Source organism: Molossus molossus, unplaced genomic scaffold, assembly GCF_014108415.1.
Source record: "Molossus molossus isolate mMolMol1 unplaced genomic scaffold, mMolMol1.p scaffold_m16_p_13, whole genome shotgun sequence".
Lineage (NCBI taxonomy): Eukaryota > Metazoa > Chordata > Mammalia > Chiroptera > Molossidae > Molossus > Molossus molossus.
Genome location: NW_023425348.1, coordinates 74742040 through 74813499, shown reverse-complemented (window position 1 = coordinate 74813499; position 71460 = coordinate 74742040). Strand labels below are relative to the sequence as shown.

General features: G+C 45.4%; 2 protein-coding genes across 8 annotated transcripts in view; one reads left to right on the top strand and one right to left on the bottom strand.

Annotated features, from left to right (window-relative positions):
* Positions 1-23893: 23893 nt before the first annotated feature.
* Positions 23894-43469, top strand: TRAF6 (TNF receptor associated factor 6). Of its 4 annotated transcripts, XR_004959259.1 has the most exons (8): positions 23894-24001; positions 30173-30490; positions 33187-33337; positions 34255-34413; positions 35795-35866; positions 38312-38389; positions 41054-42045; positions 42131-43431. XR_004959259.1 is itself a non-coding variant. In XM_036258921.1 (7 exons), the coding sequence occupies exons 2-7, from the start codon at positions 30195-30197 to the stop codon at positions 41921-41923; spliced, it is 1626 nt and encodes a 541-aa protein (XP_036114814.1). In that variant the 5' UTR covers positions 23894-24001; positions 30173-30194; the 3' UTR covers positions 41924-43431. The 4 variants fall into 4 exon arrangements, 3 of the variants coding, with proteins under 3 accessions (XP_036114814.1, XP_036114815.1, XP_036114816.1); XM_036258921.1 differs by having other exon boundaries at positions 41054-43431; XM_036258922.1 differs by lacking the exon at positions 23894-24001 and adding an exon at positions 28927-29080 and having other exon boundaries at positions 41054-43431.
* A 14446-nt stretch (positions 43470-57915) lies between these two features.
* The window catches only part of PRR5L (proline rich 5 like), a 116335-nt gene continuing 102790 nt past the window's right edge, over positions 57916-71460 (bottom strand). For 3 of the 4 annotated variants that reach the window (XM_036258762.1, XM_036258760.1, XM_036258763.1), the window contains 3 exons: positions 70080-70220; positions 66323-66449; positions 57916-60725 (listed from right to left, as the gene is read on the bottom strand). In XM_036258762.1, coding sequence (XP_036114655.1) covers positions 60331-60725; positions 66323-66449; positions 70080-70220 — 663 coding nt within the window. In that variant the 3' untranslated portion in view covers positions 57916-60330. The remainder of the gene's footprint in view (positions 60726-66322; positions 66450-70079; positions 70221-71460) is intronic. The other variant, XM_036258764.1, reaches the window with a different exon arrangement.

Sequence of the window (71460 nt, the reverse complement as noted above, 5' to 3'; positions counted from 1 at the left end):
CCGTCTCCCCAAAGGGCAGAGTGCCCTGCTCGACACAGGAGGGAGTTAGTTGCAGACCTAGCATTAGCCACCCGGCCTCCCCGGCCCCAGGACAAGACCCTTTCCGCCGCACCGGCCCCTCAGCCTGGGAAGAGCTCGAGCTGGCAGCGCGGCAGGACAGGACAGGTCAGGACGTGCAAACTTGCCGCCGCGTTGGTGGTGGAGAGCCAGCATCCCCACACGCTCGTCTCTCCCCCACTTCCCCAGGCTTGAAATTGCTTTCTAATTAACTCAATGTTGATGATCCCTGTTAGTAAATGTTCTAATGCGCTATTAATCGCCCTCCACGTCAGCTGCAGCTCGTTCCCCGCGCGTTCGCGATGCCGCAGCGGGCTTGCGGCGCCAGCGAGGCTGTTTTCCAGACAGCTAGTGCCCTCGTGTGGGCAAAGGCGTCTATCGCATCGAGCTATCAGAAAAAGTCTCCAAAATGGACTGAATCCGTGAACGGGTTTGGAAGGAATCGTAAGTTCGGTTCTCATCTCCCCTTTTTATCCCAACTTCTGTCTTTCCTGCCAACCTCCCCCCACACACACACACACACACCATTTCCTACCTCTTAGGAACCCCCTGATTCCCACAGACAGAAAACAGCAGGGAAGGCCCCACACCTAACTACCCCCAGTCTTCCACGCCAGTGGGGTCCAGCCTGGAAGTCCAGTGTCACCAGTTCCTTGCTGCAACTGGCCCCAGGAAATACGAAATAAATGTCTTTTCCCCATTCCTCCAACAAGTGAAGGCTGAGGACCATGTCTTCGCGAGGGAGCTGGGGGAACCGCAAAGTGCTGTCCCGTGGTCAGGACTCCACTAGCATCCGTTCACGTGTCGGGACATCTGTTCCCTTGTCCAACCCCGAAGAGGGACAGCAGTGCTGTCCTCCATGCTGTTCACCTGCGCCCATCCGAGGCTGAGCTCAGACCCACGGCGGATGAAAGTGATGGAGATTTCCCAGAGCTAGCATTCAAGTGTGAGGACTGGGCCTTCTCAAGCCAAGAGTAGAAGAAGGTGGCCTGAAACAGCTCATGGCAGGGCAGCGATGATACCTTTACAAAAAGCCAACGTGTACCCAAAATTCGGGGGCTCCCAAAATGTCACCATACTTTTTGGAGGATTGAGACAGGGGTACTTTCAAACAAAGGGCTTTAACTCTGTTTCTGTCTACAGTTACTGCGTGGTTTAATTTTCTATACAATGAGAACAATGGCTAAGTTTTCAATAAATTTTAATTCAAAAGTATATTCCTGCCCTGGCCAGTTTGGCTCAGCGGTTGAGCATCAGCCTGCGGGCCAGAGAGACCCGGGTTCAGTTCCTGCTAGGGGCACGTACCACAAAAATAAAAAAATAAAAAAAACTATATTCCTTTTCAACGTATGAATAGTGGTTCTGGAGAGAGATGAAGAGGTAGAATCAACTTCTAATTATTTTTGTGCAAAACCCTGCCGATGAGCTGTCTGTAACATGTTTCCTCCAGAAGAGTTTCTAATTTACTATGTTATTTAAATGTCTTATCTTGTTATAATTTTTCCCTGGGATTTCCCTCCATTCAACCAGGGTAGAATTTCCAAATGCAGATAAAATTTCACTTTACCATGAACATCATAGACAAGAGAAAAGTCTGTAGTTTTTTTTTATTATTTATTTATTTATTTATAGAGAGAGAGACAGGGAGACAGAGAAACAGAGAGAGAGAAACACTGATTTGTTGTTCCACTTATTTATGCATTTATTCCTTGCTTCTTCTATGTGCCCTGACTGGGGATCAAACCCACAACCTGGGTATATCAGGACGATGCTCTAACAAGCTGAGCCACCTGGCCAGGGCAAGTCTGTCTCTATTTCCACATCTGGAGATGGCCACTAGTAGTAATAATTGTATTTATTTCATTATATAAGTTTCTACAAAGACCAATCTGGACTTTGCTTTTTCTGCCTGCATGTCAGTTTTTAGAAGTAACTTTGTGACAAGTAGGGGAGACCAGCTGCTTCGAGCTTTGGCTGAGATTTGCCTTTGTTTGTGCTTCCATCATTGAAGAATTTACCTTCTTTCCCCTTAGGTTTCCCTCAACACTTCTGGTCTCTGTAATGCCCCCTGCGTTCCCCATCCCTCCTCAAGAAAAAAGTCACCACCCATAACAAAAAGCCATGTTAATCTTTTATTAGCATGTATTGCATATGTTACACCAGAAAAAAAACATGACAAGACATCATGACTAGTACTGAGACCTCCGAAGTCTCTGTGGCTCTCTGTTTCTTATTGCCCACAGACCATCACGTAGAGACTGTGTGAGACACCAGGAATCAGTTTGGGGTTCAGTGGCCTTTTGGCCACCTGGACTCATAACTCCCTTTCTCCAACAAAGCCATTTCTCTTGGGTAGTACTGTAATCAATAACAAGATAGTATAATGTCAAAGTAATTTATGGTTTATGCCAATTAGTGTGAAGGTGGCTGTTATGGACTGAATTGTGTCCCCCAAAATTCTACTGGAGTTGCTACAGTCTCTGCCTCAGTGGTCACGTTCATTCTCTGCTCACGGTGTCAAACATCCCTCCGCCTCTCTCTTAAAAGGACACTTGTGATCTCATTGAGGGCCCATCTGGATAATTCAGGATAATCAACCCATCTCAAAATCCTTAATTTAATCACATCTGCAAAATCTTTGCCATGAAGCTAGCACTTATAGGTTGCAGGGATTAGAACCGGATGCTTCTGGGGGCCATTAATTATTTAGCCTATTTTATCTACCTTAAGAAAAGTTGCTAAAGGAAGTTTGCTGGCTCACTAAGTGTGGCAAATGAGTCACAGTGATGTAATAAAGGGAACTAGGTGAGAGATGCATGAGGATTCTCTGTGTTATCTTCTCAATCGTCCCCGTGTCTTTCAATGCCTCAGAGACCACACTCCTGTACACGTAATGTTCTTTCTCCTCGCCTTCTGTGAGCAATGGAAGGGTGGCTGGTCAGACCTCTCTGTGTGGCAGGCACTGACATTGTAAAGGTCCACACAGATGCCAAGCTCTGATTACTTCTGGGGCGGCGTCTCCTTCCCCTTGGACATCCTGGTCATAACAGATGCCACTAGTCAACTATCCCAACTATCCCAACTCAGGCTCTCAGTGAAACAGGACAAAAGGGGCTTCGGTTTCTTTATTTGTAGAAGCAAAGGGGGAGGGGAAGGACATGCCAGTATCTCCATAATTTCACTCTGTATCACCTTCACCATTTGTGCTTTATCCAAATCTCACCTGTACTATTACTGTTTAATATTTGTCTTTAAAGAAAATCAGCTCGTTTACTTAACTTTATTTGCTTAAAAAATGATTTTTGTGTTATCGAATGATAGTAGCAGAGATACAACGCAAGAGGAAAAATGCTCGCTCTGTTAGGAAGAAAGGTTCGTGAGCATGAAAGTCTACCAGCACCAAACAGATACTTTCTCCTTCCTGAGAGAAAAGGGATCGAAAGACAATTGGGAAAGAAATTCCGTGTTAATGTGCACCTAATGTTACTATGTCTCCACCTAAAATCCTCTTGTGTACCACCTAAAATATTTCGTGTACCGCCTAAAATATTTCGTGTGCCACAATGAGACTCTGTAAAACATCAAAGAATGTGGTGTCTAAGAAACTTTCCAACTCTGAAAGGCTGCCACCTGTGTGTGGTGCAAATCACTCCACACCTGCCACTGATTAGCTGACTGCGGAAAGTTAGTTCAGGAACATGCCCAGCGGGTGGTGGGACTGAGACAAGCCAGCCAGCCTGCAGATGCACTTTCTTAATATAGCTCCCTTTGTTTACAGCTCTTCCTCCACCTGCTGTGTGTCTACATCTTCCTCTGGTCCCAGAGGAAAACAACAGAGCAGCTTATCACTTCATGCAGAAACCAGACTGGGGCTCCAAAATACTCCCATTTGGTGAAAGACGGCCCAGTCCCCCTGCCCTCACTCCTCAGGAAGCTGAATTCACCACCTGAGGCTAGGAAACAGAAAAGATCCAGAGGATCCTTGTACCCTGGATCCAATTTGAGGTTTTAAATCAATCAACTAACCCCCCACCCCTTGTTTTTAAGCATGTGCATGGTGTTAGACAGGGATTGCATAACATAGCCTGCTGCTTGCAAGCTTCAGGTTAATTGGACAGATGATATTAAAGCTGTTGCTATTAATGAATGGGACACCATAGGACATAACTGCTAACTTGCATGCTAAAAGCCATAAGAAATGTAAAGTTTCAGAGGAGATTAAGGGAAAGCCAGTGTGTAATGGGGAATTAATATGCTATACTTATATAAAGCTACCCATATTAATCTTAGTAAATGTTAAACCCAGTTTGTTACTCTAATCTGATTTTTTTTTCTCTCAAAACTAGAACTTACATGTTAACGGTTATTTTGGTATACTTCACAATCCAACAGTTTCAGTTTCCTGTGTGAACCTAAGGAGCAGCTTGATCCTCGAGGCCCTGGCTAACACTGACCACCCAGACACAAGAATTCAACCAGATGACCAACTTAAGGATGTTGACCATGAGATTCCATGTCAGGACCAGCAAGGACACTGCCTGCATGTCCACAGCCCCTCACCCTGATCCCGTTGTTCTTTCCCTCTCCATCCTTATAGAAATCTCTACCTGCACTGAAATCTTAAGATGGGCTTTTGAGGACTGGGAAACATCCCTCATCTTTTTGAGATGCCAGCGCTCAAATAAACCTCTTTCCTTTTCATCAGCACCTGCCTCATGAGTTCAGCTTTCATTGCGACAGACAACCGAATCCAGGTTACAAGTGGACTCTTTATTTCAATGACCCATTAAAAATGCCTATAAAACCTCCAAAAATGAGAGGAAATTTCAGCAGTGTAAGACATTAGTAATAAAAATTAGACATATGCCAAGATCCCTGGAAGGAGTCTCTATAGATTAGCAGAATGATATGTAGACAGGGTCTATATTAGTCTGCTAGAGCTGTCACAACAAAATACAATAGCTGGGAATATAAATAAATAGACGTTTCTTTTTAACAGTTCCGGAGGCTGAAAATCCAAGATCAAGGTGTCCGCAGGTTTGATTTCTCCTGGAGCTTCTCTCCTTGGTTTGCAATAACCACTTTCTTGCTGGGTCCTCACATGGTTTTTTTCTCTGTGCTTATACATCCCTGCTGTCTCTTCCTCTTCTTACAAGGACAACTAGTCCTATGGGATTTGGGACCATTGATATGACCCTATTTAACTTAATTACTTCTTTAAAGGTTATTAAGTACAGTCACATTGGAGGTTAGGGCTTCAGCATGTGAATTTGGGGAAACAATTCAGATCATAACAGGGTCCCAATCTACTCTACAATTTTAGCAAGAAAATAACCTGAAGGCAAAAAAGTGGGGGGAGGGAGAGAAGGGAAGAAGAGAGAGAAAAAAAGGACTGAATTGAGACCTCCTTCCTGGCCCACAGGATAGCCCCCAAGATGCTCTTCAACTGGGAGATGGGCAGGGAGGCTGCCATACTGAGCAGGGTCACCTGGAGTAGAAAGGCTTTGGAGCACAGAGCAGAAAGGAGACTCTGCCTCAGATAAGCAGCTGTTAAAGTATCTGGGAAGCCAACAAAGACAAGAATAAAAATTTATTTCAGGCAAGTAGCACTGCACTAACCAAGAAATCAGACAGAGGAGAAAGATTAAAGAGCCCCTCAAGAAACCTCTCCCTCAAACTCCTTTTGCCTCTTTGCAGCTGCAGCTTTAGCTACATGTAAGATTGAGCACCCGGTCAAGGACCATGTATTTGTTTTACCATGTGAAAAAACAATGTCACAAAACTGAAAGGAGCCCGCAAAGTATACAATCAGCCAGGAGCTTATCCCTGTCTGCCTTCTTGTTCTGTCAAATAAGAACCCACTGAAGGCCCTGGCTGGGTAGCTCAGTTGGTTAAAGTGTTGCCTCAATACAACAAGGTTGCAAGTTCAATCTCCAGTTAAGGCCCATATAAGAAGCAACCAATGAATGAATAAATAAGTGGAACAACAAATGGGTGTTACTCTCTCTCTCAAATCAATAATTTTTTTTTAAATGTTAAGAAGTACCCATTGAATAGAGAAAGAATAATTTCAATGTGAGTTTCTGTGCTTTTGCATTGAAGTTTTTACAATTGGAAAAAGGATAACATCGTATTTTCTACATGTGGTAGGTCTAGTTTTAAACTCAAGCAAAAACTGCAGGTAGCCCCTGGGAGGAAAGGTGTAAAGATTCTGACTGAAATAGACATAATTATTCCTTAATACCAACTCTCCATTTCTAGGATGAGTAACAGAACAAAATCAGTCTGAGGCCTATGAAGAAATTCTACAGCACCAAGAAAAACCTGTTTTAATGACTAAGTAGTTCCGTGGGAAAAGCTTTTTCTGAAACAACAGGAAAATATAAGATATTCACTTATTTTCGGCCCTAAAAAGAACTGCATCTATTGAACAAGAAGAGGCCTTGATAAGAAGATAAGCCAAGAAAAGAAGGGAGTGTGATGAAACTAACACTCAGGGAGAAGACATAAAATAAATACATTGGATGCTATTCAGAGACAAATTTGCAACTTGGTGAAACAGAAGACAGACTGGAGAAACAACTCTGCAATCACACAGGCAATGCACGCAGCGATCAAAATAACATGAGAGAGGAAATAGGGAGAGATACTATAGGATAAATGAGGTGGTAAAATGAAACCCAAAGAATGGTGGTGTCCCCCCAAACATCACTGAATCCAGTCGCATCAAATGGAATAAAAGCATTATTTAACATATAAGTGAAGTCAACTTTCCAATACTAAACAAAGCTTTAGCTTTAGGAGGGCTCACCCTGCATTTGGATAAAGATACTGAACAGAGATCTCTTCCAAGGCATAGGCTATTAATGTTAAAGTTTAAAGAATAATAAAGAGTTCAGCTGGTGTGGCTCAGTGGTTGAGCATCATCCCGGCATCAAGAGGTTGCCGGTTCAATTCCCAGGCAGGGCACATGCCCAGGTTGTAGGCCCAGTCCCCAGCTGGGGGCATGCAGGAGGCAGCCAATCGATGCTCTCTTGCATCGATGTTTCTATCTCTCTCTCTCCTTTCTCTTCTCTCTAAAACTAATAAAGAACAAATATTTTTTTAAAAAAAAGAATAATAAAGAATCTTGAAATTATTCATTCGTAACAAAAATGTCCTTTGAAAACAAAATTTAAGACTATAATCAATGTAAAATAATCTTAATTATGCTCCTTGATGCTTTTTCTTTGATTTCCACTATCATTAGGATAACTATTGCTACCCTGCATTAGTTTGTTTTTGTTTTTTAATTTTTAATAGATAGATAGATAGATGATAGATAGATGATAGATAGATAGGTCATCTCCATCTTTTCACCTACTATGCTATTTTTTCTTTTTAGTTTATTTTTTTTAATGTACTATGAAAGATATTACACATACAAGGGAACGCATAAAAACATTTATGTACAAATCTTCTCTTGAATTCATAAAATTGAATAAAACCTATGACTTAGTCTAAGCAAGGGTATATGGCAAAGGTAATAATCATGCCTTTGACTGTTCTATGTCCTGGAAGACCCTGTCTTAGTAGGCAGAAGAGAGACTTTCCTCCGTGCTTGTTGGAGAAGTAAGTTTCCACATTGTGTGCGGGCCTACGGGGAGCACACCTGACACAGAAAGTCTGGCAGCCTCTCTTAATAACTGAGAGTGGTCTCCCAGCCAACAGCCAGCATGAAAACAAAGAGCTCGGTCATACTACCACAAGGACATGAATTCTGCCAACAACCTAGAGGAGCTTGAAACAGGTTTTCTCCCAGTCAAGCCTCTGATGAAATTGCAGCCCAGTGAAACTCTGCACAGAGAACCAGCTAAGCTGCGCCTGGATTCCTGACCCATAGAAATACAATGTGAGATAATACAATGGTCAAATAGTAGAAGCAACCCAAGTGTCCATCGACGAATGAATAGATCAATAAAATATGAGACAATCATCCCTCCATACCCACGGGTTTTTATTCAATTGAAAATTGCTTTTTTTTATGCACAGGTGCAAAAACAATTCAGTGAGGGAAAGATGACCTTTTAAACAAGTAGTGCTAGAGTAATTAGGCATTGAAAGGCAAGAGAGAGAGAGAGAGAGAGAGAGAGAGAAAGGAAGCTGATATAGTCTCACACCTTAAACAAAAACTAACCCAAAACAGATCACAGTAAAAAGACTAACAATCCAATCAGAAAATAAGCAAAAGGCATAAAGAGACATTTTGCCGAAGAGAATATCCAGATGGCAAATAAGCACATGAAAAGACGTTGCCCATCACTAGTCATTAGGGAAACACAAATTAGAACCACAGCGAGATGTCACTACTCAGCCATAGAATGGCTAACAGAAACCTGAACCACACATACATTCCTGGTGAGAATGTGACGGTACAACCATTCTGGAAAACTATTTGCCAGTTTCCTAGAAAGCTAAACTGCAAACACCACAGGACTCAGTGACAACACAGGTGGACACGTGACCCAGAGAAATGAAAATTTATGCTTACACAAAAACCTGTACAGGAATATTTGTAGCCAATTCCAATCCCAAAGTGAACATGCTATATGAGTGCATTCATGTAATATTCTTGAAAGGATAAAAGTGTAGAGATGGAGAACAGGTTAGTGGTTTACAGGGCTTAAGGAGGGTAGAGGTAAGAGGGACCTGGGCATGGCTATACAGGGTAATGTGAGGGAACCTTGGGGTAATGGAACTATTCAGTATCTTTACTGAATCAATATCAAGATATTGTGCTACAGTTTTGCAAGATGTTACCGCTGGTGGAAATTGGATAAAGAATAAATGGGTTTCTCTGTATTAATACCTTATAACTGCATGTGAATCTACAATTATCTCAAAATTAAAGTTTACTTTTAAAAAAGATTAATGACAAGAAATGCAATTGCAAATTTGAACTGAATCCTGGATGAAAAACCAAACCAAATTAACAGCTCTAAAGGATTATTTGGGGTACGAGTAGAGGAATCTAAATATGGATGTATATTAGATAATATTTACTATATAACCCCTACGTTCACTGCAGCATTATTCGCGGTGGCCAAGACATGGAAACAACCCAAGTGTCCTCTAATAAATGACTGGATAAAGAAGATGTGGTACATATATACAATGAAAAACTACTCAGCCATAAGAAAAGATGAAATACTGCCTTTTGCGACAGCATGGATGGATCTTGAGAGTATCATGCTGAGCAAAATAAGTCATGGAAAAGGACAAGAGTCACATTATTTCTGTTTTATAAGAGAAAGCAACAAATGAGTGAACAAAACAAACAAAATCATTGACACAGACAACAGTATGGTGGTTCCCAGAGAATGGAGTGGGGGTAGTAAAAGGTCAAAGGGGTCAAATACATGTGACAGAAGGAGACTTGACTTTGAGCGATGTGCACACAAGGCAATATACAGACGATGTATTATAATATTGTGCACTTGAAATTTATATACTCTTATAAACCAATGTCACCCCCATAGATTTAATAAAAAAATTTATTATATAAGTTAAATTTTTTAGTGTTGTAACTACTTCAGATACCATATAACTGCACTTATTCTTAGTATACTGAATTTAGGGAAAACATAACAACATCCACACCTAACGCTCGAATAATTCAGAAATTAAAAAAAAACAACAACACTCAAATAATTGAGAGAGAGAGGACATGGAAATTTTCTGAAAGGTAAGCAAATAGGCAAGACACCTGAGCAGTGAGAAGGCCAACAGTCTCCATGACCAATAGTTAGGACCTTTGTCCTGTCATTGGAATGGTTAATGTCTTCCTTGTCTGGACAGCAGCTGGGCGCCTTTTCCACTCTCTTAGATAAATGCTGTCGGCTTCTTATAAATTGTAAATGTTCCACTGACTAGATACTGTCACCTTTTCCAATGCATGTTATCAGTACCCTTCACACAACCTTTTCAAGTTGGCCAGCCTATGGCTCCACAGTCCATCTTCCCCTCCCGACTGAATGTCCTGGGGTCTGTCTTTACTACTGAAATGTTAGCAAAAGGCAAGGCAGTTCTGAGCTGTGGTTTCGGACTGCACTCCTATGGTTGTTTTGTGACACTGATGACTGCATAGATTGTGCTAGAGCGGTCCCCAGGCCTAGCAGGGAAGTACGTCCTCCCTGCTCAAATGTAGTTGTATAAATAGCAAGGCCTTGGTTTGAATTTTAAGTTGCTCTTTTTTTTTTCCTTCACAGTAGTTGCTTCAGGAAAGTAGCACTGAGTTTCAAAAATATAAGGGGAGAACTTTTACCTTTATTTTTCACCCTTCTGTAATGTGACTATTTATTGTGTGTGGATTTTAACTTCTTTTTAAATTACTGGTGTGTGTGTGTTTATTATTATTTTTAAATCATACTCAATCCTAGTAGGGAGAATGAGCAAGAGACATAGCAAGAACCAGAAGGAACACAACATGACAGTTTTTCTGGGAAGTCACTTGGAACACAAGTCATAAATATCTTTAGCCTTTGACCTACCAATTTCCATTGAAGGAATCCATTTTAAAGTACTCATTTAAAGTGGAGGAAAAGACTCATGCACAAAAATTCATTGACACATCATAAAAGCAAAAATAGTAAAAATAACCTTAGAGGAATAGTTAACGTATCATAGACATAGCCATATAAATAGGAAACTATTTATTTTGAGGGATTTCAATTATGTAGGAAATGCTTAATATAAGAACTGAAATATAAACTATTTTAAGAGCAATGGAACTAGCGTTGATGAATCATTCCAGTTTCCAGTTGTGTTCCAATTTCTAATACTTTATTTCCTCTCTGGAAGATGACGTTGGTTCTTCCCAGTTTAGTTTGGAGGGATTTTCTATCAGAAGCATGCCCATCTGGTCACAGCTAAAATTACCTCTTATTCATAGATTTCTGGCATTGACCCTTTGTATCCCCGGTTCACCGGTACAGAAACCAAAAATTGCAAATGACCTTTAATAAATTCCTGAGGAAGAAAATACCACCACCACCATCCTCAGAAAACCATTTTGAAAATCTTCCATGCATGTGTCTAATGTTCAAAGATCATTATTAATTTAACATTGCTCTCCGCTGTATCCCCAACAGAATCTCCCTCAGGAAAGCGGTAGGATACAAGCGATCATTCAGAATGTGAAAATTACTTTGTTGTACGGAAGTGTCTCATGTTATTCATCAGCAATGTCCGCCTTAGAAAATCCAGGAAGAGACTCCAACACGGCGGCGAGTGAACGGAGCTGCACAGGCCGTCTCCCAGGACCACACGGGAATTACACTGAAATAAAGACAAATCGAAGGGAAAAGCAACAGGAAAGCAGCTTGGAGGCCACATAACTGTGGACACGGACTCGATCCGGCAGGACTGCGGAGACGCAGAGGGGCTGGGAGCCCACGGACGGCAGCGGCCTGAGCTGGAGCAGCCCCTCGGGTCACACTCCCAGGCGGCCCCCAGCGCAGCCGGGACAGAGGCTGAAACAGCCGCAGCCACGCCCCTGGGCTCCGGCAGAGGGAGGGCGGACTGCACTGGGACTGTGTGGGGACACTCGGGATCTGGGGGTGCTCAGAGCTTTTGCTTAGTTGCAGCCACGCAGGACTGTGGCCATATTGCTCCTTCCCAGGGCCCTGGGGAGAGGCGGCGGCCCCGCCCTCGGAGATCCAACCCCACCTGGCAGCCATTGAAATGCAAATAGAGGCCCATTAACAACCAGCATCAGCCCCACCTGCAGAAAATCCCCTTAAGCTGAGTACCTGAGGGAATTTTTCAATCAACTGAAAACCCAAAACTCTTCAAGTAACCAGGATTGCTAGCCTCCAGGCAAAAAGCTAGAGGATAACAGTACCTTTCCTGGGCTAGCAACTCTAACCAGGAAAGTAAGACTTGACAGTGGTGTTTAACATGGGTCCTCCCTCGCTCATCTAAACCCAGGAGAGGGAGCCACAAACAGCAGAACACCAACACCCACAGGGAAAACTTGGCAGGCTCCAAATCCCACTGTGTGATAGCCAAAATGGTGAAACACAGAAACAAAAGCCAAATGAAAGAACAAGAGACCTCCACTGAAGATGAGATCAATGTGGAGCATTAGGCAAGTTAACAGAGCTAGAATTCAGAGCCATGATTTTGAGGAAGCTCAACAGCATGAGTAAGGACATAGCGATGCTGAAAATCAACCACCTGGAAATTAAAAACCACCAAGAAGAGATCAAGAATGACATATCAGAAATGAAGAACACACTGGAAAATCTAAAAAGCAGAGTAGAGGAAGCTGAGGACCGGATCAGTGAATTAGAAGAGAGGGTAGGAAAAAACAACCAATCAGAAAACCAAAAGGAAAAAACGATTAAAATATAGGAAGACAGCTTAAGAAATCTGTGGGAGAACTGGAAACATAATAACATTTGCATCATAGGAGTCCCCGAAGAAGAAAAGGAGCAATGGTTAGAGAATATATTCAAAGAAATAGTGACAGAAGACTTCCCTAATTTGGTGAAGGAAGAAGGCATTCAAGTTCAAGAAGGACAGAGAGCCCCAAGTAGGAAGAACCCAGATAGGCCCAGACCAAGGCACATAGTAATTAAAATGCCAAAAATTAAAGACAAAGAGAGAGTCCTAAAAGCATCAAGAGATAAGCAACAGATTACCTACAAAGGAAACCCCATTAGGCTATCAGCTGACTTCTCACAAGAAACACTACAGGCCACAAGGGAATGGCATGAAGTAATCAAGGTCATGAAAAACGAGGATCTGAATCCAAGACTACTCTACCCAGCAAGGCTATCATTCAAAATAGAAGGTCAAATAAAGAGCTTCCCAGACAAAAAAGGGCTAAGGGAATACATAAGCACCAAACCAGCACTGCAAGAAATGTTAAAAGGACTGCTGTAATTAGTAGAGGAAATAGGAAGAAAAATATAACCAAACTAAACAAAAATGGCAATAAATAAGTACATATCAATAATCACCTAAAATGTAAATGGATTGAATGCTCTGATAAAAAGACAAGAGTAGCTGATTGGATAAGAAAGCATGATTCATCTATATGTTGTTTGCAAGAGACCCACCTCACAACAATAGACTCACATAGGTTGAAAGTGAAGGGATGGAAAAAAATTTTCCAAGCAAATGGAAAGGGAAAAAAAAGCTGGGATAGTAATACTCATATTTGATAAAATAGATTTCAAAATGAAGACCATAACTAGAGACAAAGAAGGCCACTACATAATATAGAAAGAATCTATCCAGCAGGAAAATATAACCTTGATAAACATATATGCACCCAATATAGGAGCATTAAAATATATTAAAAATCTTCTGGAGGACTTCAAAGGAGAAATCTACAGCAATGCAATCATAGCAGGGGACTTCAACACTCCGTTGACACCACTAGATAGATCCTCTAGGCAAAAAATTAGCAAGGAAACAGAGACTCTAAATGAAGCACTAGACCAAATGGATTTAATAGATATCTACAGAGAATTACACCCCAAAACTACAGAATTCACATTCTTCTCAAGTGCACATGGGACATTCTCAAAGATAGACCACGTGATAGGACACAAACTAAATCTCTACAAGTTCAAGAAGATTGAAATCATATCAAGCATCTTCTCAGATCACAATGGCATGAAACTAGAAATCAATTGCAACAAAGACATTTGAACACATGGAGGCTAAATAGCATGTTATTAAACAATGAATTGGTTACCCAGGAGATCAAGGAAGAAATTAAAAACTTCCTGGAAACCAATGAAAATGAACACACAACAACACAAAATCTATGGGATGCAGCAAAAGCAATTCTGAGAGGGAAGTTCATAGCACTACAGGCCTACCTCAACAAACAAGAAAAATTTCTAATTGACTATCTAACCTCACAACTTAAAGAACTAGAGAGCAAGCAAAAAGAAAACCCCAGAGCAAGTAGAAGGAAGAAAATAGTAAAGATCAGAGCAGAAATAAATGACATAGAGACCAAAAAAAAAAAAAAAAAAAAAACAATTCAAAGGATCAATGAAACAAAGACCTGGTACATTGAAAATATAAACAAGGTACATTGATGGACCCTTAGCTAGACTCACCAAGAAACAAGGAGAGAGAACCCAAATACACAAAATCAGAAATGAAAGAGGAGAAGTAACAACTGACACCACAGAAATACAAAAGATCGTTAACAGCTACTATGAACAATTATATGGCAACAAATTCAACAATCTAAGTGAAATGGACAAATTTCTTGAAACACACAGTCTCCCAAAACTGGACCCGGAAGAGATAGAAAACTTAAACAGACAAATAACAACTACGGAAATTGAAGAGGTAATCAAGACTCTCCCAGCAAACAAAAGCCCAGGCCCAGATGGTTTCACGGGGGAGTTTTGCTGAACGTTCAAAAAAGAACTAACACCCATTCTCCTCAAACTATTTCAAAAAATTCAAGAAGAAGGAAGACATCCAAATTTGTTTTATGAGTCCAGCATAATTCTAATTCCAAAACCAGAAAAAGACACTACAAAGAAAGAAAACTATAGGCCAATATCCCTGATGAACATAGATGCCAAAATCCTGAACAAAATACTAGCAAATAGAATCCAGCAATACATCAAAATAATTATTCACCATGACCAAGTGGGATTCATCCCAGGGATACAAGGCTGGTACAATATTCGTAAATCAATAAATGTGATACACCACATAAACAAAATGAAGAATAAAAACCACATGATCGTATCAATAGATGCTGAAAAAGCATTCAACAAAATCCAGTATCTATTTCTGATAAAAATGCTCAGCAATGTGGGAATAGAGGGGTCATATCTCAACATAATAAAGGCCATATATGAAAGACCTACAGCCAACATCATACTCAATGGGCAGAAACTAAAAACATTTCCCTTAAGAATAGGAACAAGACAAGGATGTCCACTTTCGCCACTCTTATTTAACATAGTACTGGAAGTCTTAATCACAGCAATCAGACAGGAAGAAAAAATAAAAGGAATCCAAATTGGAAAGGAGAAAGTGAAACTGTCATTATTTGCAGATGACATGATATTATACATAGAAAAACCTAAAGACTCCATCAAAAATCTACTAGACTTAATAAATGAATTTGGCAAAGTAGCAGGATACAAAATTAACGTCAAGAAATCAATGGCATTCTTATACACCAATGATGAACTCACAGGAAGAGAATCTGAAAAACAATCCCATTTACCATCGTGGCAAAAAAATTAAGATACCTAGGAATAAGCTTAACCAAAGAAGTAAAGGACCTATTTGCAGAAAACTACAGGACATTGAAAAAAAAATAGAGGAAGATATAAAAAAGTGGAAGCACATACCCTGTTCATGAATTGGAAGAATTAATATCATTGAAATGTCCATATTACCCAAAGCAATCTATAGATTCAATGCAATCCCCATAAAAATACCAACGAAATATTTCACAGAACTCGAACAAATACTTCAAAAGTTCATATGGAACCAAAAAAGATCCCGAATAGCCACAGCAATTTTGAAAAAGAAGAACAAAGTAGGTGGGATCACAATACCAGATATCAGGTTATACTACAAAGCCACTGTAATCAAAACAGCCTGGTACTGGCACAAGAACAGGCATATAGACAGTGGAACAGAATAGAGAACCCAGAAATGGACCCAAGGCAATATGCTCAATTAATATTTGATGAAGATGGCAAGAGCATACAATAGAGTAAAGACAGTTTCTTTAATAAATGGTGTTGGGAAAATTGGACAGCTACATGCAGAAAAATGAAACTAGACCATCAACTTATACCATACACAAAAATAAACTCAAAATGGATAAAAGACTTAAATGTGACCCGTGAATCCATAAAAATTCTAGAAGAAAATGTAGGCCACAAAATTTCGGACATCATACGCAGCAGAATTTTCACTGATACATCACCTAAGGCCACAGAATCAAAGGGAAAAATGAATACATGGGACTATATCAAACTAAAAAGCTTCTTCACAGCAAAAGAAACAGCCATCAAAATGGAAAGGCAACCCACTGTATGGGAGAACATCATTGCCAATCAGATAAAGGGTTAATTTCCAAAATATATAGAATACTCATACAACTCAAGAAAAGGAAGACAAAGAATCCAATTAAAAAATTGGCAGAGGAGCTGAACAGACACCTCTCCAAACAGGACATACAAATGGCCAAGAGACATATGAAGAAATGCTCAACATCACTAATCATCAGAGACATGCAAATTAAAACAACAATGAGGTATCACCTCACACCTGTCAGAATGGCCTCCATCAACAAATCATCAAACAACAAGTATTGGCAAGGGTGTGGAGAAAAGGGGACTCTAGTACACTACTGGTGGGAATGCAGACTGGTGCAGCCACTATGGAAAATAATATGGTAGTACCTCAAAAAATTAAAAATTGAACTTCCATTTGACCCAGTGATCCCGCTTCTAGTAATATACCCTAAGAAGCCTGAAACACCAATCAGAAAGCATATATGTACCCCCATGTTCATAGCAGCACTATTTACAATAGCTAAGATCTGGAAACAGCCTAAGTGTCCATCAGTAGACTAATGGATAAAAAAGCAGTGGTACATATACACAATGGAGTACTATGCAGCTGTAAGAAAGATCTCTTATCCTTTGAGACAACATGGAGGGACCTGGAAAGTATTATCCTAAGTGAAACAAGCCAAGCAGAAAAAGACAAATACCACATGATCTCACTTATTTGTGGAATATAATGAACATAACAGTCTGAGGAATAGGATAGACCCAGAAACATGGAAGTAGGGTACAGACTGACAACCCTCAGAAGAGGGGTGGGGGGGTGGGAAGAGATAAACCACAGAACTTATATGCATAACCAATGGACATGGACAACAAAGCTGGGGACGGGGTGGGGGGGGGATGGAGATGTGGGTGCCAATGGGGTAAAAAAGGAGAAACATCTGTAACAAAAATAAAATTAAAAAATAAAAATAAAAAAGGCAAAAAACATTAATGGTTTCAAACAAGAATAACACTCATATCCTTGTCCCACAAGAGACCCCAACTTACCTCATCTCCCTTCAAAACTTCAGTGCCATCAAGGTCACGGGTCTGCTTTGTCTTCACTGACGCCTCTCTCTAGGCTGGCTAACTTCTCCTTTGTCTCCTAGAGTTCCTCAGCTTTTGCTTCTTTTTTACGAGAAATGATGGATGCCTAATGTAGTATTAAATATGAATGTAAAATGAAACATACACAATGTTCTATTAAATTGTGAAAAAAAAAAAAGAAAATCCAGAAAGAAATATGTTCTATCCAAGCAGAAATTGGGATGAAAGTAGGATATTTTTTGTGTATGAAATGCTGAAATTGAAAAGTGTATTGTTCTTAACAGTCGCAAGGTATTAACAACAGCACTGTACAAAAAATGCTTAAGTGGGCAAAGGCTTTAGAGGAACCTGGAATGTGATCTACTTTATGTAACAAAAAAACATCCTAAAAGGATGAACACACAGACACACACACCCTTACCATTCCCTTTTATAGTAGAGTAGCTATTAATTTACTTAATTTGTCATTGTAATAAACCTCATTGTGTCATTGTTGGCTATTCCCAACTTAGTAAAAAATTGTATATTCTCCTCTAAGCATTTTTATTTAGTTGTTGCAAACAAAATATTTATTTCTATTAAAAATAATGTTATAAATTGGGACTAGTTTTCCACTCTCCCCCTCCCCACAAAAGACTATTTGACTCATATTGCAATGAAAAGATACAGTTACTGAAAATACTGTTGCATCAAAGACACATTATTACAACTACATTGTGAGCAATTCAAGGAAACTAATATTATTTATTTAACTGCCTTTTGGGGAAATCACATTGTAAATTCTCATCAGGAGCTCTGGAAATATTCTCCTGCTCTTCCCACCAAGCATGCTGAAGCCACAGTGCAGGGCACCTTCCTCTCGTCCTGCCCCAGATACTCGGCTTTCTGCTGCCGGGAGAGTCTCCACACCCGGCAACCAGCACAAACACACACAAACGGAGCTTTTGAATTCAGAACCTTCTTAAACCATTAGCCTCTAATTGTTCCAGAATATGGATAAGCCAGAAGTTTATGTGTGCATTTTTTGGTTTTGTGCTACAGTGTCACGATTAACATTGTTTGTTTGTTTGTTGTTTGTTTTAAGAAGAATCCCAATGTCTGGAAAGATTCAACATTTCCCATTCAAGAGGACAACATCAGACACGCAACCATCTGACTGAGCGATTTATTTGATATGCAAACATTGGAACGAAGCTGTCAAGCAGGAATGTTGTAATGTCAAAATAATGTTCAAAAAAATTAAGCACAAGACTGCTATACAAATATAGAATGAACACATGTCTGAGATTTTATCCAACCTATTAATTAATGAATCGGCAAGATAATAAAGCTGGTTCAAAGGAGACTTGGAAAAACAGATTTTATATAGTCAAAGGAATGCTGAAATTAATTTCCCTGCTTCATAGATACGAAACCGGTTAATATCTTTTAGTGCATTAACCTCTGGGGTTTGTTTTTTGGCTGGATAGAAATCTCTAAGTTAATATGTAAATTCAGAGGCTGGTTTCTAATCAAATAGTAAGCGAATTCTCAGACATGGACAATTAAATAATTACTAGGTTAACATGTTAAACAATGACAGTAAAAGATATGTGGCCTTCTTCCTGCTATATTTCAAGTTTTGGATTATTTTTCTTAATGGTAATTGTTTTTAAAGTGTCCAGATGAGAATATACCAAGAGACGTCATAAGGTATTGTTTACCTTGGTGAATTAATCTGACCCTTAACTGTGTCCGTTGAAAACTGATTTTATCCACTCAGTGTGCCTGTACACTAACTGCCTTTGAAAATGGACAGGAATAAGTACACGAATCAGACAAAAGCAGTTGATTTACATTAAAAATATAACTCACACCCTGGCAGGTTTGACTCAGTGGTAAGAGTGTGTCGGCCCACGGACTGAAGGGTCGTAGGTTCAATTCCTGGTCAAGGGTATTCCTGGGTTGCAGGTTTGATCCCCGGCCATGGGTGGGGTTGTGCAGGAGGCAACCAATCGATGTGTCTCTCTCACATCAATGTTTCTCTCTCTCTCTCCCCCTCCCTCCCTTCCACTCTACTTTAAAAAAAAATCAAGGGGAAAATATCCTCAGGTGAGGATTAATATTGCTTGATGAGCAGTGGTGACACTACGAAAAAACTGGTCCCAATGCAGTGGAAACATGTCCACCCTTCCCATTTTTCCAAATGAAGAAGAAGAAGAAGAGAAAAAAAAAAAAAAAAACCACTCCTTTTTCCCAGAACAGGAACAACGAGTGTGCCACAGAAAGTTTGGGTTCTGGCTCGCGATTTGGGAAGAAGGTGAAGAGGGAAGGGCAAGTGTTGTGACTCCTCGCGGGTAGACAGACTTTACCAAAGAAAACTTACTCCACGGACCACACTGGGGACTTCCTGCATTCCAGGCAGATCCCCAAACTAAGCTTCTGCCTCCCAGGGGCTCAGTCCGCTCTCGGCCTGCACAGTGGACTGAGCCAAGGGCACATCGTCAGAGCCTGTGACTACTACGTGAAACCTCCCCAGGAACCTTACCCGACACACCCGCAGGTGCATCTAGACACTTCCCTCGCCTCCCCTCTTTGCCACGCTTCTCATCACCTCTTCGCCGGCCGTCCCTACTCCCTCCTCTGCTCTCTGAGATCTTTCCCTTATTTTGGTAGAGTGGGGTGGAAAGAGAGAGGGAGAAATAATGGAGGCTACCCTGAAACTTATTGTACTTGAAACCTATTCCAAGGCCAGAACCCTCTATTTGGTAACATCCCATCATGTGCCCCTTTGGCTTCATTTAGCCACTGTTAGTGAGCATAAACTCATTCAAAGGGTAATTGCTTTTACAACTCAAAGACCAATGACAGCAGGCCATCCCCGAAACGCCTGCCTTTGGAAATGAACAGCTGAGGGGAGATGATGATGCAGGGCATGTCCTCCCCCAAACGGAATGCAGGTGGGAAATGCCACCCTGGACCTCTGACCTTTCTCTAGGCTCCCTCTCTCTAATTCCTCTCCTGACTAACTGAGTCTTCCTTGGTCTGTAATGTTATCAAAGGTTATTATATTTACTTTCTTGTTCTTCCTGTTTCTGGTGTGAGAAAGATTCTGACTTGAAGGTGCTCTTGTAAGATGACATGTTCCGGTGCATCCTTTAAGGTTGGCATCTAAAAAAATGTTATATGTTCAAATAATTGCAAAGGATGTAGTTCTACTACACTGTATATTTTGCACATGCTTTATATCTTTTTTGGCAAAACTCTAGAGCTGCACATATAGATTATTTAATTCTCGTTCAATTTATGTGGTAAATCTATGTAATCTAATGAGCAAAGGTAGGTTCTCACTGACAAACCAATTCAACCAATCAAATTCACTTTCCATCTGTTTTCAATCAAAATCAATCTAATGTGCATCATAAAACCCATCTTATTTGTGAATTTTAACTCTAAAATAAACAAAGATTATAAGTGAGTGGATAGACCAATGGATGGATGTTTAAATGAGAGAGAGAGAGAGAGAGAGAGAGAGAGAGAGAGAGAGAGAGGAAGGAAGGAAGGAAGGAAGGAAGGAAGGAAGGAAGGAAGGAAGGAAGGAAGGAAGGAAGGAAGGAAGGAAAAAAGCTAGGTGGATGGAAGGAAGGAAGAAAAAAAGTTAGGTGGATGGAAGGAATGATAAAAAACTGGTCTGTCTTGAGTTTGTTTTCTGAATGAAGCAAGATGCAGTCACTTAGAATATTTCTTGCACAATCTCTCCTTGTCATCCAAGAAATTCTGCCTTAGCAGCTGTGAATTCTAGACTTGGTTCTTTGGAACCCTGGAGTCAACCTAGCCTAGGAGGTCACATCCTGTCATTTTCACATCTTATTGGTTACACCCTATCCATTGTAGAAGGGGACCACACGGGGCCTAAATACCTCTTCAAGGCTGACTGCCACACACATAATGGTTAATAAATGTTTTGAACTAATGAATTGTGTTTTAATTTTATAATTGAACTCTTATTTATAATTTAGCTATCTTATTGCTATTTGTGAATTTTAACTCTAAAACATAAAGATTATAGATGAGTGGAAAGAAATACTTGCCTTCCCACCCTCACCTGCAACACTCTACAAGGTGTATCTTATTTCATTTGTCAAGTAGAATGTAAAAAAAAAAAAAAGCAACCTGAGAATGATGTAGTGATCTTTTTGTACACTTTGATGTACTTAAATAAGGACAGCTGAACAAAATAATTTAAATTAGCAGCATTTCAGAAAACCTGGGCACTGTGGTTGCTGTACACATCTGGTAACTCCACTCCTCAGGATATTCAGTTCCCTCCATCCCTAGAGCACTTCCTAGTTCAAAAAGCTTTTTCACACATACGATCTCATTTGAACTTATCACAGCTCTGAAAAGAAGACAGGGTAGATTTTATTCCAACTTTATAGATGAAGACACCTGACAGAGCTGGTGGTAAAATTTTGGTTTTCTGATTCCTAGTCCAATAGGGGTACAAACTGTTAGAAAAGACTTCAAGGAGGAACTGTGCATAGGCTGGGATAGGTCACACTGCAGAAAAGACAGCCCCAACATGTCAATGGCTTAATACAACAGGCATTTGTTTCCTGCTCATGTAAGTCCAATGCAAGTGGGTTGACTGTCCAAGGCAACTGCCCTCCACCCAACAACTTAGTGATCCACTCTCTTAGAGCTGCCCCGTGGTCTCCTTGGATGCCACACGGGGAAGAAGGTCTTGCAATGAAAATCAAGTGCTTTGGCCTTGAAATAACTTGCATCCCTTCCCCTCACAGCCTGTGGGTCAGAACTAGTCATGTGATACTGCCCGACTGCAAGGAGACAGGGAAGTGGAAGTTTCCTATGTGCCTAAGGGCATGGGTGATCACTAAAACTCTCCACCATGTGTAAAATAGTGAAGAATAAATGGAAGAATAGTGAAGGATTTATGGAAGTACAAGGAGGCTCCGTGAGGACATTTGTGAAAATGCTGAAATAAATACAGAACACCTAATGTTTTTGAACTCCCCATGCCCGGTTCTCTCACATACGTTGTTATGAGTTGATCCTAACAGCCTGGAAGGTAACTATTATCCCCGTGTTTATGGTTTAGGAAGCTCAAGGTCATGAGGGTTACATCACTTGCTCCAGAGTTCATACTAATTTAAAAAAAGGGAAGTCTAACTCCATTGCTCTTCCTGTTCTCCATCTCTCAATTTCATCCCATAAGTGCTGCATTTTTATAATGTGGTGAGGGGCCCAGGGAGACATACACAAGGGCTGGCAATTCTATTGCGATGTTTCGTTTTTTGAATGAAATGAGTGTGTGTAATTCTTTTTGTCTTAAATATCTCAAAATACGTTTTTTAGAAGGGGGGGCAGATGGAGTCTGAGAACTAGTGACAGGTTCTTATCTTAAAAACATAAACATTTTCTAAGAATACTGGCAGCCAGAAATCAGAAAATACAGTATTGTTATCACATACTATATCCTAGACCAGCAATTTTCAACCTTTTTCATCTCATGGCACCCATAAACTAATTACTAACACTCTGCGGCACACCAAAAAATAGATTATATTTTCTGCTGATCTGACAAAAAATAGATGTAATTTTGACTCACTCACACCTGATGGCTATTGTTGTGTTGGCTGTTGTTATTTTTTCATTTGACACCCTAAGGGAAAAGAGGCCAATGTCCCTGACTAAATAGTCAGTTACTGCATGTTTTAACATTTTTTTGCGGCACGTCGATGGAAAATACCTGTCCTAGATTGTTTTAAATAATGTATTTACTTTACAGTTATTCTCACCTTTCCAACTATTGTTATCCCCATTTTAATAGGAGATTTAATTTAATGGAAGAAAGTCAGTTTAAGGAAATGATCTTAAGTCATAATTTATAAAGGGGAAAAACTATATTTAAATGAAGCACTCTGGTGTCAGGGTATGAATCCATAAAAAGCACCACCCTATAATACCTCCTCCAAGAGGAGTAAGATGAGTCAGATTTGCAGAGGTGGGTGAGAATCTTACGCGCATCTCCTGCGAAGTGCCTGTTACAGTCCTTGGAGATCTGCATCCAGTTAAACAGGGACTTCAAAATAGCTTTCTCGTGACATTGACAGAAAAGGGGCTGGTATGGTTGGCAGCAGTTTCGCGTGGTGGTGGGGGGGAGTGTTTATTACATGGACTTGACTCGCTCGGACTGGTTGAAGGGGAAGGACCAGGTGATAATAGAGGGTTCTACCTATCGTGAAAACTTGCGTGACAAGGAAGGTGGAGTCGGGAGGGATTTAAGAATTCCCCAAGGTCAAGTGACCGAGCCAGTTGGGGGTTTTTCCTAACTGGATAAGGGAAGCTATAAAAACATAGTTTTGATTACTACTGTTGCGGCTGCTCACCAGATCGCTCTCACTTACTCCCGGACAGATCTCTCGCCTGAGTTCTCCTTCGGGAGAGAAGCCGGGCCGGCGTGCTCTGGGCGACCGGGGCCTTGCCCGCGCCTGCACCGCAGCCCGCGCTCCTGGAGGACCGCCGCCAGGGGGCGCCGAGGCCCAGCTCGGCCGCTCTGTCTCCTCCCCCCTCTCCCCGCCCCTGGCTCCCAGGGCAGCCGAGAAGGCGGAAGTAGGGGCATCCGCGGCTCCGGTTCGGGCTCCGGGCGGCCCGGGGACGCGGGAGCGGCGGCCTTCGGGCCGGGAGATTGGCGTCCGGGCTGCCTCGGCTCGGAGCGCGGTGCCCGTCCTCTGCCCGGGCGTTGGCGCATTCGGAGTCGTGCGGTCGGCGGAGTCGGAGCCCAGCGGACGAGAGCGGTGAGTGTCCTGCCGCCTCCTCCGGCGGCCGCGGCCTCCCTCCGCGCGGGCTCCGGCCGCCGCCCCCTCGCCTCCCGCTTCCAGGGGTGGGGGGCGCCCCCCTTTCCCTGCGCTCCCCGGAGGTTGGGGACTCCGCCCCCTGTCCCTCCGCTCCCCGGAGGTTGGGGACGTCGCCCCTGTCCCTCCGCTCCCCGGAGGTTGGGGACGCCGCCCCTGTCCCTCCGCTCCCCGGAGGTTGGGGACGTCGCCCCCTGTCCCTCCGCTCCCCGGAGGTTGGGGAAGCCGCCCCTCTCTCCTGCCTGCTCCCCAAGCCTTTGGGGACCGCCTGCCCCGCTCGCTTCGTCCCCCGGCGGGAATCCCGCGCCCACTTCGTCAGCCCGCGTATTCCCCTTCCCTGCAAAGGAAATTGCCTCCTGGGTTTTCCCTTCTCTCGGGGCTGACACCTGCTTTAAAAAAAAAAAAAATCCCTTTAAGTTCCTACCGACTCCCGCTGTCACTGTCATGGGAAAGCTATTTGGGGGTTCCTTGTTGACGCGTTAGAGGACCCAGGCAGCAAATTAAAAAAAACGAGGGTTCAGTTGACACGACTCCTCCCTCCCCCGCCCGCGGTTGTCCCAGAGGCCGGTTGATAAAGCTGTTCCTAGTATTGGGCTTTAGCGGAACTGGAGCTGAGAGGTGGGACTGTCATGAATGTGAACAGAAAGCACCTAAAGTATCAGCAGCTTGAATATAAAGTATTTGCGTGTTTCTTTTGTTTCTCGGGACGGCAGATTGCTAAATGACTTGCTACTCAGGCACAGAAACGTGTTAAGAGATTCTAAGCGTGAAACTGGCCACTGGCGTCTGTCCCCGGTGACTGTTGGGGAAGGTGCGAGGGGCTTTTCCCGCGGTGGGGGTGGGGGTGGGGTGGGGGTGGGGCAAGGACCACGCGGCCTCTCTGTAACTCAGGGCAGGAACGCCTTTCGGGCTCTTGTTGCTCAGGTGATGATGAGTTTCGACCTGCACACACCGTATGCTTTCACAGTGTTTCAGGATTGTAACTTGAGGTCTTCTTGTCTTTGATAAATTTGGACCTGTGATGCTGATACATTTTTTACCCCTTGGATTTTGAAAGAAGTTGTTCAAAAATGTGCCTCCTGAGGAGAACAAATAGTGGCTAGGAAGGGAACTCACCCTTGACTCTATATTCAAAATTAAGACCTAACAGTGGGACCATTTTGCAGCATTTGCATCCTGCGGGTCTTTGCATTTTAAGAATAGATTTTTAAGAAGTTAGTAAATAGTTCCTATTCCTAAAGCTAGCAGCAAGTTAAAGGTAATTTATTTTCCTTTTAAAAAAGTTATTTATTTATTGGGATGACATTGGTTAGTGAGATTATATAGGTTTCAAGTGTACATTTCTATGATACATGAGCTGTTTATTTTACACAGTTTTATGAGTTATATGTTTAGTCATGGATGAATTCATGATATAACTTACTGATTTCTTTAGTCTAGACATATCTCTCATCAAACATATCTGTTGATCTTAGGGAAACAATTTGGTGCATAACCCTATTCCCCCTCCCTCAAGGCATTTAACAGTATACTCTTGGGATTATAATATATTTCTAAATACAAATAGGTGGATTTAAGCCTTGATTTATGACAAGGGTATTTTCAACATTTATTCCTTTTGCAGTCAAATTAAGTTGGCGGTAGTTACATCCCATAATATTTCTCTAAGGCAGTGCTTACTATACTAGATTCACAATTGAAAAAAGGGAATTGCAGTCATGAAGCTCTTAAACTACAAGATAAGGAATGACTTAAACCTTGTTCCATCCCTTCTATTTACTCCTGTAGAAAGCCACATACATTCTGAGTGTCAGAGTGGAAAAGAGACTATAAGAAGTCTTTATTTTATAGGTAATAATATATGTTCACTCTTAATTATTTCAGTTTTGTTAACCTAAAAAACAAAAAGCCAAAATGAGAGGCAATAAGCATTTATTTGGGATTCAATAGAATTGCAATTTGGGAAGCAGAAGCCCCAAAGTGACACCCCCCCCCCCCAACACACACACTCATACACACTACAGGAGAGAAGCTCAGGGATTTGAGGGGGCAGGGAGGAAGATGAGGCAAGTTGTATTAAAGAAGAGTTCATTGGTGCTGGATGAGATAAGGTTAGATTTGTACTTCATCGATTGGTTAGCAATTCAGTCATGGGCAAAGTCCATTTCCATCAGTCCTTACAGACAGGAGATGCCTTTTCCCACTGACTTCTTGTAATGCTGGAATGTAAAGTTTGGAAAATAAAGTAACACAGGACAGCAGGACAGTTCCTCTGAAGTGATTACTCTGACTCTACTCTAACATGTCCATTTGTGTCATCTTTCACAGCTTATTTGTAAAGGCAGAGCCTGTGTTGTAGCATCTCATGAAGTGGATACCTGTGGCACCATATGAAGTAAAAAGAATTGTAATAGAGCAAAATATTTTCTGCATGGGTGTCAGATCATCTTCCATTCACTTCTATAGTGGGCTCAAAGCACTTTTTATTCTTCTCTTAGTGCTAATTAAAATAGTTATTTATTATAGTTAGGAAAGTGATTTTCACTTAAGGCATTATGTTACCACATCTCTAAAGCTAAAGGGGAAAAATGTATTAACTTGCCAGAAAGAAAGAGTAAATATAAAAATACTGAATGACACTCAAAATACTACTTTAGCATAATTTTTTCTTTGCAGTGTAGTTACATGAGCGTACATACTGTAGGCAGTCACATATTAAAAGGTCTCTTTAGACCTGGCCAGTTTGGCTCAGTGGTTAGAGTGTCGGCCTGCAGACCAAAAGTTCTCGGGTTTGATTCCTGGTCAAGGGATATTACCTGTGTTGCAGATTTAATCCCCGGCCCTGGTCGATGGATGTGTCTCTATCACATCAATATTTCTGTCTTTCTCTCTCCTTCTTTCCCTCTCTCCCTTTCACTCTATCTAAAAAGCAATGGAAAAATATCTTTGGGTGAGAATTTTTTAAAAAGTCTCTTTAAATGTAAAGACCTTCAACTCTTTCTAATTGGACTGCAAGAGGGCAGTATACAGACTACCTAGAAAACTGAATTGTAACTAGACAGTTGGGCAGAAAGTGTAGACTTAGCTCAGTAACTTGCTTTTGTCTTATGACTAGCACTTTGATGCATTCTGTACAACTAAATAACAAATACTAATTTCTCGAAGTGATTTTACTTTAAAAAAAAAAAAAAGTGGTTAAAGATCCAAAAGATAAATATACCTAGAATTGTCAAAGGTATATAAAATGGTCTCTCAAACTTACTCTGCTTTTGGGAGTGGGGATTAAAAAGTCTTTGATACGTATTAGATAGCTAGAATTATCTATCATAAACCTTAGAAAGTTACATGCCCTTTCACCTAATAATTCTACTTCTAGGAGATTTACCTAAGGAAGTAATTGGGCACAAAAAATGTGTATGGGAAGAAAAATAGCAAAGGATATAGACCCTAAATGTAGCATAACAGTGTCATATGTCCTCAGGTTTGGATGGTATAATGGGGGTCTTCTACCCCATCCTGGAGCACCGGTTTAGTGACTAGTTTTGTGTTGGCTCCTGTCTTGCCATCCCTTCCTGCCTCTCAGCCTGTACTGAGTCTTCCCTAGGAATCCTCATTAGCTATAACAAGGCTTTGGGAGTTAGTTTGTTTCTTTATCCTCATGCAAGGATATGTTTATTGATTTTAGAGAGCAGAAGGGGGAGAGAAAGAGACAGAAACATCAGTTGGTTGCCTCCCGTGTGCACCCCAACCAGGGACCAGGACGAACCTGCAACCTAGGTCTTCCCAACTGGGAATCGAAGCCAAGACCATTGGGTGTACAGGATGACATTGCAACCAACAGCCACACTGGCCAAGGCATGGGAGCCATTTTTAACTTTTCGAAAATAGTATGTCAGAAGTAAAACAAAATGTCAAGTTTTCTCCAGCATAATAACGCTGGACAGGTCATGTTTTGTAGATGCTGTGGTAAGCACTTTAGTGTAATAAATATAAAGGGAAAGAAATTTTAAATGCAGCTTTATAGACAAATTTGTCATAACAGAAAGAGCCAAACATGGTATAGTACAAAGTGCACAGGCCTTGGGGCCAGGTAGGCTTGGGTTCTGATCCCAGTTCTGTTACTTATTAACTGAGTAGTCCTCTGCAAGTTACTTCACCTTTTTCAGTTCTATAGTTTCCACTTTGCTAAAGGGGAGGTGGCAATAAAATTGTTACATAAAATTACTATATAGAGCTGCGCAAAACAGTAACTCCTTCCTTCCAGGCACAGTTCTAAGTGCTTCACATATTAGCACATTTAATCCTCACTAATTCACCTTTGGCTGTGCTGCCTCTCCAGCTAGAACATCCTTTGCAGATGCTCATCAGGTGGTACACAAAATCTTTCTGAGAAGAAAGAAAAGATATCCGTAGTGATTAAAAAAAAAAAGAGTATTACTCTCTTAACCTACTAGGACAGTGGTTCTCAACCTTCCTAATGCCACAACCCTTGAATACAGTTCCTCATGTTGTATGTGGGCGGACCCGCCTGGAGACAGAGGAGCAGTGTCCCGCTTCCTAAGACCATTGGAAATAGGCAACCCCGGTGAAAGGATCCTTTGACCCCCCCAGGTTGAGAACCGCTGTACTAGGGGGATGAGTGTTCATATTGACTCAAAGCTTACATTCTGTTTCTAGAACTGTATCTGGCACATACTAGGTCTACTTATCTGCTGCAAAGACATAGTTACATAGGCCACGAATTGCTTTTAGACATTTGTTTCTCACTCAATAATGTCATATGATTTAGAATTTGAGGGCTTCCCACCTACTCATGAGAGCAGTAGTTTTCCATAGGCAAATGAAACCTCACTTTTTTTTCCTGTCAGATAAAGAAACATAGTCACTTGACATGACTGAAGGCAGAAGGACATACAGATACACTTTTTCAATCCTATTTCTACATAATACAAGTCTCCACACTGAACATTTGGAAATACTCATGGAATTTGAGATCTAGGAGAAGAAACCAAGATCCTCATGGTTAAGTTGCACCAAGTCGCATGTAATAGCTGCACGTCATCTAATCCCTTGGGTATTGTTCTTCCTTGCACTGCCTGCTGGTCCTACTGTTCTCTTATGCTCCAGATACTTGAGGGAACCTCAGCAGCATAATTAAGTTCTTATGCTGAGTACTAAGGATGTGAAAATTTAAACTTTTTAAAAATTAATTAATTAATTAATTTTTGTTACAGATGTTTCTTCTTTTTCCCCCCCAGACACCCTCCTCCCGATCCCGCCCCTCCCCCCTCCCCAGCATTGTTGTCTATGTCCTTTGTTTATACATCCATGCATATAAGTTCTTTGGTTTATCCCATCCCTCCCCTCCGCCCCCCTCCTTTGAGGTTTGTCAGTCTGAATCATACTCTTTTCTATGTCTCTGGGTCTGTTTTGTTCATCAGCTTATTTTATTCATTATATTCCACAAATAAGTGAGATCATGTGGTATTTGTCTTTCTCTGATTGGCTTATTTCACCTAGCATGACACTCTCCAGGTTCCTCCATGCTGTCTCAATGGATACGAGATCTTCTTTTATTATTATTATTATTATTAATTTATTTTTTGGTACATGCTCCTAGTGGGAACCGAACCCGGGACTCTCTGGGGTCCACAGGCCGAGGCTCCAACCGCTGAGCCAAACCAGCCAGGGCAGATCTTTCTTTCTTGCAGCTGCATAGTATTCCATTGTGTGTACGTACCACAGCTTTTTTATCCAATCATCTACTGACAGGCACTTGGGCTGTTTCCAGATCTTAGCTATTGTAAATAGTGCTGCTATGAACGAGAATTAAACTCTTGACTTAAGTCACAGGAAACAGATATTTAAACAGATAATTATGCTATAGCTAAGTATTTTAATTGAGGTAATTTCTTTTAATTTTACATTCTCTCTACCTACTAGATCATGAACTCCTTAACTTATAAAATAGTATGAAATAAAGCTCAATAAACATTGAAAGTTTTCCATAAATAATATTGATGCAGCTTATCTATATCAACTAAGAGGTGACCTGCATAGATAAGTTATGATGTATATGTATATAAAGGCATTTTTTCCTTGCTGTTTCTGCAGAGCAGTTGATAATCTCGTGACTATGAGTCTGCTAAACTGTGAAAACAGCTGTGCCTCCAGCCAGTCCGAAAGTGACTGCTGCGCTGCCATGGCCAGCTCCTGTGGTGCTGCCGCAAAAGATGACAGCGTGAGCGCCACTGCCGGCACAGGGAACCTCTCCAGCTCTTTTCTGGAAGACGTCCAGGGGTACGACGTGGAGTTCGACCCCCCCCTGGAAAGCAAGTATGAATGCCCCATCTGCTTGATGGCATTACGGGAGGCAGTGCAGACACCCTGCGGCCATAGGTTCTGCAAGGCCTGCATCATCAAATCAATAAGGTACGTGAGCATAAGGAAAACTGCCATAGCACAGAACCAGACAGAGCCATATTACAGAGCACAGGACATCCCCAGAGTAGTCTCACATGTAAACCTACTCAAGGAAAAAGAACGCTGGACAGAAACTTTTGAGATACCTGCATTCTTATCCTAGTTCCTACTGTGGTATGAAAGGTAGTTTCTATCTCCTACCTTCCTCTGACCCTCAGATAAATCATAAGTAAGTTCTCTCTATATGCTTTAAGAAAATAATATAAAATAAATATACCTTAGCCTTGGTCGGTGTGGCTTAGTTGGTTGAATGTCGTCCCATGCACCAAAAGGTCGCCGGTTCAGTTCTGGGTCAGGGCACATGCCCAAGTTGCAGGTTCGATGCCCAGGTTGCAGGTTTGATGCCCAGGTTGGGGTGCATACAGGTGACATCTGATCCATGTTTCTCCTGGCTGGTGTTGCTCATGGTTAGAGCATCAGCCCACACACTGAAGGGTCACGGGTTTGATTTCCAATCAAAGGCACATGCCTGGGTTGCAGGTTTGATCTCTCGCCCCAGTTAGGGGGCGTGTGTGGGAGGAAACCAGTCTCTCATATTGATGTCTCTCTCCCTTCCCACCCCCCCAACTCCCCCGGGATTGGGCCACACCCGGGCATGTGCCCTGACCAGGAATCAAACCAGCAAACCAGCGACCTCTTGGTACATGGGTCAATGCTCAATCACTGGGCCACACTAGCCAGGCTGTTGCGAGAGTTTTATTTATTTTTCTTAATTTATCTGGGTTGATAACTGATCAACTCTTTACTAGTAATCTGTCCAGATTTTCTGTTTTTCATAGTTCATATGTACCATATTATGGATTGTTGAATTTTTTGTTGATAGAGAGATGTACAGTATTTTACCAAGTGTCATCATGCCCAGGAAGGTAGCTAATCTTTAGCAGTTTTTTAACAGCAAGATATTCATGAATATAATTGACAGTGGTTTGAAAAGGAAGTAAAACCCACAAAAGGAAGTCTGAGGCCTTTTTTTTCCCCTATTTCCCTCTCAGCTAGAAATTACCAGTTACTTTGAGTCTAATGCTCTTAAAAGAATGTCTGAAATTTCTCAGCCATTAATTATCATTCAGGAAATCAAAATACATGTTAATCCACTTCTATTTGCTGTGGATAATGGTTTCCAGTTTACGTGTAAGTTTCTTTTTATTTTCTTAGACATCCATCACTTAGGTTTTGTGTATCTATTTTAGTAAAATTGTTTATAGTTTTCTAGGCTTCTCATAAAATGCTTGACAGTGTGCTAATACCATTAGTCTGAGAGAAACCCCATTAAAGATCGGCTATGTTATTAGTCCTGGAAGCACTTGACAGCAGACCCCATTCTCAGCCCCTTTTTACCTCCCACAGCAGCTGCCACTGTTGGCTTGCACACAGGAGGTGACCTGAGTGAGTGATGAATGCTTCTGTAGCCTACCTGACCAGCCACATTTTGTGAGTGAAGATTGAGACATCCCAAAAAGTTAAAGGGAAGTGACAGACAACCAGACTTCCAGGGGATGATTTTTCCCATCATAAGATGAAATAACCACTGGGAAACCACTGGGCAGCAGGAAATAGAGGTCCTTTAACTCCCTACTAAATTGTACCCTAGATATAAAAGTAAAGGAACACTTTTGTTGCTCATGAGCCAGAGTGTTATAATGACTGTTCAGAGTAAACCTTAAATCGTGGAGTCCTTGTGGGAGTATTGCTAATTGGTTTAATTTTTACTTATGGCTGAGGATACACTAGAATGTTACTGGTACTGCGAGCAACGTATTTGGTTTATCTCACGAGCGTGTTGTATAGCTGCGGGCAGAACAGAAGCCTGCCAGACTGCAAAATCCATGTCCTCAGCTTTCACTTCATTTAGTGACAATCAAAATATGACTTTACTTAATTTTTCTTATTTTTTTAGTTGAAATCTATCCCACAATCTAAAATCTCATTTTTTTATAAGTAACCGGTATGTTGCTAATTGTATTCATGGCCGGCTGGTGTGGCGCTGTGGATTGAGTGTCGTCCCCTGGACTGAGAAGTCCCAGTTCAATTTCCTGTCAGGGCACATGCCCGGGTTTCAGGCTCGATCCCCAGTAGGGGGCATGCAGGAGGCAGCCAATCAACATTTCTCACATCAATGTTTCTGTATCTCTCCCTTCCTCTCTCTCTAAAAAAATCATTAAAAACATTTTTTTAAAAAAGAACAGTTCATGCCCTGGCCAGTTTGGCTCAGTGGTTAGAGCGTCGGCCTGCGGTCCAGAGAGACCTGGGTTCGGTTCCCACTAAGGGCGAGTGCCTCGTTTGCAGTTTGTCCCCGGTCCTGGTTGGGTCGTGTGGGTGGCATGTGTCACTCCATGTGTCCCTTTCACGTCGTCACATCGATGTCTCTCTCTCTCTCTCTCTCTCTTCCACTCTATCTGAACAAATTATTGAAAAATGTCCTCGGGTGAGGATAAAAAAAAAAACAGTTCATGAAATTTCCATGAAAGGACAGGTTTTGGTTTTTTAAGTTTTGGGGGGATTTTGCAGTATAATGTGTTAAATTACTTTCCATAGGAAATAATGAATGGGGTATTTATATATGGTGAATCGAAGTTGTTTGTATTTTTTTGTGTTAATGCTTGTTTAAATCTACTAAATGTATGTATCTTATTTGTTTATTTTAGGGATGCAGGTCACAAATGTCCAGTTGATAATGAAATACTGCTGGAAACTCAACTGTTTCCTGACAATTTTGCAAAACGAGAGATTCTTTCTCTGACGGTGAAGTGTCCTAATGAAGGTTGTTTGCACAAGATGGAACTGAGGCATCTTGAGGTATTAAAGCTATTTTCTAGCCATTCGCATATATACAAGGCAGTTTCTATAGAATAGAGACTTTGTTGTGTATTGCCAGTGCCTAGCAGAAAATAAGTGCTTAGTAAGATATCAACCCTTTCATGATTGGATATAAATATAAGTAGAAAACAGAAATTTCTTATTCCATCTACTCTGGCTTTGCCAAATGATAATAAAGAAATCAGTATTCTTTAAGTTTTGGGGGTGAACATTATTTTCTATAAAACTGAAGAGCATTTTAAATACAAATGTCACATGTTAATTCCATAACTTCACTTCTCTCAATTTTTTTTTTTAATCTTCACCCTAGGATATTAGGGAGGGAGAGGGAGAGAAAGAGAGAGCGACACATTCACGTGAGAGGGAAACAGCGATTGGTGGCCTCCTATATGTGCCCTGACAGGGGATCGAACCCACAACCTAGGTATGTGCCCTGACCGGGAAATCAAACTTGAAGTCTTTTGATGTATGGAATGATGCTCCAACCAACTGAGCCACCTGGCCAGGGCTATTTCTCTCATTTTGAAATAAGCAACAAGTCTCATGTAGCCATCATCTTAGTACCCTCATACTTTTTTCTTTTTTTCTAAATTGTGCATTTTATTATGAACTAAATTGTGTCTTTCTATAACTTGAGATGAACTGAAGCAATTGGGAAAGAATTCGTTTTTAAATTAAATTCATTTTTAACTTGGTTTTATGAGATATTAAATATTGTTTATAATCTATTCAAAATTAAGTGTTTAAAACATATTTGCAACTTGCCCCTTTTACTTAGCTCCCTGTGAAGGAGTAGCTGCTTTGAGAGAGAACATTATATTCTCAGAAGAGATTATATTTAGGAGATTTCTTAAGGATGGTCAGAGACTAATCGATTATTTTTTTCCTTATTATAGGATCATCAAGCACATTGTGAATTTGCTCTTGTGAATTGTCCCCAGTGCCAACGTCCATTCCAAAAGTGCCAACTTAATATTCACATTCTCAAGGAGTGTCCAAGGAGACAGGTTTCCTGTTTAAACTGTGCTATGTCAATGGCGTTTGAAGATAAAGAGGCATGTACTACTTGGATTTTTTAATTCCACTATTTCATTACCTTTTTTTAATGTGCTTTTGAGGGGCTTTGCAGTAGATGGGATGTTATTTCTATTCTGAGTCTATGTTCTCAGTTGTAGGAAGATTGCTTTTTAAGAAGGTAAGTTCAGAACCCATTTTAGTAAATAAGTGTAGGATTTATATATCTATGTCTTTCTTAGAAAACATTGTTTATACTATTTCCCACCATAGTAGATTTGCAGGTAACAAAACCCTCCAGGAAAGACATGATGATCTGTGACATTTTGATGACCAGTCTTGGATTAGAGACAAGTAGAATGATTACTGTATAAGACTTTTGCTTTACTCTTTGAAAAAGAGAATGGGTTGTTAAAACTTTTATGGAGAATAAATAAAATCCCACAACGTGTGTTTTTCTGGTGATAAATCACTGATCTATACATATAATGAATTCACTTTTCTAGAAATATATTGCACTTCAATTAAAATGTTTATCTTTCAAAAGAAACTTCATGGCCCATGACAACATCATGATGATAGAGCAGTTTTTTCATTCAGAAACTGAGATGTAAAGAAGTTAAGTAATTATATATTAATATTGCAGTGGCAAAGCTAGCACCGAGATCCTAGTCCTGGGTCCCCATCCTGTGTCCTCTCCACTAAAATAACCTACATATAACTTATACTCTTCTATAACTATGAACACACTTCCTTAAACTTTACTTCTTATAAGTTTATCTTGGTAATTTTCCCTACTTTTCTTGTGACATCAAGCATATTATACTCATTAAGTTGATGAAATATTTTAAAAAATTCAGCTGACTTGCTAAAAATTAGGAGAAGGCTAAGGCATAATTAGAACAAATTGATATTTTCCTAAACTTAAATAGACGTAACCTGAAGGGTTAGTTATTTCTTAAATTCATTGTATTTTAGAAAACAAGGCTTACCCTTCCAGGGCCCATGAGAACCTAGGCACCAAAGCCTCTGCTCTAATAATGCTTCTGTTCTTTAACCCTCCTGACACGAGTTTTAATTAAATCATCATACTGCTGCTGGAAATTTTTGGAAGAATGCCTTTGGAGAATTACAGTATTGGTAAATGATGTCCAAGCTAGTCACAGATGCTCTGCCTCAGGTTAAAAGGAGTAATTTAAAAGATTCACTACTCTGTTCTTTTAAAGACATGAAATGCAAGATGTATCTCATTACTATACAGGCAGAGAGAGAAAATAATCTTTCTATATATTCCTCATTTTTTTAACACACATCAATATCCTTAATTTGCTTATAGTGAAAAAATTACTTTTATAAAAATAGGTTGTTTTTCCTTTTTCAAGTTTTTTCATGCTTTTCTTATATTTCTCTAACAAAATTTAGATCCATGACCAGAACTGTCCTTTGGCAAATGTCATCTGTGAATACTGCAATACCATGCTCATCAGAGAACAGGTACAGTGATTCTCTTTCATCAATTAATATTTCCATAAACAGACTAACGGCGTGAGTTAGGTTTTTAATTACATCAATAAGGCAGAATGAATACAGGTTGGAGAAGTATTAGGAGTATGAGAAATTCTCATATAAATTAATATAATAAATACTTTCAGAAAGAACAAAATACTCAGCCCTCTCTAAGTACATAAAGTCATTGACCTAAATACCCATGTTTATCTGTATTTATAGAAGTTCCAGACAAAACCAGGTATTTTGAAGATACAAATAATGTCCCCATTTAAAGAAAACAACACCTTAAGAAATACATATTTACACACTGTGAAATAAGGATCTTGGGTATCCAGAAACTCGCTGAAAGAACAGTGGAGTGGAAGAAAGCAAGGCTGTTCAGTGGCGGAGCATTACTTGTCCCCAAGGCCCCTGAGACGTATGAGAGATCTGAGGCTTCAGAATCTGTAGCCCCCTCTGCGCAGTTGTCCTGTAGACCACTGACGAGGCGGCAGAAGCAGCAGTGGTTACAGTAGAAGACTATACATGCGCGTTATTAATAGAGATAGGAAAATTCCATCTGATTGCTGTCTTCTGACATTTGGGGAATCTGCCCACAAAATTTGAATATTAGTCACTATATATACACCCATGAACTCTTCAAACTCAAAGATCGTAATTGATTATCTTAGTAACTAGAAGCAAGCAAAGCCTGTCACTCGACTAAACTTTTCCATTTGTCTTAACAGAGCCCTGTAGTTTTTCTCTAACAAAGTCTTCATTTGAAAGTGTTAAACGTTTTTGCTTATGAAGTCTTACCTCCCTGGTTTTTCTTTTTGCTCTGCTCTAATGTTTAAAGGGAACCATGCAGCACATCTAAAACCCAGAAAAAGTAAAACTTAATGTAGGGAAAAAATCCCGCAGAGCCCTGGCCGGTTTGGCTCAATGGTTAGAGTGTCAGCCTGCGGTCCAGAGAGAGCTGGGTTCGGTTCCCACTAAGGGCACGTACCTTGGTTGCAGTTTGTCCCGGCCCTGGTTGGGTCATGCGGGTGGCAGCCACTCGATGTGTCCCTTTCACATCGATGTTTCTCTCTCCCTCTCTCCCTCCCTCCCACTCTATCTGAACAAAAAATGGAAAAATTTCCTTGGGTGAGGATAAAAAAAAAAAAAAAAAAATCCCACAGAAAACCCAGGTTTTGACCCTGGTTGTGCCTCTGACTTGCCACTGATCTCTGACAAGAAAGTCGAGATTCTTGATAAGGGATCAACAAACCAGCCTGCCAGTCAACTCTGGCAGGCTGCCTGTTCTTAGTAACAAGTTTTATTGGAATACAGCCACGCCCATGTGTCAGCATGTGGGAGATGGCTGGTTCTCTACCACAGTGGTAGAGCTGAGTACCTGGGACAGAGACCTTGGGCCTACAAAGCTGAAAATATTCACCGTCTGACCCTTTACAAAATATTTTGCTGTCTGCTGTTCTGGATTATGCCTAATTGAAGGATTAGGTTAAATGGTTTCTATTGTCGTTTCTGCTTGAAATACCTATTTGTGTAGCTAACCTAAGTTGTTGAAGGGAGTTCAGTGTCAGTTTCAAAGAATATGATTCTCCGTAATGGAGAACCTTAACGACTGTTTTAGATCCCCAAATCAAAAGCCGAGGCATTTCTTTTTTTTTTTAATTATTTTTCTTTCTCTGTTTTTAGAGCGAGATAAAGGGAGAGGGAGAGAGGGATAGAAACATCGATGAGAGAGAACATTGATTGGCTGCTTCCTGCATGCCCCATACTGGGGGTTTGGCCTACAACCTGGGCATGTGCCCTGACCAGGAATCGAACTGGCGACCTTTTGGTGCATGTGTCAGTGCTCAACCACTGAACCACATTGGCTGGGCAAAGCCGAGACATTCATTCTTTAGAACTTATCATTAATGTGCTTAAAATACCTTCTAACTTCTGAGTCTCCCCATTGTAGCCCAAACATGCCTGGGTTAACAAAAGGAAAGATATATGAAAGATGGCCGTGAGGGAAGTACTGGAAGTACTGGGTGCAGTCGGTGTATACAGTTGACTGGTCCCTATTAAATGGCCCAGACCACAGTGAGAGCCCTGGTTCAGTTTGCAGTTGAGGTTGACATTAGAAGGTGCTTTGTCTTTAAAATGCCACTAGAGGGTTCCACTTCCCGGCAGTAGGAACAAATGCATTTTCTTGAATTTTGAGTGATTTTGGGGATGGTCTGAGATATTGATATTTCCTTTCTCTGTGACTTTTGGAAGTAAACATTTTAATCTTTGGGCTACATGGTTTCTGTTGCAACTCTTAAAGAGAGACAGCCATAGACAATATGTGATTTTGTTTAGATGAAATGTAAATCTTTTTTCAAATGTGATCTCATCAAACTAGAACATGATATGCAAGGAAAAACATTTTTCCACCTTTGTTTTGGTTTTCAGATGCCTAATCATTTTGATTTAGACTGTCCTACCGCCCCGATTCCATGCACATTCAGTTCTTTTGGTTGCCATGAAAAGGTAAGGTATTTCTTTTTTCTTCTTTTAATTCTTGAATATAGATCAAGAAAATTCAGTTATATAGTGCAGTGGAAAATACCAGTGAGAATGGAGGTGTCTGACGTGCATTGCATATAGTCTTAAGCTCCAGAGAGAAATTGGGACTCAGAATATTGATTTAGGGAAGTAGTTAGTGATGAATGGAAGGGGTGTAATTGAGGTGATCACATAGAGCGAGTGTGCACAGGAAAGAGAAGTCGACCAGGAAGGAGCTGAGGTGAGCAGTCCTAGATCAGTGGACCAGGCAAGGAGAAGATATTGTTGTAGTCTCCAAAGTTAGTATCAGGACTAGGGGTCACTGTGTCAAATCTCTGAGATACATCAATTTTATGGAAAGTCATTTTTTCTGGAGAGTACAGCTATACTTTTGCTTTTCCATTATGTTTTGTTTTATTTTTCAATCCTCACCTGAGGATTTTTTTTTTTTTGGTGGTACATGCCCCTAGCAGAAACCGAACCCGGGACTCTCTGGTCCACAGGCCAACGCTGAGCCAAACTGGCCAGGGCTCCTGAGGATATTTTCCCACTGATTTTCAGATAGAGGGGGAGAGAGAGAGAGAAACATGGATGTGAGAGAGACACATCAATTGGTGGCTTCCCGCACAACCCCAACTGAGGTTTGTGCCCTTGACTGGAATTGAACCTGTGACTCTGGTCTATGGGCAGATGCTCTACCACTGAGCCAAACCAACCAGGGCTCCATTATGTTTTTTATCTGACATTTTTGCAATAAGCATGCATTTAATAATTTTTAAAAAATAAAAGCAAATTGTATATAGCATGATTTTATTTTGTGTGCAAATCCTGTATTTGTGTGCATAGAGAAAAAGACTTGAGGAAATGTATCAAAATGTTAACAATAGCCAAGTGAGATAATAGGTAACTTATTTTCTTTTTGATCATCTACATTTTCCATTTTTTAATAACATACACAAATTATTCCTACATAAAAATTGTTATATCAGGAATTTTTCTTTCATATAACAATTGCAGTATTCTTGATGAGTCTAATTTGCAACAGATTAGTATAGTAAGTGAGTGACTGGGGACAGTGCAGGTGGACTACTCTTGGTTATGAAAGAAGAGGGATCAAATGGTGTTAGCTAGAGGGAGACACAAGATCAGTAGAGAGGTTTGCCCTTTTTTTAACGGGAAAGACTTTAATCACTATATGCTGAGGGAAAGTGGTCAGGGGAGAGAATGTTTGAGGAGAAAGGGAATAACTGAGCAACACCTCTGAGGTTTTATAGGGCCAGGTGCCACCTAAGAGCCCCGATGAGGAGGAAAATCATCTCTGAGTCAGAAAGAAGGATGGGTGTCTTTCCTGATACTTTTGTAAGTGGGAGGCAGGTTTATCTGAGTGAAAGATGGGAGCATACTCAACAGAGAACCTCAGTTTTTCAGCAAGTTAAGAAGCAAGATTATCTCATAGTGAGGCAGGATAGTAAGAAGCTAGAGAAATTTCTTGACAAATGGAATAAGGGAAACTGAGGCAAAGTATTTAGACAAGACCAAATCATCTGAGCAATTTACAGCCAGGTAATAGATCACAAGGTTTTATCTTCCTCAAGCAGGGACACTTAGGAGCAAATGGTCTGCACATTCCAGACCGTCTTGGGGCAGACCTGCCTCAGTCCCAGACCCTCTTCAATTAACATTCATAAAACTAACCAGAAAATAACCCTGGCCCTTTTACACACACATTTTGAAGGACACATCTGAAGAGCTAATGAATATTCTATTGAGACCCTCCCCAGAGACCTCCGCCAGGATGGCAGTGGCCAAAGAGATCAAAAAGCCTCAAGACAAAGGGTCCATGGTGCGCTCTCCTCCCGAGAGCACACCCACACCTTTCCCTCCAGGACTTCCTCCCCGGGCATGCATCCTAATCTCTGGGGGACCCCACGAGACTTCCAGCCAGGGGAGCAGTGGGCAGCAGCGGCTCGTCCCAGGCTTACCCCTTGAACCTGTCTCCGGGGCCCCGTTTTTCTCTGACTTACAGTAAGCTCACTTGTGTCACTGACTTAAATTTCTCAGGGCTACAGCAGCCCGCCTAGGCGCTCTCCGGTTGCTCCTTCTGCCTGAAGCCCTTCTTTCCTGTCATGGTCCCCAGCTGTAGGAAACGTAACCACCCACCCTGTGCTCTCACAAGAGCACGCCCACGCCGTGTATCTTCGCTGTTTTTCTCTGGAACTCCAAGGGACCCCACGAGGCTCGCCAGCAAGGAGCAGCGGCAGCTGCAGCTCTACCTGGGCTCATCCCCTGAACCCAGCTTCAAGGCCGCTTTGCTCTGACTTCTCTCCTGTGGCTTCTCCTACCTTAAGCCCTCCCATTGTTTTACACCCCCCCCCCCAGCTTTAATAAACATACTCTCAGAAACACCTACACTCGTGTTGTGCAGTCGTTCCTACATGAAGTCAGGAACCCACACACTCCTGGCAGTCCTAGACAGACCCGCCCAGGCCCAGACCCTGTCCACTGACAAAGGGATCAAGAACCTGATGGAAACCAAGAAGGCTGTAGGGAATTAAGGGAAATGGTGCTGTTACTTAAAAACCTTTATAGGTCCCTTTCCTAGTCCTGTCATTATCCATCCACAACCTAAGGCTTGTGCTTGATTTTTAGATGCAGAGGAATCACTTGGCACGCCACCTACAAGAGAATACCCAGTCACACATGAGAATGCTGGCCCAGGCTGTTCAGAGTTTAAACCTTGCTGTAGCACCCATGCCTCAACGTGATATCCTACCGTATGACTCTGCCCCTCTGTCCCGGGTCTCCTCTGGGTGTCACTCCGAGGTCCAGAATTTCCAAGAAACCATTCAGCAGTTAGAAGGTCGCCTTGTAAGGCAAGACCATCAAATCCGGGAGCTGACTGCGAAAATGGAAACTCAGAGCATGTATGTGAGTGAGCTCAAGCGAACTATTCGAACCCTTGAGGACAAAGTTGCTGACATGGAAGGACAGCAGTGCAATGGGATTTACATCTGGAAGATTAGTAACTTCGGGATGTACTTGAAATCTCAAGAAGAGGAGAAACCCGTTGTCATTCACAGCCCTGGATTCTACACAGGCAGACCCGGCTACAAACTGTGCATGCGCCTGCACCTTCAGCTGCCCTCCGCTCAGCGCTGCGCGAACTACATCTCCCTCTTCGTGCACACGATGCAGGGAGAGCATGACAGCCACCTCCCTTGGCCCTTCCAGGGCACGATACGCCTCACAATTCTCGATCAGTCCGAAGCACCTGTAAGGCAGAACCATGAGGAGATCATGGATGCCAAACCAGAGCTGCTTGCCTTCCAGAGACCCACAATCCCGCGGAACCCGAAGGGCTTTGGCTATGTGACTTTCATGCATCTGGAAGCCCTAAGACAAAGAACCTTCATTAAGGATGATACCTTGCTAGTACGCTGTGAGGTCACTACTCGCTTCGACATGGGCAGTCTTCGGAGGGAGGGTTTCCAGCCGCGGAGTACTGATGCGGGGGTGTAGCTCCCCGCGAGGGTTTTTTCTTTTTTTTAAAGGCGTCTGGAGAAAACGGTGCCTTTCCTTGCGCTGTTCTCACAATACTACATAAACAAAACAACGCCGCGGGAAAGATGGGAGCCCCACCGGTGAGTGTGGTGAGAGGGGCCACCTGCCACTTGTGCCTGTTACAGGTCCCTAAAGCAGTTTTTCCTGGGTCTCCATGCTTTTCAGGACTGTTCCGACGGAAGTTCCTGTGGCACGTCGCAGCAGCTGCTTGTCAGCTAATATACCTCTTCGCTGTACTCCGTGGCCTTTCTCCAGAATGCCCTACTGCCGGAAGCCCAGGGTTGGGGTAGTGACGCTCAAACCTTTTAATAATAATGGACGCTCCATAAAACTTCAGCTTATTTTTATAGTATTATATGTAATATATTAAACTTGAGAATCACTACAGCGTTGTGCTGGTGCAAGCGAGGAGTTACTGGTATAAAGTTGAGTTCTCATTGTGTTTGACCTCCAATAGATATCAGAGGATTTGAACTGTAATCCTTGGAAAGCTTAAGTTCTCATTCACCCCATTTCTCCCTGGGGTGTTCCTAAGGACATTCGGGGATATTTAAACCCTGAATATTACCTTACCTGTTTAGTGTGAACATGTTGTCTGTTGAATAAGTCTTGTTAGTTCAAGTGTTTTCTTCTACCTTCCCTACATATTTCTTTGAGACCACAAAGAAAGTAGCGTCTTCAGAGTTTAGAATGTCATAGTCGTGTGGATACCAACTGCTCGGTGTTGTGCTGTGAATCCCTGTGTCTGCTCAGAGCAGAGTGGGGTCCACAGCCCTGCCTGTGTCTTGTGACACTGAGTGCTTGTTGGACAAGGACAGGCACAGAACTACCAGCATAAAAGGTAGAGACGGCTCGACTGCTCGGCTAAGTGGCTTCTCAGTGATGGGGACGGAAGCTGTTTGAGCCTGACATTCCCAGCTTTCCCAAACACCCTCTGGTTTGGAACAGAACTGACTTTCTTAAAGCAAACTCTCTTAATATGTGGGAGATCATTGGTGCTACCCAAGAGGTCACCAATCTAAGGTTAGCAGTCATGGCATTATAGCAGGACTCAGCTTGAGCAGTTACGTCCAGCAGTTGGTCCCTGGGGTGGATGGTGAGAGGTTGTGCCTGTGCCATTAGAGGCCCTGCAGTGCATGGTGCAGCACACAGTGTTATGTAGACACAATAAGACACTTTAATAAAGGAATCTAAGAGGACCTGTACGCTGTGCTGTTTACACAAGCTTGTTTGAAGTTGTGTGGACTTGAGAGATGGTACTGTATCCCCCGAGAAGCCAAATCAGAGCCCCCTGACCAGTGTTGAAGAAGAAGCTAGCAACCATCTGGTTTCACTCATGTGGGATATAAAGCTGAAACTCATTGACAAAACAGTATGGTGGTTACCAGAGGGAAGGGTGTGGGGAGTAGTAGAGGGTGAAGGAGCCAAATACTTGGTGACGGAAGATGATTTGACTTTGAGTGGTGGGCACACAATGCAGTATACAGATCGTGTATCATAGAAATCTACACTTGAAACCTATATACTCTTATTAACAAATGTCACCCCGATAAATTTAATTAAGGAAAAAAAAATTAAAAGATTGGCCTTGATTTCAAGAATAAACAGAGACTTCGTGAAGAATGGTTTAGGTTCCAGGCAGACCCAAGCCTGGAAAGGTCACTACCTTTACCTTTCCTCTCTCCCCTCTCTCCCCACCCCACGCTTCAGCTCCTGCTCTGGTGGGTTTATGTTTTAAGGTGAAAATCGAGGTCATGCAGAGCCCCTGTTCCCCACTGGCAGTGCCAGGAGCACCTGCTCGAACAGGTGGCAGCACGTGTCCCTCACCACCATGTTTCCACCAGCCCGAGAACCACTGCAGCAGCCCTCAGCAGGGGCGTACGCTGCTGTCCGTGATCGGGCCGAAGGAGAAACAGTTGTCGATTCCATTCACAGAGGAAAGGGTAGTTATCTTTGTTGAAAGAAATGTACGAAACTATTTTTGATTACTTATTTGCTTAGTGCTTTCTTGTATGTTTTACATTTTCTGTAATAAACATGTACTTTTACCAGAGAAAAAAATTAAGTGTTGCCACAAAACATTGAGCCTCACCAAAAAAGGAAATGATATTTGAAAGCTTCCTGGTCTGGTCATATTTCTATTAAAAGCACAGCTGGCTGTGCATTAGGTACCGAGGAGTCATTTCCTGCTTCGTTTTTTTGTGTTTTTTTTTTCCTTTTCCTACTCAGGAATTTTAATCCAAACTGCAACGTTTTTGGTTTTTTGGGTTTTTTTAATCTAACTTCAATTTCTAGCTCCACGTTTTATATCTATAAAATAAGGAGTTGAATGTGTCCAAGGTCCACTGCAACCATAAAATCCTGCTTTAAAAAATTAAGTTCTAACTAGCAGCATGTCATTAATACTTAGAAAAGGATTTTTGCCAGTAGAAAATTGCTTTAACTTATTTTTTGCTGACATAATACTTTACTTCTTAGTGTCTTATCAACTGGGTCTCATCTTAATTTTAATAAGCAATTATTTTAGCCCCCAACATTTGGCATTTTGTAATAAGCCAGCCGCTTATTTTATACTAGTCGTTCATTGTGAATATAGAATACAAGTGGTGGTCAAACCTGCCATTCCAAATAGAAACATTTGTTAAGACTTCAACTCAGAATTAAGTCTTCCCAAGAAGCTGGTCTGTTTTTCAAACCTCCTGCCCCAGTCTGTGAGACATGCTATTTTCACTCAGCTGGTCTACTTGAGCGACGCATCTATATTTTATCAACTTTTTAACATATTTATTGTTTGAAATCATTCTTGGACTTTGCTAAATTGAAAATAAATTGTTTCCTGATTTCCCAGACACATCCAACCCAATGTTGGATGAAACTTGCCTCAAGACATACATTTTGCTCTTGGAAAACAAATCAGGGTGTTGACAGGTAGTTCTGTAGCTTTTCCTATCCTCTGGCTCTTGCAGCAGTGACAGTTTCTGGCTATACCGTAATGCAACCATGTGCTGCAAGAATTTTTAAAACATGCAATATCTGACTCTCTAGTCAGGGACACTGACCCCTTTTCCTTTAGATTGTCAAACAAACAAAAAAAGCCAACACAACAATAGCCGTGTGGTGTGAATGAACCAAAATCATACCTATTTGTAAGACAGGCAAAAATATTTTTCGGTGTGCCGCAGAATTTTAGTAATTAGTTTATGTGTGGCATGAGATGAAAGGGGTTGAAAATCGCTGCTACAGTATGATTCAACTTTCATTTGGGGAAATAAAAACGAGAGAAAAGTGAAATAGAATGAAAGGTGAAGAGATGTTGGATGGTTAGTTTTGTGGAAGGTATAAAATTATAACATGGTCCTTCGTTACTGTTTATGCGAGTGTTAGGTAAGCTCAGTGTATTTGTGACTTAGGCGTACATGCTCCTTGGGGAGGAGCAGCTGCGTGTCATTCCTCCATCCAGAGAATCCTCCAGTCTCTGATGGCCGGAACACTTTATTTGAGAGGTTTTTCTCAAGACTTTGAAGTACTTTTCCTTTGTTCAGTTACTGCTGCTCTTGGCTTGCCTCAAATTCTATGCATTGTTTTCTGTAAAATACCATTAGGTGTTTTTGTGATGCTAGTTCCTAAGCAGTTCAGTGCCTTTAAGGAAACGAAAAAGGGAAAATAAGTCATTTGTATTTTTCTTTGGAAAAACATTTAATCCTGGGGCTCCCATGGTGAGTTGCAGCTAGTTTCAGGGTTCCTGCCTTGCATCTGTAGAATGACTTGGCACTTCCCAGTATCCAGGAAGTGACCTGATGACGTCGCCAAATATCACTTAAGCCTTTCATGTTTTAAAGCTTTTCCCTCCCTGAAAATTTGGGTGGTGGTTATAAAATTATAAAATACTGGAAAAATAATCCTAGAGGGGGCAACGTCCTGTGGCATGAGGAGGTGGGTGCTGCTTTTTCTGTCTGCTTTCTCAGCAGGTCACTAGCCCGGCCTTCGGGACCAGAGGGAAGGAGGCCTTCTGCTCTGCACAGAGGAGCAGTGTGGCTCCCAGAGAGTCCCCAGTGCACAGCTGGGCTGCTGCTCCGGAGCCCGTGCTCTGCAGCGGAGAACCTCTCCTGGGAGCCCCCTGGCCTCTGCTGACCAAGCGCGTTTATCCAGCGCTCTTGCAGGCAGAACTTCCACAGAAGCTACGGTGCCATGTGAGTGCCTGGATCCCACGAAGAAAATGCTCCCAGGAGCCCTAGACGCTCATAAGCACAGTTTCCTACTCTAAGCCTCCGGAGAATGTTGGGATAAATGAGAAATTAAAAGCTGAGGGACAGGGACACTGTTCGCCGCTGAAACCCTATGCTTAGTGCAATGCCTGGCACATGGAATAACGTCAAACACTTAGTAATGAACATTTAGCAGAATTACGGGTGGAAGCTGACCGATTTCTGATAGTTTGTCATTACATTTTAGGTCATAAGCCCTAGATGTCACCTTTTGTCCCCCCCAGCACTTTACTATGAAATTTTTCAAACATGCAAAAATGTTGAAAGAATTGTACCATGAGCATCCACTGCCTAGAATCCACAAATAACATTGTGTTACACGTTTGCCTTGTTACCTAATAGATGTTAACTCCTAACATCTTCCAGCTTGGATCGCTTAACATCTCACTGCTAAGGTAATTGAACAGTTTTAATGGAGTTGTCGTAAACTCTCTGGGAAGACTTGTATGTTGTAGGTGGAACTGTAGTCCACACTTCAAGCTAGTTTTAAACTCATACGTCTGTTATGCTGAATTTTAATCTTATTTATTTTGCCCAAAGCTGTGTTTCTTTTATGATGGATTTATCTGCAAGTCCTGATCAATTGTGCAGAATGTTCTAATGTTATTTTCACACTTGATAAACTATCCAATTCATTTCTCTGGTGAGAATGTAATTTGGGGTCCATTTTGCTTTTGCAAGGCCCCGGGATCATGTTCCCAGAGACTGAAGGGGCAATGCAGTTTAGCATATAAACCACAAAATGAGGAACGAAGACACTTGGATTTTGCTCCTGTCTGAAAGGGCGAATCAGTCTTCTTTGTCTTTGTAAAGTGGGGGCTACAATTTGAAATTTAGATACCATTAAGTAATGGGTAACATTTATTCATGCGTGGATCTATTAAGAGAGACACTTTATGAATCCAGGGAGCCTCTTATAATTTTTTAACTGTGTGACAAGCTATGGGGTGAAATGTGACCTTTGAAAAATCAAAGCTCATGGTGAAAGTTTTATCAGAAACCCTGCTGTTGCTTGGAACTGAACTGCCTCCGCACTTGTGAGCGGGTTACCCCAATCCAACTGGACTCAATGAACGTGTTTGGCGAGAGGGAGTGAATGCAAATTTGGGAGGACGGAAACACTAATCACACAAAGACTGAAACTCAAGTGTTCATTTTAAGAGCAGGTTGTATGGAAGGGGGTGGGGCTTCAAGGAAATGATCCCGATTTACTGCAACACACCCTCCCCGAGGTTCCCTCGCCGTCACCAGCACAGTGCGGGACACAAGCCCGGTCCTGCCGGCCTGTCTCAGCCTCAGGTGGCCTCCATCAGCTCTGCGCCGCCGACTTGCAGGGTGGCTGCGGGGTAAGCAGGTCCCTGTACTCCCTTTTGGAGATGTGTGGCCGGTGCTTTCTAATCGCAGACCGTGAATGTAGAGTCACGGTGGTCTCACAAAGCCACAGAGGAGTTTTTACTCTAGATCGCATCTCGGTAGCAGCTGCAGGGATGTGACCAAAACGGGGCGTGAATGGGACCTTATTGAATATGAATGAGAGAAAACAAATGCTGACACCATCAATCCCTCCCGTTTGTTGTTGATACTCTCTTATCAGCCTGTATATTGCACTCATGACTTTAGCCCAAAAGTACTCTGGATCAGAATGAGATATGTATGTATTAAAATATATGTGCGCCTCAGCGGTTAGAGCGTCAGCCTGCGGTCCGGAGAGACCCGGGTTCGGTTCCCGCTAAGGGCACGTACCTCGGTTGCAGTTTGTCCCCGGCCCTGGTTGGTCGTGCGGGTGGCAGCCACTCGATGTGTCCCTTTCACATCAATGTTTCTCTCTCTCCCTCTCTCTCTCTCTTTCTCTCCCTCCCACTCTATCTGTACAAAAAATGGAAAAATAGCCTCGGGTGAGGATTAAAAAAAATAATAATAAAATAAAATAAAATATATGTGCTATTCCAGGTGTTTTTAATAAAATAACTAGATTGCTTTGATTTTTGCTTTGTCTGTGTTCTATTTTGGAGACTGTAGCTCTGCATCGGGAGGGAGAGCGATGCCAGGCACTGGTTTCCACGTGAAATACACAGAACACTTGCTCCTTCCGGAGAAACAGTGAATGGGGACGCATTCTAGTCCATGGGCTAGGCCGTGGTTTCTGCCCTGGGGGCCTCTAAGGCTGCATTTTGTGAAACAAAATCAGGCCCAAAGAGAGAGGATAGTGAACAGGCAGATGGAAAGGGTGAAAACAGATAACAGCACAAACTTATTTCCAGCTAAACTTATTTCAAACTCATAAACAAAAGCCTCAGTTCTCCCCCGTTCCAGGGCTCTGGTACTCTCCTTGGCCGACTCCCTGGATGAGTTTGAAGTGATGGCTGCCTCTATAGTGGAGCAATTAATGTAATTTTTAATAAATTTTCTTTCCATGGGTCAACCCCTGTCTCTTCTAAAGTAGACCCGATTTCCCTAAGTGCAGTAGAGAAGCTGGTAAGACATGTAAATGCTTTACAAAACTCCACCTTAAGTTTTAAGTTCCAAAAGTGAAATACTAGTATTAATCCCAGAATAAGCCACAATTTTTTTTTAAACATGCCACTTCTATTTTGGGGTAGCTTCTTGACACTTCTGATTTATTCTTGTGAATGTTACACTGTTGTCACATTTTTTTAATTAACTTTTGTAGAGGGACCAGTGGGGGCAGGATTACTTTATAAAGTAACAGTTGTAGCCTTGTTGGGAAATGATGCATAATTACCAGTTCTAGGCTTGGTCTGGGTATGGCTTTGTGCATTTTAACATAAATGAGTCAGCGAGTCTAATCTTCACAGAATGTATGTTCCTGAAAGTTTAATAATAAAACCACACTGAAAAGTAGATCCCAAAGTCCTAAAAAACTATCCTTCCCATTATGCTCTTTCCTGATTGGGGGAGAGAGAGAGAGAGATCTTATCTGAGGATGTCTGGTCTCTTTGCCTTACTTTGCCTTCATCCCAGGTTCCTTGGCCCAGCTGGTCATTTAACTTGAGGTGTCTAGAAGTAGACAAGCCCCACCAAAAATCCTTAAAGACGGTAACTGCCATTCCGTTTAGAATCGTTAAGAGCCTGAAAATAAAATGCATTTTGAACCTAATCTGATAGTACTTTAGAGCCATTGTGAAAGAAGAAAAGAAAGCAGGTTTTCTGAATACAAATAAGCTAATAGAGCTGAATTTGGCTTTTTTTTTTATACCTTTAGGGTCAGTGCTTTGCAATTTTTTTTTTTTTTTGCTCACTACCTACAGTAAATTAGATACAGAGATGATAGATAGATAGATAGATAGATAGATAGATAGATAGATAGATAGATAGATAGATATTAGATAGATAGAAATAATATGTACTCTGATCTCAATGGAAACAAAAGGCTTCTGAAATACTTGCCTTTACTACATCTGATGTACCTGATATTTTCTGGTCCTGCCCCTCTCCTTCCCTCAGCACGAAGTATAACCTCAGTGTTTTTTCTTAAGGGAAAACCCGTCTCCTCTATGTCTCCAGAATGTGGGTCTTCTTCCGCTCCACCGCTCCCCTCAATTCTTCTAGCTTTATGAAAACAGCATCTAGAAAGATTTACAAACGCCTTTGTTTTTTGTTTTGCTTTGTTTTGCTTTTGCCAATGTACTTCCTCCGAGGCAATGATGCAGTGACATTCCACCTGTTTGAATGGGGGGGGGGGTGTGGAATTTCTTTAAATCTCAAAGTTACTGTCAACATTGAGTGTCTTCTTAATTAGACTATGAGCTTTTAAGGAAAAGGCCAGCTCTTCCATATCTCAGATGGCAACCAGACGTAACTAATGTGATCCTGGCCTTGCTAAAGGATAATTGTCCAAAAAAAAGTCAAATGATGGCTTTTATACAGTTATCAAATGAGCACCTGTTAAAGATTGTATTAACTCTTACTGAAGGAACCAGGCAGATCTTGTAACTCATTCAAAGAACAGACACACCGACCAGGAATATTTTTCATTTTTTTAAAAATATGTTTTTATTAATTTTTTTGAGAGAGAGGAGGGGGGAGAGATAGAAACATCAATGTGAGACATCATTGGCTGCCTCCTGCACGCCCCCTACTGGGGATCGAGCCCGAAACCTGGGTGGGCCTGTGCCCTGACCAGGAACGGAACTGGGACCTCTCAGTCCATGGGATGACACTCAATCCACCAAACTACACCAGCCAGCCCAACCAGGAATATTTAAATGAATGTCCAAATGGAGGCAAGACTTAGCTTCTTTCTCGTACAGGAGAGACGAGTCTAGAAACAAGAATTAGTTCACCTGCTCTCAGTTTCCTACAGGACAGCTGTAAAATAGCTTCCCTATCGGAATCTGATAACCCTGAAGGGCGTGCCCTACACTCAGCAATGCACAGTGTTCCATCAGAGCACAGAATTTCCCCACACCCTGTACCAACAGTAGTTCCATCTAATGTGTGAATTATGAAAAAATAAAAATAAAAAAGTCTGTGGTGCCTGCCCGGAGCGGGACCACTCTTGTCAGTTGGTGTGCAGTGACAGCCGGCTCCAGCTCCCGCAGAACTCAGACGGTAGCCCAGCATGGACTGCCAACCGTGTGAGAACCATGTGGCAGTAGGGGGCAGCAAAGCTCCATCCCTAACGCACGCAGCCTTCAGAAAGAAATTTGTAAAATAGGGTTGACATGGAGGCCTTGGCCTCTTGAATTCATAAATCTCCCTGAGATTGCAAAAAGTTGCCCTTTGTGCATTTTTCTGGGAAGAGCATCCTTATTTTGATTCTATTCTAGTTTTTTATGTATTTGGCTGATGTCTGATGAAAGCTACAAAACACTTTTACCAGATATTGGACATTCCATGTCCAACTGTCATAGTCACAAATTGGTTGCCAGATAGCTTCAAATTAGAAACATCTAAGGAATTATTAGGTCAACTCATACAAAACTGCCATTTTTGTAAGGTCAGAAATGGTCAACTGTCAGCAATTTTACCCTATATATACAGATTCCCAGTCTCCCTCTCTCTCCTACCCCTGTTCTCATACGGCCAATGGGTGATGAACATCTGAGATCAACTGCCAACTGCCAATGCCAAATTGAAGTTTAGGAAAATGGACTGTTGGACTATAGTCCATCCCAAGACATCAACGTTTAACCCCATTCGTCTCTGACCAGGCCAAACAGGGAGAGCCAAGTCGGCATTAGGACCACGGCCACCAGCCAGTTCACCGCAGGGCTTTCTCAAGGCGTCTGGTCTGAGGACCAAAGCCTCAGGATTTCCTGGGGTGCCTAGGCCCATGCCAAACTCCCGGAGTTAGACTTCCTGAGGGGTAGGCTGGGAATCTGCATACTATACCGGCATCCCAGGTGAGTCTTCTGCAAAATGAAGTAATCTCAGGACTGAAGCTGTCTTATTTCGGGCCCATCGTGAGAAGGCAGGGCTCTTTGGAAACGGCAAGAATGCTGGGGAAACAGAAGGCAGCAGGAAGAGGAAGACCAAATATGAGATGGGCTGACTCCATTGCAGAAGCCACAGGCATGTGTCTACAGGAGCTGAGCAGGGCTGTGAGGACAGGACACTGTGGATGTCACTCAGTCAGAGTCGCCAAGAGTTGGAGCATTTACACAGGGTGTGTGTGTGTGTGTGTGTGCATGTGTGCGCGCACACGCATGCGCATGTGTGCACCTGCACATGCACAAGAGAGTCAGACAGACAATCTTAGTTCTTAAAGTGTTTCCAGCCTAGAGTCCCAGAAGTCTCTGCAGAATGTCCTTGCCTGTGCCCTCAGGGGTCCTCTCCAAAGGGCAGTATGGTAGTTAGAAAGCAGAGCAGTGATTAAAAGCTCTTGGGCAAGAGAAAGCTCTTGGGTTTGAGTCTTGCCTATTATTTTCTAGTTGTGTGACCTTAGGCAAATTGCTCAATCTCTCAGAGCTTCGATTTCCTCATCTAATGGAGATGATAACATTTATTCACAAAATGGCTCAGAGGATGACACAAAACAATGAATGTGAAATACTTAGGCTAGTGTTTGTCATAGGATGGACAACCAATAAATGATAATTTATATATTATAATGTGTATCTTTCTTTTGAATCAACCTTTATCATGATGAAATTTGCATGTCTCTAAATTAGCAACACAAAATTTCTTTTGCTAGCACGGACATGTACATATCTTTTTATTTTCAGTCTCTCTGTGTCCCAACAATTAAAGTATCTCTTATAAACAGCATACTGTAATTTGTTAATGTTTTGACCATGTTTGTCTTTTCGTCGGAATGTTTACACCATTTACATTTAATGTAATTACTGATATGGTTGTGTTTTAAACATCTGCCCTCTTCCTACTGAGCTTGACTTTTGTGCCTAGAGTGTAGCCCTTCTGGGGTCTTAACCAAAAGTCCATGATGTTTTTGTCAAAGCTCCCCTACCTCAGTGGGACTCGAACCTCTGTCTCCTCACTGGTGTGCAACAGTTCAAATCTGTTCAGCTCTTTAGCTTCCCAGCTGCTGTTTTCTGCGGGGTTTCCTGGAGTTCTCCCTGCATGCTCAGCTTAGGAGTCAGCCAACAACTTGACGAGTAGCTGTCTCATTAAGTCCTCTCCATCATTTTCCCTTCAAGGCCCAGCTAATCTGGCAGCCTTACATCCTGATCTCAGCCCAGTAAGACTGCTGCTTCTGCGATCACCACGCTTCCCACCACCCATCCCCACCAGTGATTTGGCCAAATGCCCTCAGGAACAACCAGGATGAATGTGAAGATTGCCTAATACATTTCCCCTCTCTTCAGGGTCATGGCCTCTCAGATCCTGTCTACACTGGGTGCTCTCCAATTTCTTCAAGCAGTTGCTTTATATATTATCATTATTTGGGTAGGAAGATTAATCTGAGACAAGCCATTCCCCTGTGACCAGAACCAGAAGCCTTATGCTGTTTCCATTTATTGAGCCTGTCTCCTAACTACCTGAGAATGGGCAGCAAGTTTCTGTTGACAGGCAATTGACTTGATCCTAGAGCAGTCTACAGAGAATGGAATGACCTCATCAGTTGGGCCCCAGACAAAACTAGCGAGTTATTTACTTGATATAAGACAGAAGTATTTCTTCAAAGTTATGTGGTCCTGAGGAAATGAAAGCATTCAGGAGAACTATTAGGATTCAAGACATTTACATTGCTCAGAATTCTTCTCAAAGGTCATTAAATGTAGGCCAAACGACCAAATAAATTAAGAACCAGTTTAATGAGTGACTTGGTGAGAAAGGCATACTTCTGAAGGTAGAGTGAAGAACTAGGCAACTGTCTAAGACAATTGCCCACAAGATCACTTCTTTTAGGTTATGGAGTCATTGACTGATATTATCCCAGGTCTCTTGGGGACACTGACCAGAATCGAGTTCGATTCACCTGCCATCTCATGAATTCAGAGGAGCAATCACAATTACTTGAATTGTTACAGTTTTCTTAGATGGGTGGGGGTAAAAAGAATCACTGAATGTTTGCAGCTCAGTCTCACATCCAAAGGACATTTCCGGTCATGGGCAACCTCAGTGAGCTGGGAGGGTTATTGTCTTTAGTGGGTGTGCCGTTTTCCACCCCCATTCATCGGTCAGGGTCTAGTCAGGGGACAAAAGCCACCTCCATCATTTTAACAGAGAGCATTTACTATCAAGAATTACTAATCAGGTATTGGACAAATTAAATGACAAAGAGGGGACACGGAGCAGTCCCAGAAGTGGTAACCACAGAGCAACTGCCGCCCTTAGAAGTGGGGAAACAAAAGGAAGCGTTGGGGGGTGACTGCAATGTACAGGGTTGGAGGAGTGTCCTCGGAGGAGGAGCCCGGGCCAGCCCATGCTGCTCCCTCTCCCAGGGGCGATGTCGAGGCTGGTTCTGGGGCTGTGAAAAATTGCAAACGGGAACTAGCTGTTGCTACTGGACCCAACTGTCCCTGCCGGGTGATGTTGCCGCTCCACCAGCCTCCCTCTAGCGCCCCCGTTGGCAGAGCTAACAGAGCAGAGATGGGGTGTGCAGAATCCCAGCCTAGCATCCCAAAATATAGAAAAGGCTTGGAGCTGAGAGACGATAGCTTGACTACCAACACACGAGGAAGATTAGGCTCAGCCTAATCTTAGATTTAAGAGAAACAAAACCATAGAACTGGTTTTTATATAAGAAAGGAGTTGGTGCCTATTTGGTGTTTTGGATACACATGAAATTTAAGACAGTAAGGCCCATTAGGGTGGCAGTTTTATAACTGCGCTTTGAAATGTATAGAGTAATTAATTTAGACTTGTGATTTTTTTTTTATGGTGACATCCAAGTTTGAGTATAGGAATATTTAAAGTTTTCCTTATTTGTAAGCTTAATTTATTAGTTCCCATAAGAATTTAGGATTTGGAAAGATTTTGCACGCTGTCAGAAAAACTGAAGTACTTACAAAATAAATAAATAAATTTACAAATGCATTTAAAAGTGTTTGAAGTGCTCAGCTGAGCTGGTGAATAGGACCAGACACTATTCAAAGCCCCCTCCAATGTTATTGCTAAAATCGACTAGACGTGTAGAATAATAACACTTGTGAGCTGAACTTAAAAACCTAAAAAAAGATTTTCTAATCTGTTAACTTGAATATTGAATCTAAAGATAAAATCATTCTGTTATATGTTAAGTGATTATTTAACTTATTAAAATATTATGTTTCAAAGCCAAATTTAAACGTGAATTTTACAGGAAAGATAAAACACTGAGATCTCTTCCATAAGAGAAACCTGCTGTCCAGGACATGAGTCCCCCCGACCCCCGCTCGCTGCCCCAGGTTTTCTAGAAGTGTCTGGAGAAAAACAAGAGGCAGCTTCGTTCTTCTCTCACACCGTCTTACCACGTAGCGGCCTGGGCATACTCTGTTCCGCTTCCCTGATTTCCATCAAGCCAGGATACCTCATGGAATAGGGGGATGACTACTGGACTTGGGGTGGAAGAACCTGGCACTGACTCCCACATCCATCACTTAAAGCATCCGTGCCTCAGTTTCCCCATCTAAAATGGAGGTGATCCCGCCTGACAGGTGGCTGTGAGGATCGTCCCACCGTGCCCGGCATGCCAGGGCAGCAGGGTTTGAATCTCCTTTGTGCTGGATCCTGAGTGCAGTGGGTTAGGGCAAGGAGGTTCTGGCCTGAGCACACTGGCCTGGGGCACCTCCGCTTACTCCTTGACAGGAGGGTGTCTTCAAAGAGAAGGCCCTGCAGCAAACAACAGGAGCTCCTGTTTCAGGCCCCAAAGGAATGTCTCACCTTAGACAGAAAGGGGACAGGCCCAGGAGAAGGCAGCTGGCTGGGGAGCAAAACATCAGCCCTGTGGACCCCGGAGCGGCTCTCTGCAGGGACATGGCAGCCACCAGCTGGAGCCGGAGGAAATCAGACGTGGCCCGCACCTGTGCTCACAGGGTCACCTGGCCACATAGCTTCAGTTGCAACACGCGAGAGTGCAGCGTGGGGAAGGTCCCAGCCTAAGGACAAAGGAAAGGGGGTGAGGGTCTTCTGTAAACACCTGGGAGGGAAAGAGAGAAGATCACATTGATCACCAACCCATTCATTCGTTCAAGCAGGACTCGAACTTTCTCTGTATTCTAGGCCCCAAGCAGGCGAACAGAAACCCTGCACATCCTCAGCTCCCTGGGACAGCACCTGAGCATGTGCAGAGGCAGAAGTGGCTCCTTCGACCTGGAGCAGGGAGACAGCAGCAGGAGCGAGGAGGTAGGGCGAGGAGGTGGAGGGCAGCTTCCCGGGGCAGTGAGCAGTCAGAGAGCAGCCAAGGCCGGACAGGCAGGTGGGGTCAGCTCAGGGAGGACCTGAAGTCAAGGTCAGGTGTGTGCATGTCATTGGAAGCCAGAGAGAAGTTTTGTTTTATTTATCCTCACCTGAGGACATTTTTCCATTTTTTATTCAGATAGTGTGGGAGGGAGAGGGAGAGAGAGAGACATTGACGTGAAAGGGACACATCGAGTGGCTGCCACCCGCACGACCCAACCAGAGCCGGGGACAAACTGCAACTGAGGTACGTGCCCTTAGCGGGAACCGAACCTGAGTCTCTCCGAACTGCAGGCCGACGCTCTAACCGGTCAGCCAAACCGGCCAGGGACAGAGAGAAGTTTTAAGTAGGGATTGCATTTTAGAAAAACCAGGTGGGGACATCCACAGGGAGCGATGACGTCTGCAGACAAATTGATACCAAGTCGTAAAGTTCCAGACAGGGGGGATGGGATGAGAAGTAAGAGAAAGATCTGAGCAAGGGTCACCAGAACCATGGTCACTGCAGGAGTCTAGGCCCTGGCGGGTGGAGGCCAGCTCCAAGGCCCCTGGGCCAGGCCAGCCAGTGTGCCCTGGGCCCTGAGACCAGCATCCACCCTCCCCAGGCAGTCTCTTCCTCCAGGGTCCTCAGCGCACCGTGTGGCTGGCCTTTCTCCTACTGAGGGCACCATCAGCAGAGGCAGCACCACAGAAATCTTTTTTTTTCTTTTTGCTTCAGATAGAGCGGGAGGGAGAGAGGGAGGAAGAGAGAGAGAGAAACATCGATGTGAGAGAGACACGTTGAGTGGCTGCCACCCTCACAACCCCAACCAGGGCCGGGGACAAACTGCAACCGAGGTACGTGCCCTTAGGGGGAACCAAACCCCGGGCCTCTCCGGTCCACGGGCCGACGCTCTAACCGCTGAGCCAAACCGGCCAGGGTCCCACAGGCTCCTTAAAAGTGGGAGAGGGAGGCGGAGCGCAGGCTGGCTTTGAAGATGGAGGAAGAGGGCCAGGAGCCAAGCAGCTTGGCAGCCTCTGGAAGCTCGCAAAGGCCGGGACGTGGGTTTGCCTTAGAGCCTGCAGAACGGAACACAGCCCTGCCGGCTCCAGGATCTCAGCCCCGGGAGACCCATGCAGACCGCTAGCCCACAGCACTGAGGTCATAAATGTGTGTTGTTTTAAGCTACTGATTTGTGAGAATTGGTTACATCGGTGATAGAAAATGAAAGCCCATTGTAAGGCTGGTCCTTGTCACTCAGGTCTCAGCTCAAGTCAATGCTGGAGAGACGGTCTCCACCACCTCACCTCAGGTCACCCTCCCGTCACTGCCTTTTGCCATTTTATTGCGTCTGATGTTCTTCATTTGACCTAAGAGTGGAAGCTGCAAAGACAGGCGCCTTGGTCACGTCCACCATGTATCCCCAGCACCCATAGGAGTGCCTAGGCGTAGTGGCGGCTGCAGATCGTGCGGGCGCACGAGAGGATGGATGCGTGAACGCAGCGCGCACCAGTGACATGACATCTACCGGGCAGAGTGCTCCGCCGCCGGTTCCCATAGTGACAGCCTCGCACTCCACAGAAATGTACACACCCCGTCACGTGCCCAGGACCTGCCCTCAGTCCAGGTCACCCCCCTCAGACGTCTTAGCCTCCAGGGGACTCAGGCTGATGCCGCTCCAGTCCCCCGAGGAAAACTTGGGCCGAGAGTCATGCATTATAAACTCTGTCTGCCAAACAGAAGCGAGGGGACTACGTGCGACAACCATGAGTAAATAGGATGAGCATCCCCTCTCGCTCAGACGTCCCAGGAAGAGAGCAAGCCGGCCGAGAAGAGGTTTTCCTTCTCAGACTCTGCGCGGTGTTTTCCAAGCTCCGCTCACAGGCCGCGTCTCCAGGACATGACTGTCAATCCAGACAAGGATGGCAAACAAAACCCTGGGAGACTGGCTGGGGCGAGGCTGCTGCCCAACCCTGGAGGGAAGGGGGGAAGGGGACAGGAAAACGGGGGCAGAGTGTGAGGACAGGGCGCCTAACAGATACCACGCAAGGCACCGCCGCACGGACTCAGGGCAGGTAACGTGTACGAAATGATGTTTATTGAACCCGCTTTGGAAACAGACAACATGAGAGGTGTTGGGTTGTGAGCTCACTCCGAGCTTACAGTGATCGCTTCCTGTCCCTGAACCTCAGCCACAGGAAGGTCCTCGCTCAAACAAGGAAAATGCACCTTCATCTCTGGAAGGAGAGCGACCGCGGTGACCGCACCGGTGCTCCCACTCCCGCACCAGCTCCAGAGCGAGAATGCCCGTGGCCGCCAGTCAGACTGTTTCAGGTACAGTCGGAAGTACTCACGGTACAGGCAGCAGGTGTGTGCATCAAAGGTGATGTAAACGGGCTAACAGTCATTAGCAAAATCAAGTTCACAGGGTCTGGACCGGCAGGCCCTTCTCAGCCTAAGAGCTCCCGTGTCTAACTGCTGACGGCTATCTGCATGGGGTCATTGTATGGAAAAGGCATTTAAAACATAGGTATTGTTAATGTTGTAAACTAAAAAAAAACAAAACACCCAGCATGATTCATCTGTTGCCTGGATCAGTAAATACCAGTCCCAAGTGCTCAGTGCACTGAAGGACGGAAGCCATGGGTTAAACAACTCATTGTGGTGACACCTACTGATGTTCCACCCGCTAACGCGTGTTAGCCTGCGGACGTCATCCAACACACACACCAGGACGTTTTCTGTCGGTTTGAAATTCTCAGATCTGCTTTGGACATTTCTCTTCTGTCACTCTTGTAGAAGGATGAACATGAAACAAAGTGTTAAGCGCAATTTCCAAATTACAAGCCATCAGATAGACCACGTGGGTGGTCGTCCAGATCTCCGCCCAGAAGGGAAATGCTGCAGAGTCAGGAGGTCCTTCCCCGCCACCGTCCTCACCCTCTCCCAGGCACATTCGAGGCCGAGCTTCGAAGCCCAACGTCTCTGAGATTTCAGTAACAAAGTTTCCAAGCCCAACAGGATACCTAGAAGGTGCCAGAAGAGTCCAGGGGGAGCCTTCTCCTTTCTTCTGAAGCTGTTAGGAGTGGGGCCCACAGGCAGCCACAGGGAGAACAGAGGGTCGAGGTGGATAACAAGCCCGGGCCTGGAGGGAGCAGTGTTAAGGACACGGCATTGTCAAAGCCTGCAGCCCTAACGGCATTTGGAGACCTAACATGTTAGCAGTTTCAGGCACTTCTGGGTACTTCTTTAACCACAGGGAAGGAACATCTCTCCAAAGGGTCCTACCTACATCCCCCCACCTCCCCCGCTGTAAGCACTGAGACATTCCATTTGCTGCAACCCTCTGCTCAGGAGGTGAGCTGTCTCCCTCCCTGCAGCTTCTCCTAGACATCACAACACTGACACACAGGCAGTTCTGGATTCAAATCCAGCAGCTCCTGCCCAGCAGGGATCACTCCCACCCGCACCACCTCCCCAGAGAGTGTGCCGATTTCTTAGCTTGAAGACGCACCCACCGGGAAGGAGCAGTGCAAGGTCCCACGTGCAAATATGTGCAATTTCTTTAAACAATGCGCATTTAAAAAATTCAAGTCAAATCCAGGAACAAGACCAGTTGGTTGGTATCAGCAGGCCCTTCACCCACAACAGGAAAGTGGTCAGTTTCTGAAGTAAGAGAGGGATAGAGGCACCAGCGACTCTCCTGGGAGGTTAGTTCTGTGAGGCTGGGAGCAAGCTCAGGGGGAAATGCTGAGGTGCATCAGAGACTGGGATTCTCCAGCCTGGCGGCCTGGTGTAGGTGAGGGTGGACCCCCAGCTCCAGTGGGGCAACTCTCTCCCAGTAATTCTGACACTAAAATAAGGAAGGCACTTCCCAGAGCCCTGCGTGGTCGGGCTGCCTCCTTTCGCTCCCACACACAAAAGCAGGGAGAAGAGGTATCTTCTCACCCACCGGCCTCTATCACCAGACCTAAGGGGACGGCACCCCATCCCTGCTGGCTGTGTGTGTGGCTCAGACAACCTCCTGCTACAGCAATGCCAAGGGCACTGGGGAATGTTACTAGGGGCATCGGACAGGCAAGGCTGGAAGGCAGAAAGAGAACACTGGGCAGCTGGTCTGTGCAGCTGCAGAGAGGTGGTCACAGCCACAGACATGGAGAGGTTTACAACAGGGATGTCCCCCAGGACACATCCACGAGGCCTGTACCCGAAAAGACGTAAGGCAGCACTGCCCAGAAGAGCCTGCGGTGATGCCCAGGATGGAGCCCTCCTCCTCCGGTTGCGAGGCAGGAGCTGGGAAGTCCCGGAGGCGGCGCTCAGCGGAGGGACGCACAGTTCAGCTCCGAGTCCCCCTGGCTGCCCCCGGCCTCCCCCTCCAGCTGCTCCGGGCTGTCGGTGATGCTGGGCTCGCTGGAGCACTGGCGGTGGGGCGGGGAGAAGCGGGGCGGCAGGAGCAGGCACGGGTCCTCCCCGCCAGGCTCCTCGCCCAGGCCCGAGTGCATCATGGTGGCCATGGCCAGCAGCTGGATGTCAGAGTGGGCGTTGGCCACCGTGTGCCGCCGGACACTGCCACACTTCTCCAGGTAGGCCTCCCCGTCCTGCTCCGTCAGCGGGGTCAGCGCCATCTCGTTCAGGGGCCGGCTGGTGGCGGTCATCGGGGAGCCATAGTTCAGGACGGTGAACTTGGGCCGGACCCGGGAGTGGCGCCTGGCTGCAACAGAGAAACAGGCTGTGACTGAGGAGGACGCCGTGGGGGCCAGCAACTCCTCATCAGTGGGGAAGAGTGACAGGGGGCCACAGGCCGATGCGCGACCGTGCCAGACCGTGGCAGAGGTGTTCTCCGAAGCCGCACACCTCTGTGACGTCCCCGGGTTTTCACAATACCCATGTATTACTTTTATGATTACAGAAATCGATCCCTATACACCAGAAGCAGCGAAAGAGTTCAAAGAAGCAGAGACCCCATTAAAGAAGCATCCTTTAAAAATGCCCTCGAAAACAATCCATTTCTCTCCCGCTGCTGTTCAGAGCAGGCACCCGGGATCGGCCATCGCAAACCCGTGCTGTGGCCCCGACTCTACGACCAGCCTGGCAGGAGACGGGGCGAGACTGTTGGCTGAGCATTTACGACATGCACGTCTAGGAAGAGGAAAGAGCTCGAACAGAAGCTGCGCCAGGACACAGGTAAGCTGAGGCATGGGGTCAGGCGTGCATGGTGGACACACAGCCTCCCTGGAGGAGACGGGAATGCACGTGATGATATCCATGGGCCCCACCCTGGCAGAATGGGGCAGGAAAGGTGTCTCAGCAGGGTGCCTGGATGTTGTCCACCTCTCTGACATTGTCAGTCCAGCAGCCCAAAGCCAGGGCAGGCAACCTGGAGGAGGGGGTCCCCATGGCCCCTGCCCCCTCCTGCAGCAAACACTTCTTGAGCTACAAAGTGCAAAGTGCTGTGCTCAAAGCAGGAGAAAGAGAAACATAAACCTGATATGGAGCCTGCCATGGGCTGGAGCCCAGTGCACAGTGTGTGTGTGTGGGGGGGGGGGGGCGTGCATGGTGTGTGTGTGTGGGAAGGTGGGGGGGCGAAGGGGGGGCGCAGGAAACCATCTTAGAAGCAATCATTAACTGAACATCTATTATGTATCAAAAAAGGGCATGCTTCACTGACATGAACTTGAGACCATTTTGCAGCAAAGGAAACTGCAGCTGAGAGCTACGTAACTTGACAGTCACAGTTGGTGAGGAGACCAGGACTCCAGCCCAGGGCTACCAGCAGAGCCCCGACTCTGACCACTGGGAGGCCCGCACTCACATACTATTAACACAGGTCAACATGGCAAATGTCAAGGCAGAGCTACAGACGACAGTGCTCTGGGGATTCAGAGACGTCTTGCAGAGGGGACATTGCAGATGGGCCTGCTCCTCTGAGTGACTGACAGACTGGCCCAGACTGGCCATTCACTCTCAGCGGGAGGCCAGGTCTGCGCTGGGGCCTGGGTTACAGGGGGAACCACATGCTCCCTGCCCTTAGGGAGCTCACAGTGAGCTCACAGTCTAAGGGGAGATGACAAATAATCAGGGCCTGACGACAGGGCACAGCTAAGTCAGGCTGTGGCCTGGGGTCCAGGAGAGGGAGGGGGGCGCACAACGCCTCATCTGCAGTGGTTCCCAGGGGCCCAGGCCACCTCCAGCTGGGGCCCATAGCGTGGCAGGAAGCAGCTCTGCCTGGGTCCTGCTCTGAGATAGGGCAGCTTCTTTCTCCTCTGTGCTCAGCCCTGGGCAGCTCAGAGATGTTAAGTAACTTACTCCAGGCCACACAGCTGAAGCCCAGCCCTTGCAGTTTCCAAGCCCCGCTCCTTCTGCGGCCGGCCCCACACCGCTCCTTTCTGCTGCTCCCTGACTTCCCTGCTGTGACTCACCAGAGGCCCACAGCTCTTCCTTCTCTTTCTGGGCAAAATGTTTTGGTTCCCAAGATGGGTGTGGGCAGAGCCCAGACCACAGGGGCTACCAGGCTGTGGAGTCTCCTGGGCAGACAGCGTCGGCTTGCTAAGCTCCCACGACTCCAGAGGCAACCCCCAGGCAAGCGTGTGTGCTGCGTCCCCAGTGGGGTCAGCCCCCGCTGGCCCCCCTGGAGGCCTTAACACTGACGCCAGGCTTGGAGCTGACAGACAGCTCCCCACACTGCTGATTGCTTTCTCCTGTTTTCCTTCTTCGCGCCAGGGAAGGCCGGGTCCTGCGACCAGAGAAGGGAACCTCCCGTGGAGGGGCTGATGAAGCTCTCGGTACACCCTGGGGTCTAAAAACAGGTCCCTCACTTGCCCTGGTGCTCTCTGAGCAGGGAAGGGGCCGGGTTCTGCCCCCTGCGCAGACACCCACCTCCAGGCACCACTGAGGGTCACACAGAGTGGGGGGGGGGCTTTTCCTTCCTCGTGCCCAGGCTCCCCGCTGAGCTCTGGCATCCACCCCCCTGCACCAGCCCCGGCAGCTCCTTTCACACCCGGAGAGAAGAAAGCCAGGGTGAGGTGCTCCTCGGGCCCTTTGTTGGGGACTCAGTTCCCAGGCCTTTGATCTCCATGGCTCACCCGCCGGGCCCCACAGGAGTGGCGGCCACAATGCGGGCATTGTGACCCCTGCACACCAAGCCCATTGTGGGCGTCCCTCTCCAGGCCCCAGCACCTGAATGCCCATGAATGCCTACTTGTCAGGGAGAGAAGCCACAGTATCTGGAGGCAAAGCCCCCCCCAGACACAACGGGGTGGGGGCCGATGTGTGGGAGGCCAGGGCTTTGTGCGAAATGGAGCAGGAAGCTGTTTGCTCGGAGGGCCCTGGGCGCAGCCGGGCAGAGGCTTGGAAGCTTCGGGAACTTCTATAGGAAGGTAGGATGGGGCCTGGGTGCTGACAAATGGGCCTATTTACGATTCCATTATCTTCCTCCTCTCCCCCACTGCCCTAGAAAAGTGACAACTTTAGAGGACACACACACACACACACACACACACACACACACACACTCCATCTCGGACTCCTTTTCTCTCTGCAGCGAGCTTGCATATCCAGGAGTGAGGCTTACTCCTCAAGCCCGTGGGCCCGGCCGCCAGAGAGAGAGCTAGAGACCCCCACGAACCCCGGGATCCAACAAGAAGGAGCATCCTAGGAAAACCACTTCTTGACCGTGGGAACGTCTCTTAGCGACTCTGAGCCCAAGGTGGCCACAGTCCCCACCCCGGCAGCTTGTGCCAGGACGAAATGAATCCATGCCAAGCACCTGGAATGGGACAGGCATTTGGGAAGTGGTGGCTTCTCAGACGCTCACCCCCGCTGCCTCGACCAGCCCACCCTGGTCGGGCCCAGCGGCCCACGGCCGAGCCCCTGTGGGCACAGGGTTCTCACGTGTGGCACATCTTAGTCTTCACTGCAGCGGGTCATCTCCACCCTCCTCTCCTATGGGCAGGATAAACGTCACTGTCTCCATTTCTCCGAGGGGAAGACAGGCCCAGAGAGCCTGGAAGGGAGTGTCCCCCGTGAGGAAGGGCTCTGCTGCGGCCACTGTCGACTTTTAGTATCCGGAGGTGTGAGGGGAAATGTCTGGTCTCAGGTGCCCCTTGGACTAAGGGATGAGGGGGAAGAACCGCCTCTTCAGCTGCCCCTCAGTCAAACCACAGTCACCTCCTGGGAGTCGACGGGGGTGAAGGGGTGAAGGGTGAGGTGGGGCAGCTGGTCAAGTCGCCCAGCTTGGGGATTTGGGAGCCTGGCTCCCACAGCCAAGTTTCCCTCGCCTGGGACATGGGAACGAGAGCCTACCCTGCGGCATGGTGTCCTGTCCAGCCACCCAGCACAGCACCCAGGACGCTGCCTGTGTCCCGGGCTCCCCTCGCCGCCAGCCACTGTGCAGCTCCGAAGCCCTTTCAGTTCCTCAAATGCAGCACCCGCCTGTTCCCCGCTCCCTACCCAAAGCCCTCCAAAGGCCCTCCCCTTTGCTCTGGGGCAGTCCGCCTGTCCTGTTTACTCAGCTAACTCATGTTCATCCCAGAGGTCCCATTACAGATGTCATCTCCCCCAGGGAGCCTTCCCTGATTTCCCCGTCCAGGTAAAGCCCCCTGCCGCGGCCCCTGTGCTTCCCCACTCGGAGTGCTCGTACACTGATGAGTCATCATCGATGACTTGTGACTTCCTCACTGGCCCATGCTCCCGAGGCAGGGGTGAGTCAGCTTTGTTACAGAAATACCTGCAGCACCTCCAAGGTGCCTGGCCAGGGTCTGAGTGCACGTTTGCTGAAACAGTAACACAAAAATGATCCAAAGGGGGTCATCCCCCCGCCCCGCCCCTACTGAGACAACACCCCAGAAGGAAAGGACTGTCCTTGGTACAAGAACGAAGCCTCAGGCCTTTGCCTAATAATTGGACAAAAGTAGGTATTATTATTTTAGTTGGGAAACTGAAGGGACCCCTCTTGGAGTAAGTCCTCCCTGAACAAACTTCTGGGTCTACTCTTGTTCCTGGCTCTAGGCCCAGCGACGGTGGTCCCTGCCACGGCCTTACCTGCTGGCACCCTGGCCTCTGCCTGACCCTCCCGCCCCGCTCGTGGGCCTGGGCGAGGTGAGCTGGGGGGCTGAGCCCGAGCAGGAGGCTGGGCTCCAGGAGGGCAAGGTGACATTTCAGCCAGTCACGGCCCACAGGGCAGGTTCCCTTCGGCTGTCATTTCTACTCTGGCTGCTCCAGCTCCTGGGCGGCATGCGTGGGGGCGGGGGGATGGCGGGCAGCAGGCTGGGGCGGCGCCCCCCTGTGTGGCGGCTGTGTGAGCTGGTCTCCAGAGGAACATGCAGGGGCCGTGAGGACTGCGGCCGGCCGGCCTGTCTCCGCAGCAGAGAGGCCCAGGGAGGGGCAGGGGCGGCGCCGGAGGCTGCTCCTCCCCTTTCTGCTGCGGCTCAGCTCCAGGTGCGTTCACGCTGGGACAGGGGCAAAGGTTCCAAATCCAGGAACCTCTTTCCGTCTCTGCCTCTCTCTGTGGGCTGGTCACCCTGGCCCTGGGGTACGGATGCCATCCCTCTCACACACATGTCTGAGCACCTGCTGTACACCAGGCACCATCCAGTTCCTGGAGAGAGAACAACCGACACCAAGTTCCTACATTTGGGAGCTTTAGTCTCAGAGGGTAACTGAACCGTCTCTGATGATCAGCCTTATCATAGAGCCATCTCCCCATCCCGACGGGGTCTCGCTGAGGGAGAGAACGGATCCGATCATCTCTAGCTTCTCCAAGTTGCTGAGTACAAGGCCTGATGCTCCCTCATGCTAACTTTCCAGACACCAAAAAAGGCCCCAACAGGACTGGTCCCCAAGCCCAGGAGCCCCTTCCGTTGGTGTGAAGGCCCTGGTGGTACCTACAGAAATGGAACTGGTACCACCTCCTCTGGCCACACATGCAAAAGTGTCGGCTTCACATGTCCTGATGCTTTCAAAGGGAAGTCACCGCGGGTGGTGTTTCCACCCGGGTGCAGGGTGGTGCGGGAGCGCACCGTGTCTGGTGTCAGGTGCAGGAAAAATTCACGTGGCAGGCACAAGGGGAAGATCAGGGCCACCGATCAAAGATGGACAAGCACCACCGAGAGGCACAGGGGTTCCCGGGGAGGAATCACCGTGGGGAGGTCACAGAGACACAGGCCAGCCGGCAGCCTGAGGGACTCACAGGCACACCTTGCACAGGCCTGCATCGGAAGCGATAGTCTTGGCACAGAATCGGGGCCCAGGAAGATGGAGCTGGTCGCGTTATCATCAAGGCTCCCGGCGCTCTAGAGCCGTGCTCCTTACCCAGTGTGTGCACGGGGCCTGGGAAGCCGCGGTCCTCGCTGATGCCCAGGAAAGGAGAAACCACTTGCTTCACCAGCTCCTCCAGCTGCAAATAACCCTCGCTGGGGCCTGTGGGCTCATGAACACTCTGGGAACGAACATCCAAGACAGGCAAAGGTCAGTCAAAGTCGCCACGGCCAGCTGGCCCTCCTACTACGTCCAAGGCCGTGATACCAGTAGGCAGCATCCTCGTGGCTCGAACGCAGGAAACTGAGGCCTGAAGCCTGTCACTTGTCATGGCGCCTCTCCCACAGGTCCCGCCAATGCAGTGTAGGTGGACTGTCCCCCCGCCCCCCAGCTCCAGGGTTGAGGACTGGTCCCAACCATAGTAATCCCACCCCCAATGTCACATGACAGCTCCACACTTGGCACAGGCACTGTATAGAAGCACGTGACGTGTATCAGAGCGCAGAGGCCTCGCAACCACCCAGGGAAGGTGACACTCTCATCATCTCCCTTCTACGGAGGAGAAAATTAAGACCCAGAATGGTTCAGCACGTTGGCCAGGAAAGCGCAGCTGGTAAGCAGCAGACCCCCAGGCCTGCAACCCAGGCTGTTGGCTCCAAGCACATCTTACTGCCTCTGTTAACAGGCTAGAAAAGAAAGGGGGACAGAATATGAAAAAGACCAGTAGAAGAAAGGGAGTCACCGTGGAACAAGATGTATGTTCCGCACCAGAGGAAGAGTTAGTTCAAAAGCCCTGCGTGCCCGGAGCCCTCAGGGCCAAGGCCAGAGCAAACATCAGCTAAAACAATTCCACCACAACAGTCAAATCCGGAAAGGAGCCAGGAAGCAACCAAGGTTTTCTCGAAAACCAGCCGACCCCCAGGGGACTCCGCTGATCACTGGAAAGGACTCCAAGCCACGCTCTTGTGCTGAGGGGCTGTCGGGGAGCAGTGACAAGGATCGTGGGGGCTGTGCTCAGCCCAACGGCCGGCCCGTCAAATCCGCAAAGTGGAGTGGATTTGTTTAAAGCAAGAACCCTCCGTGGCAGTGGAGTTTTCGGGGCTGGCAGGGGAAGAATGAGGTCAAATGCTCCCTGTTAAAGCAGGACCGTCTGAAAAGCTGACGGGCCTCTCCAAGCACCCGGGAGTCCGCGTGCAATGGCGGGGAGACAGTGGTAGCCCAGAAAGGCCAGGCGGCAGGGAGCAAAGCAAGAGCTAAGGAACGAGGGGCAAATCCATCTCATAAATCAGGATGTGACCTCGGGCTACTTAGCCAGGTCTCTGAACCTCCACCTCATCTGTGAAATGTGAAAACAGGGACTGTTTCCTTGCCCGACTTCCCAGAAATGTGTCACGACCAGAGTTTCTCTCTGGACCGCAGGCCGACGCTCTAACCGCTGAGCCAAACCGGCCAGGGCACGACCAGAGTTTCTCCAAATGTGCTTCCCTCTGCCGAGGCTGGAATCCCCGTGTGCTTGTCACCGCCGTGAGGCCAGAGACCTGGGTTCGGTCCTACCCCAGCCCTTACTAGCTGTGCTGTCATTCACTGAACAAATGTTTAATTAACACCTGCCATGTGCCAGAGACTGTGCTGCGTGCTGAAGGCACTAGAGGAAGGAGAAGACACCCTGGCTGGTTTGGCTCAGCGGTTAGAGCATCGGCCTGGGGTCCAGAGGAAGGAGAAGACGTACAGACCCCCTGACCTGAGGGCACCTGTGGGCCACAGGAGACCCAGGGTTCCGAGCAGAGAGACGGGGGCACAGAGAGCCCTGCACAGGGCAAGGCCAGTGTGGCCAGAGAGCTGAACAGCAGGGAAGTCGGGTTCCAGGTGAGGCTGAGAGGTGGAGGGGCCGAGGGCCAGGGCACAGAAGGCTGTCATCCTATGATCACCAGGGATCACTGAAAAGTTGACGCTACTCCATGGAACACAAACAGGTGGGGGCCAGAATGGATGAAGGAAGACCCTCCTGGAAAAGCAGTCTACCCATTTTTCGGGGCTGCATGGGATGACGACAGCTTTCTCGTGTGGTTGCTGGTTGCTGGGCACAGGCCCCAGAATGTTGGAATGGAGGAAGTGCTTTTATCGCCACAGAAACAGGCCTCCTGGTCTACCACCCACAGGTGCGCGCCCTCAGTTCCCCTTACCAACAAGCAAAACAAGAAAAAGGAATCACCTCATCGCTGAAATATTATAAATGGACAAGAGGGTGGGAGCTCAGCTTCCCTGACCTTCCTACCCGAATCCCAAAGAGCTCATCGCTGCGATTCCTTACTCGGGATCCAAGCTCTACTTTACGGTTCTCAGACATGAGCGGCACCCACACTTTTCTAGCCCCTTCCTTCTCGTTCCCGGCTGTAAAAGGGGACCTGGCATTCCAGCCGATCACGCCCACTGGCATCCCATGGGCCGCTCTTCCTCTGCTCTGATTTCAGGAAAGGGGAAGGAAGCCCCGATGACGGTCTATCAAGAGAACAGGAGGGGAACGGCCAAAGGGGCAGAGACAATGGGGCCCCGAGCCTGATGCCCCACTCCTGCGGAGAGGACAGCCTGGGGGCCCGGCGCCTGACCGAGGATGGAATGATCTCTGTGGACGGGCTCAGAGCTGGTGCTGCAGGATCTGAACCTGGTACAGAAGTGAAGAAAGTACAGTAGCCTTTTGGGGGTGTCCCTAGCCCACGAGCCCTGTTTCTTGAGAATGATGCACTCCCGTCCATAGAGTTGGGATCCCTGAAGCCATGTTTATACTTTTTAATCTCACTGAGGGTCTGAGCTGATTGGGCAGAGGGGAGTCATGTAGCCCGAGCTAGACCAATCAGAGTCTTTGCCCTGTGGAAAGGTTCTCACCTGTGGTCGGTGGACCAGTGTACAAAGTTCTGGATCTTACTACCTTGCTGAGGGACCTAGGGCAAGCACATAAACTTCCTGAGTTCCAGTTTCCTCATCTGTAAAATGGGAATAACAGCAGTGCCCAGCTCATCACATGGTCATGTGGATTATTTGATTCAGAAAGCAACACATTTAAAGTCTTTGGCCCGTGCCAGGCAGGAACCGGTAACTCAGCTCACCTTCCTGCTGCTGAGTTAGAACTGGGATGAAGAGATACTAGGCAACCATCTGGGGTTGTCTCTTAGTGGAAGCACATGAGCTATGAGATGCCACATTTGACCAGGTGCAAACCAAAGTCCTGAATGCAATTCTGCAGAGAGAGAGAGAGAGAGAGAGAGAGAGAGAGAGAGAGAGACACCAAGTCCAAGAGAGACCAGGCAAGGCCAGGAGAGGCAGCGTCAGAGAGAACCGAGGTAGACCAGATGTAAGTAGAGACCAGTACGTGGAGAAAGGCTGGTGGTTCTGCGGCCTGACATGGTCTCCCTTCTGGCTGGAGTCCTTTAGGAAGCCCATCTGCCCCGGGAACCCTCCAGGGCGTCCTGGTCTGGCTTGAGCTAGGCCGCAGTGGGCTCGTGCTGTTACGGGTTAACTTGTGACTCCCTGATAGAACGGGGGAGGAGAGAAGGGCGTCCACTGCCTGAGTGACAGGACTGTGCGCCTCGCTCCTCACTGGGGTCCCAGCACAGAGCTCGGCGTCAGGGGCCTCAAAGATGCCCCGTGGTTGTACAGCAAATGAACAAATGAGCTGAGGAACGTGAATGACTCAAGGACACTACACTAAGCGAAGGTGCTCTGGTCATTTGGTTCCTTCCCCCTGATCCCACAGTGCAGTCCTTTCTTCCTTCTCATCTCCCAGCCTTGGGGTCCGTCTCCACCAGGGTCTCACCTGCAGGATGAGTAACATCTGGACAATGGATGAGGGCAGCTGGGATGGAGCCAGCAGCAGCAAGTCACCCAGCTTCACCTTCAGCAGGACCAGATCACGGAAGCCCAGCAGGGAGATCTGGCGGATGGTCAGCTCCTGGCCCTGGAGAAGAGAAGAGGGGGTGTCGGGAGGTGAGAGCTCACTGGATCTGCAGCCAACCACATGGGGTTCAGAGCACCCTGGACGGAACAGGACAAGATGTTTGCACGTCCCGGGGGGCTGTCAAAGAGCCAAAGAGTCAAAGCCCTGGGCCCCATCCTTCAGAATGAACGCTTTCTTTGAGATAAGGTGTGACTTGACCTGCCTAAACAACCCAATGATCCAAGACACGTGCAATGGAGGCCACACTGTCACGCGTGCCGTGAGTGGTCAGAAAGAAGGAAAAGAGAGGAGGGTGGAAGAAACAAGAGAAAAGACCACCAGCTCCTCCATGTCTTCAAGGGTGCTTCCTCAACCTAACGGTTACATATCTAGCACCAATCCCATGCCAGGCAAAGCAGGGGAATATGGGACCTGTTAGACTCATATAAATATAAGTAACTCAGGAAGAAAAGTAGAAGAAAGGGACTTGTTCAGCCATGTGAGGCCCATGGCCACCCTTTGAGAGAGATGCTATTATAAAACCCAATTCACAGAAATCCTAAAGCCCAGAGTGACAATGACTTACCCAGAGTGGAACTGGACTGCAAACCTAAACTATCTGATTTTAGAGCTCCCGGAATCTGTCAAAACAGAAAGGGAAAGAGGGCCCACGTCCCAGGCTCTCCTTTGTATACACGAACACAGAACACACCACAGATGGGCTGCTTGGGTAGAGACAAAGACATCACTCTAGTGTACCCCACTGTACAGGACATGGCTCCCATCCTGCAAGACTACCACGGCTTAAGAAAGCTCTGCATTTCCTGTAACTCCTTAGGAAGGTTTTACGGAAACATGGGCAAGGGTGGCCTGCATCCTCCTTCCCTCCAGTCCCAAGAGACACACACCCCGCCACCCACGCCTCGCAGGCTTGGACGCCTTCCCGCACCTCCTCCACTGGCAGTGGCCCCCACCGCCCATCTTCCCAGGGTCCTGCCTTTTCTCTTGTTTTGCACCACAGCCCAGCACTTGGCACTGACTGCTTATCTCATAGGTGTCTGTGCCCTCACTTCGTCTCCAGGAGCTGAAGGTTTTACCAGGTAGAAACACGAAGGCCACGTTCCACCCCCTGGAGCCCAGAAGGCACTCAGAGTCTCATCTGTCCAGTGAGGAAGCAGGTCTCAGACACCGACACACACACGGAGTTGGGAGAAGGATCTGGCTGGACTTACAGGCACCTCAGGAGGTGTTACTCCCAGTA

Coding starts and splice junctions, on each gene's coding strand:
- TRAF6 (XM_036258921.1), top strand. CDS start 30,195: ATGAGTCTGCTAAACTGTGAAAACAGCTGTGCCTCCAGCCAGTCCGAA. Junction 30,491..33,186: donor TGCATCATCAAATCAATAAG/GTACGTGAGCAT, acceptor TGTTTATTTTAG/GGATGCAGGTCACAAATGTC. Junction 33,338..34,254: donor TGGAACTGAGGCATCTTGAG/GTATTAAAGCTA, acceptor TCCTTATTATAG/GATCATCAAGCACATTGTGA.